Source organism: Lolium perenne, chromosome 2 (genome assembly GCF_019359855.2).
Source record: "Lolium perenne isolate Kyuss_39 chromosome 2, Kyuss_2.0, whole genome shotgun sequence".
Lineage (NCBI taxonomy): Eukaryota > Viridiplantae > Streptophyta > Magnoliopsida > Poales > Poaceae > Lolium > Lolium perenne.
In genome coordinates, this window is record NC_067245.2 from 220,794,922 (window position 1) to 220,866,298 (window position 71,377).

Sequence of the window (71,377 nt, forward strand, 5' to 3'; positions counted from 1 at the left end):
TGGATGGAGGAAGTGGCTTGAACTTATTGTTTGCCAGCACCATGAGAGCAATGGGTTTAACAGTCGATATGTTAAGAGAATCTGATACAGGATTTCACGGCATTATACCGACTCGACCCGCTTACTCTCTTGTAAAAACGTCATTGGATGTGGTCTTCGGCACACCTAGAAATTTCAGGAAAGAGAAGATCGAGTTCGAAGTAGTCGACTGGGAGTCTCAGTATCACGCCATCCTCGGCAGGCCCGCGTTTGCCAAATTTATGGCCGTACCCCACTATGCTTACTTGAAGCTGAAGATGCCAGGTAACAACAGGACCCAAATTACTATCCATGGAAGCTTTGCTCGATCGGACAACTGCGACCGGGAGTTCCAGAAGATAGCCTCGAAGTTCGGAGTCAAGGAAGAGCTCAACGCAATTGACACCGTTACAGATCACACGCAACCACCAGCCGACAATCGAAACGAGAGATCCGATGAGTTTGACGCTGCAAAGGAAACCAAGAAGCTACAGGTGCATCCTACAGACCCGAAGAAAATGGTCAACACGTCGGCTGATCTTACTGGCGCATAGGAAGGCGCGCTCATCGAGTTCCTCCATGAGCGCTGGGAGATATTTGCATGGGAACCATCCGACATGCTAGGTATCCCCAGGGAACTCGCTGAGCACGCCCTTAATGTTGACCCGACAGTCAAACCGGTGCAGCAGTCAATGCGCCAGTTTTCCGAACCAAAGAGAAGAGAAATTGGCGAGGAAATCAGTCGACTCCGTAAAGCAGGATTCATTCAGGAGCTCAAGGACGCCAAGTGGGTGGCTAACCCCGTCGTGGTACATAAGAAGGACACCACCGCTCTACGCATGTGCATCGACTACACCAGCCTTAATAAGCACTGCCCAAAAGACCACTTCCCGCTGCCTCGCATTGATCAGATAGTCGACTCTACACCTGGATGCGATCGTCTCTCCTTCCTTGATGCATACTCCAGGTATAATCAGATCAAGCTGAAGAAAGAAGACCAGGAGCTAACCGCGTTCATCACCCCACACGGCGTTTTCTGTTACAACGTCATGACTTTCGGGTTGAAAAATGCGGGAGCAACGTATCAACGTTGCATGCAGGCTTGCCTTGGAGAGCAGATTGGGAGAAACATCGAGGTTTACATCGACGACATTGTGGTGAAGACGAAGCACGTCGCCACTCTCATCGATGATTTACGGGAAACCTTCGACAACTTGGACAAGTATAAAATTAAGCTGAATCCCAAAAAATGTTTCTTCGGAGTGCCAGGGGGGCAAGTACTCGGGTACTTCATTTCGGCCAGGGGGATTGAAGCTAACCCTTTGAAGATCAAAGCTATTCCGCCAAAGAACCTGCACCAAGTGCAGCAGTTGGCAGGACGACTGGCGGCGCTTAGCAGATTCATCGCCAAGCTGGGAGAAAAAGCTTTGCCTTTCTATAACCTGATGAAAAAGTCAGAAAAGTTCGAGTGGACCAAAGAAGCGTAAGAGTCTTTCGACAACCTGAAGAAAATCCTGTTGACGTCCCCAGTCCTTGTCACTTCGCGCGAAAAGGAAAAGCTGCTTATGTACATAGCCGCAACAGCACAAGTCTTTAGCAGCGTCCTAGTTGTCGAGCGGGAAGAGGCAGGACATGTCCACGGTGTTCAAAGGCCCGTCTACTACCTCAGTGAAGTACTCACGCCCGCAAAGCAGAGATATCCTCATCATCAGAAGCTGGCGTATGCAGTTTGGAAGTCGGCTCGTAAGCTGCGTCATTATTTCACGGAGCACCCGATCGTGGTCGTAAGTGAAGCGCCGTTGAAGAACATAATGACTAACCCAGAAGCCATAGGTCGGGTGTCCCAATGGGCCATCGAGATAGCGCCACACGACATAACTTACGTTAACAGAACGGCGATAAAATCCCAAGTCCTCCCAGATTTTGCGGCAGATTGGATCCATTCGCAGACACCAGCAACACCCGACACGTCGGGATCATGGACAATGTACTTCGACGGGTCGAAACGGAGTACAGGCGCAGGAGCAGGGGTGATATTGATATCACCGCAGGGAGATAAGATGAAATACATACTACGTATGAACTTCCCTCTGCCGACGAACAATGAAGCAGAATATGAAGCGTTGCTGCATGGAATGAGGATGGCGAAAGCATGCGGGGCAACTCGCCTAGAAATCTACAGAGATTCAAACTTAGTGGTGCAGCAGTCGATGAACTTATGCGACGCGGTCAGCGGCAACATGATCGCTTATCGACAGTTGTACCAAAATATGGAAGACAAGTTTGAGGGATGCGAGCTCAAACATATCGGCAGAGCCAGCAATGAAGAAGCCGATACTCTGGCAAATATAGGGTCTACGTGATCCCTCATTCCAGACGGAGTGTTTTACGAAGTCATTGCCCAGCGATCGATAAAGGAGAAAACTTCAGCATCTTCAAAACCATCGACTGATGAATCAGCGGCGGACCAGCAGCAAACTGCCGAAGAACCGTCACCAGAATCATCAGCGGAGCAAGTCCTCCTCCTTGGGCCGCTATGGACCAAACCTTTACTAGCGTACCTAACGAAGCAAGAGTTGCCAGAAGATTCTGTGGAGGCAAGGCGGATCGTCAGGCGGTCAAAGGCCTTCACCGTGATCAATGGTGAGCTTTACAAGCGCAGCATCTCGGGTATCCTCCAAAGGTGTATCGCCATTGACGATGGAAAAGCACTACTGCGCGAGATACATGAAGGAACCTACGGACACCACGCAGGAAGCAGGGCCCTCGTAGCAAAAGCCTTCAGGGCAGGATTTTACTGGCCAACAGCAGCATCGGATGCTCGAGACCTAGTCATGAAATGTGACCCCTGCCAGCGCTTCTCCCCAAAACCGCACGCCCCCGCAACAGATCTAATGACAATACCTCTAGCCTGGCCCTTTGCTCAGTGGGGACTTGACCAAGTCGGACCACTGCCGAGGTCGTCGCCTGGGGGGCACACGTATTTACTGGTCGCAGTCGACAAGTTCACCAAGTGGATCGAGGCAGTGCCCATTCGAAACCAAAAGGCCGAAACAGCTGTTCAGTTTTTCAGAGGAATAACTTGTCGGTTCAGTATGCCCCACAGTATCGTCACAGACAACGGATCTAACTTGGACTCCAAAGAGTTTCGGAAGTTCTGCGACGACGGAGGAATCAAACTGAAGTTTGCATCAGTTAGCCACCCACAGACCAGTGGGCAGGTAGAAAGGATCAATGGTCTAATAGGGGATGGCCTCAAGAAACGCATTACAGGTGCGGCTGGAGCCTGGGAAGAGGAGCTACCATCTGTGCTATGGAGCTTGCGCACTACGCCTAACAGGTCAACTCAGTACACCCCGTTCTTCTTGGTGCATGGAGCCGAAGCAGTCCTACCAGCCGACGTTCGGTTCGAAGCTCCTCGGGTGAAAGCATACACAGAATCTTCTTCCAACATCGCGCTGCAGGACGCTGTGGACCTTCTCGACGAAGCACGAGACATTGCCTTGGCAAGAACGACGGTGTACCAACAGGCGTTGAGGAACTATCACAGCCTACGAATACGCAGCCGAAGCTTCAATGTTGGGGATATGGTGCTTCGGCTGAAGCAAGAAAGACCCCTGAAACTTGAATCCCCGTGGGAAGGACCATACATCGTCACTGAAGTGATACCAGGAGGAGCATATCGGCTCAAAAATCCAGCTTCAGGAAAAGACGTTGGGAATCCATGGAACATCGCACAGTTGCGACGGTTCTACACCTAGGATACAATTGTTTTTACTTACTCGACAGCCTTTAAGGTTACTTTTGCATTATGAATAAAGTTCTAATCAGGTTTTTTACCTTTTTTCTTAATTCAGGCCCTATCACCCGACCATATCGTTTGGGGCCCTAAGCAACCGGCTCTTACTCCCATCGGGAGCGTTGGCCTGAAGAATACGCTTACATAGCGTCATTGATTAAATACTCTCAACGAGAGCTAAGATTGATGACGCACCAAAACAACCAATCCAGGCCTCAAAAAAGCTTTGAGTGCTGCAGTCGATGGTTACATTATCCCAAAATAAGGCTCAAACCGGTGCACCGCGTGACGAAGCCAAGCGTCTGATTCCCTCGACTAAGTCGATGGGTCTCACTCTTACAGAAACTTACATATCAGCTTCGCAATAACATTGCAAAATTCAACGAAGTCATCGAGAGAGCAGGTTGAACTGATCACTCAGCCGCCCTCGACAATAAATTATCAATCAAACTAGTATAGCGTGTAGCGCACGCAGTAAACTTGTACAAAACAATCTTATGCAGATACAAGGGCTACGTTCATGGCTAGGCTCCCTGGCTCCCTTGATCCCTCGTTTCCTTCTCAAGACAAGACTCCATCCGAGAGACAATGGTATATGCGGGGCCTCTAACAATGTCATAATATTGCTCTAAACTCCTATCAGTGTTTGCTACGGCCCTTTAATCTAAGGATGGATGACACGCCAATACCGAAGCAAAGGAAAGTTCAGCACCGGCTAGAAGCTCTTTCCGCACCAACTGCCGAATCCTTTTTGGCGACTTGAATCATGTGAACAGGGCAGATAAGGTTTCGGGAGCTTGCTCCAGAGGAAACAGAGTATTCCAGACCATCGTAAGATGGGCATGGAATTTATCGAAGTAGTAATGTGCCTTCTCCACCCGATGCTCAAACTTCGCCATAATAATGGCCTTCGGACGATGCAGCCACAGATCGTGCTTTGGATGAGCAGTATCAGTCATCGCCTCGACCTTCTCATGGATCTTCCTATCTTCCTCGGATTTATCTGAAGATACAACTGGAAAGGAACGAATATCAGTTAAAAAGAACATCCGAGCTACGTCACGAGTTAGAAGATGGGGAAAACACTCACAGCCCAAACTTTCAGTGGCAACATGAAGACCATCGAGAGCATATTGCTCGACAACGGTTGCTATTTCCCCTTTTTTCTTCACCAACGCCGCCATGGCCCGAAGAGAAGCAATGTCTTTGTTTAAACGAGACACTTGGTCACGTAAGCGGCGAACAAGGGCAGAATTGTCATCAGTTGAAGGGTTCAAGAAAAGCTCGGCACGGGAAGAAGATGAAGGAATCTGCAGGTCAATCTTCGATTCAGAAAGACATTAATATAAAACTCCCATCGGGAGGTGCTGGCATATATATTACATCCAAAAGATTGTTCAAACTGGCAATAGAGCCGAAGTAAATGGGACTAAGTCAAGTTATGACTGGTCTTATTTACAAATTAATGAAGAAACAAGTTTAAGGAGGCACTGATGATGCGCCAGGGGCAGCTTCAGGAGTAGGCTTGGCTTGTGCTTCGTCTACCAACTTCAGCAGTTGATTGGCACAAGTTACTGCCGACCTTTTGAAGGGTTCAAGGTCGACTAAGTGGTTGTCATCATCCACAGGCAGTGCCTTAGATAACTTTTCCAAGTCGGGCCCCAGCCCATGACCCATTAGCAGCTGGAAAGTAAGAACCGCCCCAAACAATCGAGAGCGGCGTTTCAATACCTCCACAGGCTCAGAAGAGTCGACAAGAAAAGCATCCGCCATCTCGCCAAGGGTCTTGTCCTGCTTCGCCTTCGGGAAGATCATCGAGTACAACCTCGACAGTGCTCCTTTGGTCTTTTGAAGAAGGCCAAGGACTTGGACATTTGACTCAGCGGCAAGCGACAAGGCATCGGATGTGGAGTCCTCCCGGAGCTGATCGCATCGAGTAACGGTTATATTGGCGGCCTCTGAAAGAAAGACAGGTCAGCAGCCAGTAAAGAAATACCAAAAAAGAAATTATGTGTCGAGAATTTTACCCAATAAGTCTTTGATGGACTCACGGAGGACGCCTTCCTTCTTATCAACTGCAATCGCTGTTGCACGCCTGGCCTCCTGTTCATCCTTCAACTGCTGCTTCAGCTTCGACAACTCCCCCTTTAGCGAGACGTTTTCCTTCTTGGCATCGGTGGCAAGCCTGTTGGCCTCCAGCACCTGATCAGCCGAAGACTTGACGGTCTTCCGAAGCTGGGCGTTTTCAGCCTCCAGTCGGGTAAACTGCTCGGCGAAATCTACCACAGCATCGACTGTGGCATAAATCGGCTGCAGCAAGGAAGTCGGGGAGACTCAGTCGATAAGAAGAAAATTCAGCAAAACAAGGCAAAATAAATACTTACGTGATCACGAGAAGCCGACGAAGTAGGAGCATCGCCAGGAGGAATAACCTTCGACACTGGAATCTTCTCCACGGCCGTCCTTGTAGGAGGTGTCGACTTGGCAGAAGAAGGGTTTGGCTCTTCAGCCGATGATGCTCTCTCGGCAGTTAACTTAGCCCTCTTTGCGAGAGGGACGAGGTCATCGTCAGAGCTACTTCAGAAAATAAAATGATTAGCATACAAGATAACAAAGGTCAAATTATAAAGGAGTGAAGATGCTCACAGTTCCAAGTTATCCTCAGCAGCGAAAAAGCCTGATGGCCCCTTGTCGACAGGAGAAGGCGGAGGAGTTCCAACGGCATCATTATCTTGGTCACTGGGACTAGATTCAGCCGTCGTGATGAAATCCTCGTCTATCTGCAAGCGGCGCTTGCTCCTGGTGAAAGCGACCTCCTCGACAGTGTCGCCCTCTTGGACATCGCTGTCCTCGAAGATCTGATGGGCGTCTTCAGTCCCTTCGGAATCGTCGTCATCATCCTCTGGCTCCACGCCGCTTTCCGGTGTAGGAGGATAGCATCGAACGACGGAGGGGGCCTATCAAGAAGAGTAAAGAAGTTTGTAAAACGCAACAAAGCAAAAAAGAAGTGAAAGCAAACAAGGAGTAGCAAAAATTACCTCAGACGGGAGGTGGTCAAAATCAAAAGGAGGACGAGCCGATGTCAAGACGATGTTGTCCTTCATACTGAGGCATGTTAGGCGACGAACCTCGTCCCGAAGCTCATCAGCCGACAGGTCGGCAGAATTGATCCTTGACTTGTCGCCTTTGCCAGTATAAAGCCATAACTGGTGGGGTCGAGACATTAGCGGCTGCACTCGACGTTGCAGGAACACTGAAACTACTTCAGTGCCGCACATCGTCAAGCCTCCCGTATTCTTCAAAACGATAATCTGCTCAAACAGTTTGTCGGCTGTCGCCCTCTCTTCGGGAGAAAGGGCGTTTCACCAAGACTTTTACTTGTGAGCCACCAAGACGTCATCAAAGGAAGGGAGGTTCGAACGCCGCCTAGGAACGACGGGATCTCGCAGGAAGAACCACTTGTTGCGCCAACCCTGGACGGATTCCTTCATTGGGTAGTCGAAGTAGTCGACCTCCTTCCTGATGACGAAGACAACGCCACCGACGATGGGGGGGGGGGCATTGTTGTCGTTGTGACGCTTCACGTAGAAGATCTTCCTCCAAAGACCCCAGTGGGGTTCAATGCCAAGGAAGGCCTCGCAAACGGTAATGAAGATGGAGAGATGGAGAATAGAGTTTGGGGTCAGCTGCCAGAATTAAGATGAACAAGCAATCAACAATTTAATCACATAATATAAGAAACTTAGGTAACATAACCACATGTTACATAATTCATTATTTTCGTAATATCTAGATCTCATAGAGATACCCTTAAGTATTTATTTTTGGTTGCGGGATTTTCAAATTGCAGAAAATTTACTATTCAAATATTGCTAGGACAATACAAAGCCAATTCGCCACGTGTTTCCACACCGAGGTTGCCGAGGTCAATAGTTGCATTGTTTGGAAAAATAATATCATGCTAAACTTATGCGCATCTTCAGGGAAGAGTAATTTGTTATTCGATATTATGCTACAAAATCATCCACAAGAAGCAGTTACTATGTCCGTTAATTCCATTAAGAGTGATAGCATCCTAAAATATAGAAATATATTTTATATGCATCTCTTTGATGCGGATGTCGGGGTAATTCCCCATTTTTAAAAATAAAAAATATTATCTTCTATTGGGTTTGTCCTAAAATATGTAGCACTTGATGGATTATTCGCATTCTTATCTTTTTCTATGCCTGGAATTATATATGTCATTTCCTTCTTGATCTAAATTTTATTGGAAAACCATGATAAAAAAAACGGCTCACTTGATCTGAAAGCAACGTAGAAGCTCCTTCAATGATACAGTCGAACACTGTAGGGTTTTGTTGTCTTGTTCGTCTTCTTCCGTAACAGCAATGGAAGAAAATTAATGCACTCGCGCACACGCGCACACACTTAGCTTGAGCACTTGCATGCATTGGCAAAACAGAACCGGGAAAAAAACAAGAGAAAAAGGTACCAGAGCTGCGCCAGCTACATGAAAGTAATGGCTCAAGACAAACTAGGACGTGATCCTTTCCGCCCTGAGACGCAGGAGACTTTCATACCTCGGCATGACAATTTGGATTCCGGGAACTGGTGGCTTCACTGTTGAGGGCTTTCAGAACCCACCCTCATCTTTTCTCTCAAGCAAGCAACGAACAACCAGTTGGTGAGGTGACATGTTGCCATGTTGGTAGTGTCGAGGGAATCCGACGTTTGACAAGTGAACAGCGAGTAGACTCGCGATTGATTTGATGCCTGCCGAGTGGGGCGCAGGCATTGGTTAATCCATTGACAAGCTTCAAATATTTTCCATTGGCTGCTTGGTATCTGAACATTTCATTTCAAGCTGCAGAGAAAGCAGGGGCGAGAATCAGGGCGATCGATCTAGCTGGTCATCGAGTGTTAATTCTTGCTACCTTCTTACCTCACTCCAGTCCAAAATCCAGTCTCTTTTAGCAGCAAACGTATGCTGATTTTCTTTTGAGAAATTATCGCTGCGAATTCATTAAACAGCAAACAGGTCCAAGTCTAGACGTGATACAAATACAATTGTAACCGGTGGATCACCCAACCAGCACCTAGAAACCTTATTATCGCAGCTATCTTTTGCTAGCAAATGAGCAGCTTCATTGGCAGTACGCCGCACCATACGAACTTCGAAACCGTCAAAACTCCTGAGAATAGATCTGACCTCCTTCACGAGATGTATGTCCCTGCACCGAGCGATCCACATCATTCCCCAGCAGCTTTAACCCAGCACCATAGTTATCCGTCTCCAGCACCAACCCATGATTCATATACTGCGATTTTCATTATTCAGTACTAATGGAAACTGGCATCTTGTGTCACACCGGCTACCTGCTGGTTTAGTCTGCACCACACGGGATGGAACAAATCCACCAGCCTCTTTTAGCCGCAAATTTATGCTGATTTTACGTTTCATGGGTTACAGGGAACATATCGATCGACCATTCGACCCTTACGGCGTTGCGCCTTGACATTCCTTGGCAAGTGGGACGCAAAACCAACATGACATTGCGTGGCCAAAAACGAAATACGAAGGTTGATTTAGCTCCTCTCAAACGGAGAACCTCCCGTTGAGGAAGTATTAATGTGCCGACAAAGCATCTACAGAAATCGCATGCGAAGGCCGGAGAAAACGACCTCTGATTCTGAAACGAGCGGATTAACCTGGCTCATATGTGTACCCATGCATTGCAAATCGGCAGGAGCACCTGAACAGTCTTGGGCCTCTTGGCCACTTGTTCAATTGGATAATTCGACCGCCACTAGCGCCAAATCCCTGTACAAATATTACATACGTGTCTTCCTTTCGATGGATCCGCCGACGTACGGCTTGTGATTGTGAGAGTAGCATGATGTCTCATGTACTCGTGTGGTCGTTGTCAGTACATGCATCCTGCGTGCCCATTGTGGCATTCTGCTGCCACGGAGTGTCATTTGTTAGCATAGTGTAAGCTGAATTTGACACTACAGACATGAATGTGGCCTGCCCAATTTTGACCATGTACGTGTATATGTGCATCATGTGCAGAGACCATCGAGGATCTTATTGTCTAAGACAACTAATGGCAACTCCATATTACTTAGAAAGAAAATAATACAAAAATTGTTCCAACCGGCAAACATCCGACTCACATGTCATATCATACGAAACCGATTCATAGTAAGCAGAATGATTACGAAATTAAGCTTTAGTGGTGACAGCATTAGCTTGCCGCTTGGGTTTGACAGGCAGCCGGTCTCCCACTTAGGCATGCTCACAGGCCATGGATGCACGCAATAAGGTATCTCTCCCTAACGACCAAAACCTCAGATGCATGCATTGTACAATGCACACAGCCGGCGGGCCGGTCTGCCGACGGCGAGCCGGACGGTGCATTGTGTGCCGCGCCGCATCGGCTTGTCCACGAACGGAGCAGCAGCGCGGCATGGGCGCCAACAACATCCGTCGATCGATCGGAACGGAGCAGCAGCGCGGCATGTGCCCGATTCTTGTGGCCTTCTTTATGTCCTAATCCTAGTGCAGAAAATCATGCTCGCTTTGAAAACATGCAGCACGAGAGATGTGTGGTGCAGCTAGCCCAAGTACTAGAAGGGCTGATCGTGTCTTGTACTATTGTCGACCTTGCATTATTGGTTACTTCTTCGGAGGAACCGTCTCTTGTGTAGCTAGTGGTGACTAATAATAGTGGAGTAATAACTACATAAAAATGTTACAGACAAACGAACCCTTGTCTTAGGAACCTCCTTCAACTTGCCTACTGGAGGCGCACCCAGAAAATTCAGATAAGCTGAAGCAAAATCTTGGCTGTGAATCGCCGGCCGTCGGTCCCTACTATAGCCTGCGGGCATGCCAAATTGCTTACGCACGATCGCCTTCTCCTCTGTTGGAGATCTGTACTTAAAAATCACATTGTCATCGGCCTTATTGGTCGCACCGGCGATGTCTGGGTGCCAACCCACTACGGAGCTAGCGTTTGTGACTCCAATTGTAACCGTGGAGTTGCTGCTTTACGCCATTCAGGTCAATGGCACCAAGGCGAGAGATCTACAAAGGGCGCGGGCACGACGAGGGGGTCGGCCACCCTTCCTACACGGAGGCGACCTCCGCCGCGCACTGCGGCACCTTGCCTCATCCATGCCACTCTATCTACCATCGGTCAATCCACACCACCAGCGGCACGGGGTGGTGCTCGGGTGCGGTCATTCTAAGGTAGTGTCACTTGTCACTAGTCACACACCATGCAAGAAACCACACCGCACGTATAGGAACATCCTGTCCTGGAGAAGATGTAATCGGATCAGATCGGATTGAATTGGATTTTGTCGTTACCGTATCAGGTGCATTTTTTTAAAAAAAATGAAGCGAATTTCGATTGCAGGTTCAAATAAATATATACAAGATAGCAGATTCGAAACGAAAATAGAGCGGACTCGGAGCGAAAACAAAACTAATTGGATATGTATAAGCACAAGTTAGGCCGGCAAGCCATACAATCAAAAATAATTGACAGAACTAGTTTAACAAAACTCTCATAAAATTAATAATCTAACGCGATAGAAATATAACCTAACAACATGAACAAAGTAGGTTCACATGGATGCAATAGAGTAAACATAAAGGCTAGGATAACACCGAGGCAGTCTTCTATAGCCTAGTATCTTAATAAGTTTGGACTTTATATTTTGCATAGTGACTATGTAAGTGAGCTACTGTTTTGACCTAGGAACCCACGACTCCCTAACTAGCAAATAGGCTCTATTGGTTTAGACGTTTCGGATGAAAATTAGATTTCTCTTATAATAATCATCAAATAATCCTGAATACTCCCTCCGTCCCAGTTCATAGGGTTTGCGCGTCTCCCTAGGTCATAAATTTGACAATAAAAAAAATATTACAAAATATATATCATTAGAAAGCTCACGTGTTCTACTTTCTAATGATATAATTTTTATGTTGTACAATTAATATTATGTTGGTAAAATTGAGAACTAGGGATACACTTAAGCCCTATGAACTGGGAGTAATTCTCTAATGTAGTAATTCTCTAATGCAGATATTCGGTGCTATTTATTCCATATCCGGTGAAAAGTTCTGAATCAGATATCCTTATTACTCGTTGAATTTCTTCAGATCAGATATGGTTTTGTAAAACAAGAAATTACCCTATATGTTAAAACCCCTAGTCATGTGGGCTATGGACCATGTTGGTGCACTCAAGACACTTTCAGCCAAGATTTGTGCCACCAAATTACAACCACATGTCATGTCAAATCAATATTTGAACAAGGCATCATGAAAAATAGTTAGTTTCAAAATCATTTTTAAAAATCGGAAACTCCATAGTCTGCCCGAGCTTGCCTGCTCCTGATAAATGTGTGGTGCACGTTCATCGCTTCAGACGCTCAGCTGGTATAGCTATGTGTATTGTCAAATCTGTAATCCTAGGGAAGAATACACAACGGGACCCATGCAACTACCATGCCGTACGATCTTTGGGAGGTGCAGCCCAGGTAGGAGTAGGACCATATGGTTCAGGCCCGGAACCGTGACAACTGCTAACCACCAGCCAATTTGTTTGTTAAATCCCTCAGAATTCACTCAAACAAGGGGGAAGGAATTCAAATTTTGAAACACTTGGATGCAATTTTTTGCTACGCCCTCTGCTCTCGATTCGAAACAGCTTTCGACCCGTTATATTAATATAGCAACTACATGATATAAAAACGAGACAATTGTTACAATAAGGGTATCTCCAACGGACTGACGCAAACGGACGCGAAGCGACCATTTTGGACCGCGTGGTCGAAATATGCTTCTGCACCGAGGCCCAAACGTGGCCAAAATATTTTGCATTTGCGCGGACGCTGTGCGTCACGCTACACGTCCGCATTGGCAGTGACATAGATAAGAAAAAAATTCCCATTACTTTTGATTGGCCAAAAAGACCATCTTTACAAAGATAGTTAGTCGAGTTAACCAAAAACTACGACGGTTGTACCTACTTGCCGTTGCGCGGCTTACTATGGCCGGGGTTACTCGCAGTCGCGCCTCCTCCACCGCCGCCACATCCGCCTCGAGCTGGTCGGTCTGGCAGCGTACGCGGCAGTTCGCGAGCCGATGCAAACGAAAGCGTGGGTCACTTTTGGCGTCTGTTTTGCGTCAGCCCGTTGGAGATGGCCTAACAATACAATCAAGCAAAAGAGAAAAATAGAGAAAGAAAGATAAAATAATACCAACAACGCCAGATCGACAATGGGATGTCCTTCGGCATCGCGCACGACATCACCTCCTCCTGTGGCTTCAAGAGGGGACTCACATTCAAATCTACATGCATGATGTTCTTGAGAATTTTGTTGATACTATGTTTTTCGAAAAAAATAGTTTTGTGCTGTAGAGTTTCTTGAGAATTCTTTGTGATTTAGACTCTAGTATTTGCATTTGATGTAATTTGAATCGATTTTTTCGTTGTGGCATTTGAATTTGATGAAACGACAACCATGTTATCTAGAATTTAAGCCCTAAATCTGCAAGAAAAAACATTCGGAAATACATTATTAGTAATCCAGAGTTAGTCACACTCACAACCCCTAATGAACCCGGAACATGATGTGCCATGGACGGGATTCTAAGTGCTCGGTACAGGACACCAGCTAGACGGGCAATCAAGTGTCGCTCCAGCAGCCAACCAGATCCATTTAATCCTGTACGAATAGACCCGCAAATATACACCAGTTTTACGAATTCGAGGCAACGTATCATAGTAAAAAAATTGCTAGTGGGTTAACCTCCTCCACTCGTTTATCCGGAGCAACCAAGCCCGGGCACTTTTTTAAAATAGCCTTGTTTAGTCACCCATCATGCTAGGAACCACGCCGCATGTCCACGGATATTCCATCGTCTCCTTCCCGCAACTTTATGCACGGTGGAATGTGGTGGTGCACCGAAGACACTCAGTCATTCGGCATGAATTGGGCAGGCACATTACAGCGATAATAAGCATGGAACGACAAAATTCAACTAGTTCACTGGTGTTATAGGATTTTTCCAGCCAGGCAAAACTTATACATGAACATGTCTAAACAAGCATCCTGAAGATCCATCTAGAAACTGCTGTTGTTAAGCATAAAAAACAAACTCAAAAAAATAAATAATAATGGCACAAAGACTACGTGTGTGTTTGCGTAGATGCGCCCACTCTAAACCTGTTACATCTTTTTCTTATGGTCAGCAACGCGTGAAGCCAGTCCGAATTGGCAGACCGAAAACTTGTGCCCGGTGTCAGAAATGGCTAGTGCTGCCAAGATGTGTCTGTGTCGAGCGGAGCCGACATATGCTCACTTCGTCTTCTTGTCCTCTGTGCTGGTTTCAGCCTCGCCCTCGATCTGCTGGGTTGCCCCTGCTGAATCTGTTCCTTCCAAAGTTTGGGGCGCTGCTGGTTCTTCTTCCCCTCCGAAGCCAAACTCGTTGACACGCTTCTTGTCAACTGGGTATACCCACCTCTGGTAGAGGTATATCAAGAAGATAATATCTGCATAGCAAGCAGAAATTGTCAATTAACGGCCTATGGTTGCAACCACATGAATTATCTGTCAAAAGACTAGATTGCTGGCATGTACAACCATTGTTACCAGCAATGATAGTTCATCTTACCATCTCTGAAAACTGAGAGACGATGCAACAATGGCATCTTAATAACAAATGCGAAAAGATCGTCGATTATAGTGTTGAGAAACTTGTAGGTCATCTGTCTCCATGGCATATGAGCGACAGACTGTAGCTTGTAGTTGATGAATAATTGTGGGCACATCATGATAAAACCTGAGAAATTTAGAGGCGCATATGTAAGTTCCGTTGCTAATTAGCCTAGTGAATTTGTGCGTAGAACTAGTGGAATGCTGAAATAATTGCTTACCAAACATGTAAACACAACTTGTGAGGGAAGAGAGTATCCATGAGTACCAGCTCTTGTGTTTGTCATACTTCAGTGAATACAGAGCGAAGCCAACCATAAGGAAGAGAAGTACATAGGTAAGGTACTTCATTGCAATCGCATCATACTCCTTTGTCTTATTCTGTGCGTATGACTCACGGTCCCGGAACCTCAGCATGGGAAACTTTCCACTTCTGTCGATCTGGACTCAAACAAAGAAATATTTTCACAAATCAACCCAAGAAAAGAAAAAATCATCAGAAATGTAACAGATTTCTATATCAATGAGCTCATAAGAAATGTAAATTGCATATCTATATCAGGAAAGAGTAGCTTGTCACAAACTGTATCTCATAGCAGAGAATACACTGGTTTTATGATATCTGTTTGCCATCAAAAGTCAAGGATCAATGCTGGCACTAATCCTGAGTTAGCTGAAACATGATTCTGGATCACCAAGACAAGGGTTTTTTAATAAATGCACATTGGCAAATGCTCAAACAACACTAATCCCATATTAATAATTTTGTCGAATGAGGAGAAAGAAACTCGCAGTGAATTAATGCTACATAATTTGCTTCTTAACACATTTATTCATGAGTTTGAAATTTCAATTAATGTTCAGCGCTTAGTTCACTGTTTAAAGTACTTGCTTTTCAGGTGAAGACAACTAGGATCAGATAGGTTCCGTTTCATGCATAATATTACATGTTAAGCAGACTGCATCTGTTTGTACACTAGTAAGATACTGACAGAACCAAATAATAGAATGGCCATAACAGGATAGTGGATAGATGACAATATCATAAATGTCTACCTCGACATGCATCGCTTTCCCGATCTTCCAAAATTCAATGCACACACCCACTCCAGAGCTAGCAAGGATCATCCATGAAGTATCATTGTCAAGCAGGTACAAGAAAATAATCAGCTGACAAATGAAGTTCAGAACAACAGATTTTGCCGATAGACCTTCCATGGACTTGTTCTTATTCCAAAACTGGATATCTGATCAATGTCAAACATCATCAATACATGTGGAGTCAGGGTTGGATTAAACGATATTTACGATATAAAAGAAAAACATGCAATGCACTTACCATTCTTGAAAGCCAGGAAATCAAACAGAGAGTGGAACAGAGATACAATCATGGTCAATCCAAGGAGATATGGATTTCCTTCAAGGAAAACCCTCTGCAGTTTATGAAGAAGTCCAAGGTCAGTAAAAATATGTAACCAGGAGACTGGCTAGCAGAGTAGGTTTATGACAGAAGCAACTGTTTCCAAGGTACTAAAAGTACATATACTGATGGCATCTCACGAAGAATAAAGGCAGTGAGGGTCTTCACTTCCAGAACAAACTAGGGCACAACATATCTAAAAAAGCCAGAATCTGAATGGGTAAATTTTAGAATATCAATATTGTACCTTGAGTTCATCAGCCTCGCCTTCAAGCATACTTCCATAGCTACGATGAACTTGGAAAGACTGCTCAATCTGTAGAAATAATTGCCACTTGGTCATGCTAATAGGACTAACTTCAAGGTTTAAGGCCAGTTCCTTCACAGTCTCATTGAGTGCTGTCAATTTGTCTCTCAGCAGCCAAAATTCATTGAAGAATACAGTGGGATAGTAGCTGCTTGTAGTTGGATCCACATTCAAATCTGTACCTCTATTGTCAAGGAATACCAATCCTACCTCAATACAAGCAGCTGTTAATCATTTAAAGTATACTGAACAACGATTTAGCTCCATCTGAAGTTGGATACTTGCAATTGGTCTTCATGTGTACAAAATTGTTTAAATACTACCTCCGTTCCAAAATATATGCCTTTTTAGAAAGCTAAACTGGCTTATACTCCCTCCGTTCTTTTTTAATTGACTTGGATTTAGTACAACTTTGTACCAAATTTGAGTCAATTAAAAAGGAACGGAGGGAGTATTTCGGAACAAAGGTAATACATGCTAATGACAACAAAGTAGCATAAAACATGTGCCTTCAATATAAAGCTGTAGCAAAACATATATAACACATACTATAACTGTTACAGTTGAAGGATACATGGAGCAACATTTGGAGGAATATTGTTCTGGGGATACCTGTAAAATGTAAAGGGCAAATATAATTTAAAAATCGTAAGAAGGATGAACAACAATAAAAACTCAAACCATGACATTAGGAACAAAAAGTTTCGCAAGAGTTTCTTTATTTTAAGAAAAAAAGATATACCAAAAGAATGGCTGTGGTGCAAAATAAGAAGCTGGGATGAGGATACACGCACATAAATTAATTAAGCAAAGATCTAAAACACAGCCAACGCATAATTTAGTAGCGCCAGTTTCAGCAGAATTTAAAAATATATCTGACCACATAGCTTAGCCGTGCTTGTTTGTGATTCACATCAACTGTATCAGCATGCATATTGCATTTTGAATTTTTGATATATGCCGAACCGCATGCCCTTACTTCAAAAAACATGCGGACGCACTGAAAGTTTCTCCTAGTTTGATCAAATATATGGTTCTTTCAAATGCACCAACTAATCAACTATATTGCATTCCCCTTCTCCCTCTTCTTATAGGAGACACTCAAAATGGATCAGATTCTCTTGACTCTAAACTGAGGCATGTCATCTAATTATACCAGTGTTGAAAGAATGCACACTAATGAAGCAATGCAATTCCTTATACAAGAAGTTAATAATTAATACACATTTTTTGACGAGGAGGTATAGGTAATCATGCCAATGGGAATTAACTTTTGAAACAAACATGGTTCTCAATATAGTACACTTGGAACTGATAAGTATATATGATCTTGTGCATACCGTGTGAAGTCATCGACAAGATTTATTGTCACATTTGGTTTCCAGTAAGAAATATATTCGACTGGGCCCTCCTCTTTGTCTTCGGATTCTATGTTCTCCTGCAAAAATCAGATGTTGTATTCTGTTATTGCTGGACTAGAATCTTTAGTTCATAGCGTCTTAATAACAAAGGATGGGGTCGAAGACCTTCGACTGTGGTATTTCCTCGGACTCATTAGAATCTCCAAGCAAGCTCTTCTTATTACCAGTTTTTGATTTCCGCAAGTATGCCACAATAGCTAAACATGAATAATGTAGTGAGCAATTTCACACAAACATGCAATTGTTAAAAAGCACAGTTGAGATGAAAAATAAGCTTACGATGTGTCCTTCCAAATGCAGATTTTTGCTCATATTCAGGATCGGTAGGGTCCACAGGGTAACCCGAACGTGCAAAGTAAACATGAGCATACAGAGATCCATTGTGCTTGAGAGCCTATGGAAGTAATATACACCGAGACAAAATTAGGCAAGGGAACAACATATAACTATAACATAATTTGTAAATTACAACAAGTAATATCCTACCTCTGATGGATAGTATGTCAGTGAGTGTGTTCTGGTACTGGTAGGACTCCAGACTGCATATGGTATGTTTGTTTCATGCCAGACGAGTGCTTCTTCATTGCTGAAGTCGTTGAATTTATCGTTCTCAGATAAATACATCCACATATCCTGCAGCAACATAACCACCATTCAATTTGTGTTTAGGATAACACAAATAGCTAAGACTACTGTTTGATTCCAACCGCTTCCATAGTGTAAAAAAAGATTGGGTGGCACTACCAAGGAATGTAACTTAATCCAGTAATTTCCGTTAGTTTGGTTTAATTAACTGGGTGACACCACATTTAAATCATTATAACTTAATTACTCCCTCCGTTCCATAATTCTTGTCGCAGATTTGGATGTATCTTGACACATTCAATGTGTGTAGATACATCCAAATCTGTGACACGAATTATGGAATGGAGGGAGTATATTAGTACTTGCATAAAACATTACCACAAGCCACTGACTCATCAATCTGACCAATAAAGGGTTTCGACCAACTTCATCAAATATTTGAAATAATAAGACACGCCAAGTTATAAGATCAGTGTGCACGCTAAAAACCAGAAAATCACTTCCCTACCAAATAAATAACCTGGCAATTACTGTACAAGTTATATACAGTTGCTTTGATTCGAAACACCTAGTCCAGACAATATTCACCCACCAAACTCCACACTACAGACCCAAAAGAGATATTGTCCAAGGATGGCTGTGACGTTTTCAACTCCCTTACAGAGATACAGTTACTTTCCATACCATCTAAGCATACTGTGACATCCTCAACTCCATCGTGGACAAAAGCTTCAAAAACAAGTCCCTATCATAGACAGCAACACAATTCAAACACCAAACGTCTTCACATCAGCTAAATTTTGAAGCACACCCTACACGGCTACACCACATTGTCTAAATTGTCAGACACTTCATATACCTTTCCTTTTTTATCCTTTGCATACTCTATACTAGTTCTGAAAAAGTTTAGACTCCCATGGCTTCGTGAGATGAGATCCACACAATTAGAACACCAAACTAACATACCGAAACACATGACCTTATATTGAGAGCAAATCAAATCGCACTGCTGTGGAGCACCACTGTGCTACGTGATCTGCTTGTTTTTAGAACAAACTTGAGATACTACTTGTTGGACAGCCACCAACACAGAGAGACAAACAACAGTGTCTGCGCACAGTCCTGACAAAATCAGCTCCTCGCAAGTATACTAAACAGCCCAAACACGCTCTCATGTGCTGAAGTATCCGTGAGCTATGAACAAAAAAGGAAAGTTCCAGATCGCGGTAAAAAGTACTGATAAAACCCTACAAAATTTTAGCATCTGAGCAAACAGAACCCAATTTGTCCTGATTGCATAAGCGCGAAGCCACCATCCGCTTACTGGAACACTACAATAAACCGCTCTAAAACCGCCAGAGAAACCTAACACGCCTCCTCTAGCCACAATCGATGTTTCTGGGGGGTGGGGGGTCGTTCTCACCATGGGCTCTCCCTTCTGGAAGAGGTTGGACATGACCATCCCGGGGTCCGTGGGGGCGCGCTTGGGCCCGAAGAACTTGGAGGCGAAGTACCAGAAGACGGCCATCCGCACGATGCCGGCGAGGCTCTGCCCTATGCCGCCTCCCTGCCGCCCGGCCGGGGCCTGCCCCTGCGGCTGCGCCGCGACGGCGGCGGCAGCCGGCTGCGACATGGCCGCCGGCGAGTTGGATCGGGGTGAGGGGAGCCGCCGCCGAGATGCGAAGGGAAGAAAGTTTTCTGGGGAGGAGTTCTGTGTGATTGATGCTCTGGGGTGGTTTTACGAAGGATTTTATAGGTTTCTTTTGCCGATAGGGACGTGGGTTGTTGAGAAATTGCGTTTCGAGTCCCGGATCGACAGATCGTGCAGACGCCGGACTGTTCTGGCTTCGTGATCTGGATAGAGACGTAATTATTGGAGACTTTGGGGGGTGCAGGCGGTGATGTAGGAGTATAATAATAATAAGGTGAATGATGCTGGCATTTGCCCAACGAGGCGAGTTGCCGTCTTTAGAGAAAACAAACTGTTAGATGCACCCGGGATCGGCTAAAGGATGCGTTCACGCGCCACACTACTGACTTTTTTTTTTGACTAGTAAGTAGCCCGTGCTTTGCACGTTGAGACATATATATACTTCCATAATTTATGTATTTAGTATGCATATGTTGATAATATTTTTCGTTGAAATTAGTCACAAAGACCAAAGTTTGGTTTTTATAGAAAACTAATACACCATACAAGAAGGAATGAAGGAGCAATATGTGAGATTGCTGAAATTATTATTTTAGTAAGTACGAAATAGCAATATATCCTAATATGAAATGACACTTCTTCGTGGACACCTCATTGGGAGTATGTATATTTTTTGGGATTAGATGTTATATTAAGGTCCATCTTACCTTGTGTGGCCTACACATTTCGCGGCGAGCGTATGTTATATTTTGCTGCCATAATTTTTAAATTTCAAAATACATTATCCATTATCTTTATATAAATTTATTACCTCAATATTTGATATGTAGGTATGGTTAATTTTTCCAATCTCATTCCATACATCTTACTCGTAATTTATCCAACCATTTTTCTCACTTATTTGTCCAGTTCATGCTCCTGGTTCACACGGTAAAATACCATTGTCAATGGTCGGTCCATCTATGAGTAAATCACGCACAGAGAAAAATTAAGAGTAAATCATGGGGACCAGCCACACTGATCTCTATCTTGTGAAAAGGAAGCACGGTAAGTTAAGAAAAATCTCCTTTTCTATTGTCTAGCTGTGACTGTGGGCTGACGCTACCCAAATCCCCTAATCCATTGGCTCTTCCGTGCATCTCCAAAGCTTGCCGGGCCATGCTCTAGGAGGCAAACCTTGACCAAGGCCGAGCGCGCGCACAGGAGCAGCACATATGGCGTTGCCCATCAGCGAGGCCGCTAGTCACCGTCGCTGACTTGGAGTGGTAGGAGAGGGCCTCGCAGTTGTGGCCGCCGCTGCGGAGGCGCACGGTGGCCCGCAGCTCGGCCAGCGATGCCGGGAACGTCCGCGTTGCCGGCAGGTTGACCGCGGAGGGCGCAGCTGCGCCAACCCCACTGTAACAGGAGCCGAGTGGAGCGCTACCGCGTCCGCCCCCGACGATTCGGTCTGAAGACCGCAACGCGGCGCGCGGCGCCACCGGCTGTTCCCGCTGCGGCAATCGGGGCTGGGCTCGCCGTTCGCGTCGCCCTTGTTCCGTGGCGACAGCTACAGCCCGCAGTCGGCGCGCAAGGCGGCACATGCCTCGTTGCTCCAGCCTCTAGTCTCACCCTGCACGGTTGCTTCCACTTTCCATTTGTAAGTTTTTTCCCCCAATTTCGATTACAGAATGACCCAAAACTTAGTCATTGATTGTACCATCTGATCTAATTTTAGCAGTAACGGGGTTACCTTCTTTGATCATGGGTACTTGCTATCTAAAATTATTTCATGTGCCCCACACGTATGGTTTTGTGCATATAAACCAACATCGTAGATTGAAGATTATAGCAATCTCATAGAGATCGGACATACTGTACTAATCCGAGTTCACACAACAAGATAAAAAAAATACTTTAAGAGTAAATAGAGTATATAGAAATTACGACAGAACATTATCTAGGGTATTGCTTTCTGATCTGATTAAACTATGCTTTCTTCTGCAAAAGGGATTTCCCTAGACAACTATCCTCTCCCATTCATTAGTGACATGGCCTGCCATCTCATTTTATATTGCAATTGTAGAGATAATTAACTCTCAACATCTCTCCGGCATAGGCATCATCAGCTCTAGGTACATACCTGCAGAATGGTATAGCACCTAGGTCACTATTTGTACTTATGATAATTGTAAACACAGTATCAAATAAAAAATGCAATATTAGAAATAGCAATGACCAATATACCTGTACATGTATGTGAATTACATCAAAACATCCTTGTAGACAATATTTTTGGTGCTTTTGCCAGACCGATCAACCTCCTTGTTTGGTTTTGCAAGTATTCTTGTTGTTTGTCTTGATGTCCCTCGCGACAAAGCAACATAGAGTTGACCATGAGAGAACACTGGCTCTGGAAGGTAGATGCCAACATTTGGAATAGTTTGTCCCTGAGCTCTGTTAATTGTCATGGCAAAGCTAAGACGAATTGGAAATTGCTTTCTCTTGAACTTGAAGGGGAGCACGTCATCTTCCGAAGGATACAAAGGAATTCGTGGAAGGAATACCCTTTTTCCAATATGTTGGCCGCCAATGATTTCTGCATCAATAGCATTTTCTTGAAATGCTCTAATGATAAGGCGTGTTCCATTGCACAGTCCGTTAAACGGATCTAGATTCCGAAGTAAAATGACAGGACAATTAATCTTCAGTCTAAGAACATGTGGAGGAAGACCATTGGGTGTGAGTGAGTTTAGAAACTCAGGTGGATAGTAATTATGTGGATCATCAACTGCTGAATCAAAACTATAGTAGATCTTTTCTTCCCCGGGAAACTGGTCAATGAGCATTGCATTTAGTTCATCGACATATTCATTCTTAGTGGAGAGAATGGCACGACTACTAATATAAGACGGTGATACTCCATTCTGGCCAAGTGAAGGGAATATATCATTTATTAACTTACTAACTGAGTTTTTTGAATCTGTGTAAGCGACCACTATTTCTTCAGGTAGGCGCACATAGTCTTGGCCAATTGATGCTTCTGTACCATCACCAATTCTTAACAGAAAATCTGAGAACCATGGATCAAATCGTGCTCTCATATTACGCCATAGCTTTATTTGTTTTATATCATTCCAGAGATGCGATCTCTTCAGTGTAGCGTCTGTTACTTGCGCCCTTGTGCCTCGCCTCACCACTGGAAGAACTTGTCTGAAATCTCCTCCCAATACTATCACTTTTCCTCCAAAAGGAGACCCAACACCAGTAATATCTTGCAAGGATTTGTCAAGTGCCTCCACAGCCTGACGTTTTGTCATGGCAACTTCGTCCCAAATGATTAAAGATGCTCTGCGAAGCAGTTCCGCAGTCCCACTCTGTTTACTGAAGCTGCACATACTGTCATCGTGAATATTTATTGGTATCTTAAATCTGGAATGTGCAGTCCTACCACCGGGCAATATAGATGCAGCAATTCCAGATGTTGCAGTTGCAATTGCTATTAGTCCCATGGACCGCACTTTCGCGAGTAAAGCCTTATACAGATGCGTCTTTCCTGTACCTCCTGGACCATCAATAAAAAAAACCTTACTCTTTCTCTTCAGAACATGATTCATTATCTCATCAAAGGCAATTTTTTGCTCACAATTTAATGTTGCATAGAGGTCCAGGTGCTCTTGATCAGCATGAATAGACAACTCTTCAGTTACTTCTCTACAAACTGAGCTAGCCAAACCAGTGTCATCTGTCATTTTCGGAAGATCAAAGCAGTTGATATCCTTACCCATTGAATATAGCAGGGCACTAATATCTCTAAGTACCATCTGCTCAAGACATTCTTTATTATTTACACTCTCCTGCCGAAAATCATCAGCCATGGCCTCAAAATGTTCCTCCCATAGTTCACGAACACTTGTTACCTCACAGAATACCAATATTGTTGCAAAAAGCCTTCTAAGTGCAGAAGGCATTTCGAATGTCGCAGCCTCGCTCAGACAATCAGAAACACTACGATCAGCCTCAATCAGACCCCAACTCTTAGTACCATTTTCTCTGTTTGCAGTGACAAGTCTCCCTACTTGTTTTCTCTGTTTGCGAGGTCTCCAACTCTTAGTACCATTTTCCCATACAAAATATTCTGGAAATTCCTTGTATAAGAAATTCCTGGCATAACTATCAATAGAATTCATTCTAAAATATTCAGTAAGCATTGTTCTCGAAGCCAATCCATTGCTGACCACATACTCCAAATTTTCAGAATCTTTATAGCACACGTGGTGCATATTTGGCAAATGGACTTGTAACTGTATAACTGATGGACACATCTCACTAAGATTGAAAGAATAAATCCTCCATATTGCCTCTGGAGGTGATATAAACCTTGCATCTCTGTACTCACGAATCTCATTAACAACTGCACCATCTCCCATGGCCTCGATCACAAAGGAGGCACGATCATGACCTTTGTAGATGTACTTGAATAAATATTTCACCGCCTTGATGCTAGAGCAAACTTCAATGTTGATATGGCAATTGTATCGCATAAGTAGATAGGGATTGTAAGGCACAACCCATCTATTGTCCAGAACTGCACCCCTAATGCATACTCGATGGCCGTCATTCCTGCGCCTATAGATTGGATAAGAGTCCTCTCCTTGCAGTGTAGTCTCTGCGAACTGCCGAGGATAATGATACCTACAACTTCCATTTTCCATACAAGGATTATTTATGTTGAGAACTCCACACGGGCCATGCATCATGTGCTTAATAACTAAAGCATGCAACATAGGATATTTATCATTATCAGGAATTTCAGCCGATATTATCTCATCATATTGGTCTGGGTTAGTTATCTTGTAATTTGACTTTAGAATTATCAAGAAATGGGCATGTGGTAGACCTCTCTTCTGAAACTCAATTACATGCACATGTGCAGCAACTTCACCAAAGAATTTCTTCTTGAACAGAAGAGCTTTTAAATCCTCTAATTTTGCCTTGAAGACTCGGGCTACCAAGTCAGGACGGTCTTGTGGTGATTGGCCTGGTGCGAGTTCCCTAGTTATCTCCTCCCAGTGTGGGTTGCAAGTCATTGTAAGGAATATGTCTGGCTTTCCAAACCGTTGCACCAAAGCCATTGCATCCAGATATCTGCGACGCATATCTCTTGGTCCTCCAATAAATGATGGAGGGAGCACAATGCGCTTACCAGTCATACATGCTCGTGTTTCACCAGCAACAATGCTATCTACCAATCCTTGATATAAATCTGCTCTTATGAGAATCTGAGTGGATGGTCGTAACAAGAATGCTAACCTTATTGATTCAATCTTAATATACATATCAACTATATATTGTTGAGTCAACCGGCCTCCAAACAGTAGGATGTTAAATTCCCCGGGTCTAATTTGCAGCTTAAAGCAATAATATTCTCGCGGTGAGACACAAGAACCGGACCTATGTTCCTGCATTCCTACATATTATTCCAAAATAACATATGGTTAGTAAGATATTCTAAAGTTGAAACATAGAGCAGTTAACCAATTATCGTATGATAATGAACTTGCCTTCTTCGTCAAAAGCATTTAACTGATTGTCTATAGATGTCCTTGCACGCCAACTCACTCTAGGCAGGTTGAAGTTCCATCCGACCTCTCCATTTGGGAAAAGAAGTGGATATGATAGCGGATCATAACACCCGTGGTATGCTTTTATATATTGTGGACGGTCTGATATACCATAAACCATTATACTCCTGTCAAAATGGCCTCGAGGGTCACTTCCCTCAACCCAAATTGCTGCCACCTGTGATGCTGTTGGAGCATTATATACTCTTTGGTCCAAAGCAATATTTGTGTTGAGCTCAATCCTATACTCACGAAGGTTTGGAATAGAACCAAGACTTCTAAAGATCTGGACATAAGGATTAGATGAAAGTATATCTACCAACTTTCTGATGAGACCTTTATTAAGGTTAGGTGAATGACGAAATCTCTGTTGTAGATCAGCATCAGTGTCATAAAAGTATAGTTGTAGATGCTTGGGACCATCATCTCTGGGCACTAATTGGTCGATTGGGTGATAAATCTGACCCTGTGCGCGGAATGTATAAACTCCAGATCTATTATTGCAGAATCGTTGATCCAAGACAACACCAAGAGAGGTAAAAGAGAAGTGAGAATTGAAGTAACGTATGTTATCCCGGAAGTACTTTGCATCTGGATCTTGGCTCGTGTACAATCGACGTAATTCATCGGGAACTGATGGAGTTACTATTTTAACTTTTCCACCCATGCAACAAAACGTTGGTCTCTCATAGTGGAACCTTTTTGCATTGCAATGTTTACAGTTAGGTACTTGATCTAGAAAATGGCAATTGGTGGGTAAATTTTGATATATACGATCATATGGATCCATCCGTAGGCAACTCGGGACAATTTTCCTTTCTAGATATGATTGGAGTTCAAAACCTGCATTGTTTATTTGAAAAATATAAGAAAAACAGTTTATATTTAGAAGTGTTATTGTAGACTTAAGTTTAGTAAATACCTACCTTGTCCGCTAGGCATATAACTTTCATCATCATGGTCGTCATATTCAAGCCCCTCCCTAGTGTCCCCAATATTATCTGTTGATTTTGAGTCATAAAAATCAGATAACATAATATTTTATTTTTGAGCATACTAAGTAAAATCAGAACAAGGTGGTACTGAAATTACCTCGAATGGTGACAGGAAAAGAATCACTTGGCATGTAGATAAGATCTTCATGTGAAGGGCTGGTATGATCTTGTAGTTTCACAAGAGTATGTCTAGTTGTTTGTTCATTACTAACAACTACTCCATCAGATGTATGTTGTGCACCTCTGGAAGTTGCTCCTTGCGACTTTCTTCTTCTCTTGTACTCACGGCTTGTTTGTAAGTATGCCTCTCCTTGTTCAGATGTCATCAGGGAACAGCAGCTAGTGGTGCATCGGAGCTTACATCCACCATGGCCACTATTTCTGTTGCATATTCGTGCATCCGCTGCAGCTTGATTCTCTGAAGAAATAGAAGACACATATACTCCAGATGGACTGATCTTCACTCGAGTACCATTATTTGGACGGCACATGTTTGGCTGAAGAAGGGTGCGTTGCTCAGATGCCGACACATCAAACCTACCAACTGCGGTCACTGTTTATCATATGGCAAAGACAAAGTTAGACCATAATATCAGTAAATATGAAATATTAGTACTAAATTAGTATACTTTCATCAACCTCGTTTCCTTTTTGCCGAGCACTTTGGTTGATGGACCAATGAACTGTGTATCTTAGAGCTTGAAGATGGTTCCTGTAACGAAGTGACTGCTATTTCTTTTCCTGGCACACAATTATATATCAATATCATCACATAATTATGTACAACGAAGATGATATTTTTAGTAGCGCATGGCACCTTCTGTCATTGTAGAAGATTCATTTGGCAAGTGGATATTGCCATTGGCACTCGTACTGGTATCCTCTGTTATGGACCGTGCATTGTTATTGCCACTGCTTGCACTGTCACCTCGCTTCATTCGTTTGTACTCCCGATTCCTCTGCAAATAAATTTCTCTCTGATGTGGTGTCATCTTCATGTACCTAGCTCGGTCACGGCAACGTTTGCGTTGAGAAGGATCCATTGGTACTGCACCACTTAGCTGAACCAAATGGTGATTATTTCGCTCTGCAATGTCAACACTTAAGACACACAAGAAAAAAAAGGAATCGCGTTAATTGCTTGTGCATTTTCCTGCTGATGAAAACCAAAAAAAAAACCATGGAAATTAAAAAGTAGCTGCACCCGGTTGTCATTTCAAACCATCTGTAACTGAAACTGGACTGGACAAATGGACAAACACCTTGTGTGCAAAAAGTAACAGATACTCCTACATCACAGAGGTTAACCAACTGATTCTTCTGTCAGTGGTAACAAGAAGCATGACATGTGCAGTTAAATGAGCTGTACAAACCCATAGCCATCACTTAAAAAGCAAAGATAAGTAGCGACTCACATGTGGTTTCCTCCTACGGGTTGGCCTTCCACACGAAGAACGTGTCTTGTACAGGGCAGGCTTGTCTACGTACAGATTGTATACTTACGTATACGACGGCGCTGCTGGAGCCTGGAGATCCCGAAGAGGTGCCAATCCGGATGTATTATGCTACAGATAGGAGTAACGGCTGACACTTCAGCTCAACCAAGCCTAGCAAGATCGTTGAAGATGCAAGGAACGGTGTAAGGGAGACGAAAATAGAATTGTAGTGAGTATGAGATAAGAATGGCGAGACGCAACTGATGGGATTGCAACTGATGAATGGAGCAGATGGTGTGCACTGAGCGGGATGAAAGGCAAAAACGCGGGCCGCGGGCAACATGTTCTATTTTGCAAATAAAAAAATCAGAAGCGCATGGGCTGTGGAGCTGTCGGAAAGGGTCCAGAAGCTACCAAAAGCTGTGCGCGGGAAGAGTGAGCGGGAAGGGAGTAGAGCGAATCCAGCTGTTTATAACCATTCGATGGGGCGAAATCAACGGTGAAAAACGAATCTGCAGTTCCTAGCACGAGTCTGGAGTGAGAATCCAATTCAAATTTTAAAACTGGTGCATTATAGTAGTTTTTTTTGAAAACAGCTATATATCATATGTGAATATGATGTATCTGATGATATTGCTTTTGTATTTTGCATGTTAATAACTTTTTGCAAAAACTAGATCAAACTTTACATTTTTTATTTTTTAAAAATAATATAAATCTTATTCATGGAAATGGAGGTAATACTTGCAGTGGCCAATGGGGAGCTGAGATAGACCAAAGATGAGGCCAAAACGACATTTTCTTTGAACAACAGGTTTCTCCAGTGATATTATTCACAGACACCACCATATAACCAAGTGCATACGTAAACAAACCAAAAAGGAAAGAGTCTACTTATCTCAACTGTTACAAGAACAAAACAAACTTTCATCATCAATGATATCAGAGATACACCGCTTCAGAGAACTTCATTTCCAACTACTACACATCTTGAAGATCATACCTCTCCTTGGTCTGTTTGCCTCCGGGAGGAGGACCGGGTGGATCTGTCGTTGCCTATTCGACGGTACCTCGGAGGAGGGATCCTCACGAGGGGGAGAAGAAGTAGGGGCCATAGGGCGGAGTGCACACGGGACGGTGGTACGTGATTTACCCAGCTTCGGAACACCTGCACGATGGCAAGGCCTACTGCTGCTTGTCTGGAATTATCTGGGCGCTTTCGCGTTATTACAATGAGTTGTGGTTGTGCCTCTAGGGCTCCCGAGATCCGGCTTATAAAGGCGCACGGATCTAGGGTTTACATGGAGAGTCCTAGCCGGAATACAAGTCGCCTAACTACGGTACAATATCTTGCCGTGTACGTCAAGGATCCGCCTTCCTCTAAGAACGTACTGGATCCGGATACTTCATGGGCCTTCACGGATTCGGCCTCCTCCGTAGGTCGGTTGGGATCCGGCTTCCTGTCCCTGGACTGGACTTCATCCTCCAGGATCTACAGCAACTGGGCCGTCCGATGGGCCACATGCCACATCACCGTCTGTGGACCAGCCGGGTGATGACCCACAAGTATAGGGGGTGTATCGTAGTATTTTCGATAAGTAAGAATGTCGATCCCAACGAGGAGCAGAAGGTGTTGACAAGCAGTTTCGATGAAGGATTCACTGTAAATGCTCACAGACAAGTATTCAGGGGGTTTTGATATAACAAGCGAATAAAGTACGAGTAAGTAAATTGCGAGAGTAACAATTGCAGCGAGTGGCCCAATCATTTTTAGCACAAAGGACAAGCCGGGTTGTTTACTTGTAATGACCAAATGTTCTCGAGGACACACGGGATTTTAGTCTAGTGCTTTCGCTACATATGGCTAATTAATCTTCATTGTTATGATAAGTGTTGTGTGGGTGAACCTATGCTAATGTACCGCCCTTCCTAGGACTAATACATACTTGTGATTATACCCCTTGCAAGCATCCGCAACTACAAGAAAGTAATTAAGAATAAATCTAACCACAGCCTTAAACTCTGAGATCCTGCTATCCCTCCTGCATCGATATACCAACGGGGGTTTAGGTTTCTGTCACTCCTAAGAACCCCGCAATTAGCAAACGAATACAAGATGCATTCCCCTAGGCCCATAAAGGTGAAGTGTCATGTAGTCGACGTTCACATGACACCACTAGAAGAATAACACCACAACTTAAATATCATAGCATTGAATATTATTCAACCATAGTTCACTACTAGCATTTAGACTTCACCCATGTCCTCAAGAACTAAACGAACTACTCACGAGACATCATATGGAACATGATGACCCACAAGTATAGGGGGTATATCGTAGTATTTTCGATAAGTAAGAATGTCGATCCCAACAAGGAGCAGAAGGTGTTGACAAGCAGTTTCGATGAAGGATTCACTGTAAATGCTCACAGACAAGTATTCAGGGGGTTTTGATATAACAAGCGAATAAAGTACGAGTAAGTAAATTGCGAGAGTAACAATTGCAGCGAGTGGCCCAATCCTTTTTAGCACAAAGGACAAGCCGGGTTGTTTACTTATAATGACCAAACGTTCTCGAGGACACACGGGATTTTAGTCTAGTGCTTTCGCTACATATGGCTAATTAATCTTCATTGTTATGATAAGTGTTGTGTGGGTGAACCTATGCTAATGTACCGCCCTTCCTAGGACTAATACATACTTGTGATTATACCCCTTGCAAGCATCCGCAACTACAAGAAAGTAATTAAGAATAAATCTAACCACAGCCTTAAACTCTGAGATCCTGCTATCCCTCCTGCATCGATATACCAACGGGGGTTTAGGTTTCTGTCACTCCGGCAACCCCGCAATTAGCAAACGAATACAAGATGCATTCCCCTAGGCCCATAAAGGTGAAGTGTCATGTAGTCGACGTTCACATGACACCACTAGAAGAATAACACCACAACTTAAATATCATAGCATTGAATATTATTCAACCATAGTTCACTACTAGCATTTAGACTTCACCCATGTCCTCAAGAACTAAACGAACTACTCACGAGACATCATATGGAACATGATCAGAGGTGATATGATGATGAATAACAATCTGAACACAAACCTTGGTTCAACGGTTTCACTCAATAGCATCAATAACAAGTAGAAATCAATACCGGGAGAGTTTCCCCTATCAAACAATCAAGATCAAACCCAAATTGCTACGGCGGTGACGATGTCCAGCGGTGGAGACGGCGGTGATGATGGTGGAGATGATGGTGATGGCGATGGAGATGATGTCCAGCTCGATGACGGTGACGATGGCATCGATTTCCCCCTCCGAGGAGGAATTTCCCAGCGGATTTCAGCCGCCGGAGAGCTCTTTTCTCTCTGGTGTTCTCCGCCCCGCAGAGGCGGCTGTAACTCTTCGTGAGGAACCCTCTGTGGCTTAGGTCTTCGGGACGAAGGGTTTCGCGAAGAAAAGGAGGTGAAAGGGGCTGTGGGGCCCCCACACCACCAGGTGGCGCGACCAGGCCATGGGCCGCGCCGGCCTGTGGTCTGGCCCCACCTTGGGCCTTCTCAGCTCCCCCTTCTGGCTTCCTTCATCGTCTGGAAAAATAGGATTTTTGGTATAATTTCCTTCCACAGTTGATCTTCCGAAATATTGCGTTCTGACGGTGCTTTTTCCAGCAGAATCCTGGCTCCGGTGCTCGATCCTCCAATAATGATGAAACATGCAAAATAGATGAAATAACATAAGTATTGTGTCCAAATATGAAATATATCAATGAATAGCAGCAAATTATGATACAAAATAGTGATGCAAATTGGACGTATCAACTCCCCCCAAGCTTAGACTTCGCTTGTCCCCAAGCGAAACTGAACTCGGTAAACAGGACCACATGTTTATGGAGTGAAGAGTCGATAAATAAAATACGGACAAGAAGTATCATATTCATTCACACAAGACATTATAGTAAACAACTTCCCCATATAACTCAACTTGAAACAAGTATAAAGTAATCACAAATAAAGGTGCATAAGAAATCGTAATTGGTGATGGCAAACTTCATTCTTGGTCAGAGAACAATTAACAGGTTATACTTATCTATCGAGCAATGCTCTCATGTTAAAGTTTATATTGCACAACTTACATACCCAATCATAATAGTCTCCTCATAATCATTGATAACTTGCAAAGCTATATTCATTCAGATAAAACTTGTACTAAACAAGGAAAAGTAAAAACATGATGAAGTAAATCACAATATAATGGTTTGATCACAACTACTCAAATGCTTGCTCAAGATGGAGGGAAATAGGTTTACTGACTCAACATAAAGTAAAAGACAGGCCCTTCGCAGAGGGAAGCAGGGATTAAATCATGTGCTAGAGCTTTTTCAGTTTTGAAATCATATAGAGAGAATAAAAGTAATATTTTGAGAGGTGTTTGTTGTTGTCAACGACTGGTAGCGGGTACTCTAACCCCCTTGCCAGACAAATCTTCAAAGAGCGGCTCCCATTTTATTTTCATTTTGTGCGGCACTCCTTCCAACCTTTCTTTCACAAACCATGGCTAACCGAATCCTCGGGTGCCTGCCAACAATCTCATACCATGAAGGAGTGCCTTTTTATTTTAGTTTTATTATGATGATGACACTCCCCCCAACCTTTGCTTACACAAGCCATGGCTAACCGAATCCTTCGGGTGCCATCCATCAATCACATACCATGGAGGAGTGTCTAATTAGGTTAATTAGTTTGGGACTGGGAATCCCATTGCCAACTCTTTTTGCAAAATTATTGGATAAGCGGATGAAGCCACTAGTCCATTGGTGAAAGTTGCCCAACAAGATTGAAAGATAAAACACCACATACTTCCTCATGAGCTATAAAACATTGACACAAATAAGAGATACTAAGTTTTGAATTGTTTAAAGGTAGCACATGAAGTATTTACTTGGAATGGCAGAAAATACCATGTAGTAGGTAGGTATGGTGGACACAAATGACATAGGTTTGGGCTAAGGTTTGGACGCACGAGAAGTATTCCCTCTCAGTACAAGTCTTTGGCTAGCAAGGCTAATTAGCAAGCATAAGAGTTGAAGGAAACAAACAAATATACATGTGATAGAAACAATCATGCATCTTCCTTGTAAGCACAAACAATTTTAACTTCAGAATAATAAGCTATGAGCTAACAAGAAAGAAAGACAATGAAACAACTACATGTATTTCTCTTTTCTACTTAAACCTCAAAGTGTTGTTGCTATTGACCAATGCTAAGTTTGCCAAAACCAAATAGATTTATTCAATGCTCCCAAAGTGATACCAATACTAACAACAAGGTAAATCATATAATAGAGATTGCAAACTAAAATAAGATGTGCAATATGTAAATGATAAGACTTCTCATTAATATTCCATAACGATAACTCACACCAAGGGATACATAGATAACCAACTAAAGGAGAGATACTTCCAAACTGCAACCCATCTTATATGATAACTTCCCTACTCATGATATGACACTACTTGACAATAAAAAGTAAAAGGTAGTGATGATGTGATACCGCGGCACTCCCCCAAGCTTGGAACAAACCAAGGGGATGCCAATACCGATGATGAATTACTCCTTCGGCGATGGTGGTGATGAATTCCTGACAAGCTTCTCAACAAGCTCCTGAAGCTCATCAATCTTGTATGTGAGGTTGCGAATCATCTCCGAATTGTGCTCGACGCGGTTAAGAAGTCTGTCCGACGGCGAGTCCCAACTCCTGGAGTTACTTCCCCACTCTTCACCCTCAGGCTTCCTCCTTCCTGCAGTGTTAGAGCGATCTATATCCCAATTGCTAGGCAATGCTGCCCTGGGAGTCCCTTCAATTTGATTATTGAAAATTAGATTGTGGAAGGGATGGTGAGTGCCTGATAAAGATGTCTTCGGAGCTAGGTAATGACGTGGAACCCTTCCTTCGGTGCGAATTCTTGCACTCTTGTTTGCACTAAGAGGGTTATCCACCACATTGATGCTTGCGACGGTGGCACGCGGGTGTGCGCGCAAGTCTTCCTCCACCTCTTCTTCATCCTCTTCCTTGACGTTCTTGTCCTCCTCTTTCCACTCAAGCTCTTGATTATCTTCATCCGGAAGCTCCTTGCCCTTGTTCTTGGAGACCATGGTGCTTCTAAACTGAAAATAGATCCTGGCAGAAACAGCTCGAAACAAAACACGTCGAGAAAACGATATACGGACCTCCAGGCGTCCGGGGGATTATATAGCAAAAATTTTCTCGACAAAAGGAAAGTACCAGATCGAACCAGAGTCGGAAAGGGGCGACGAGGCGGCCAGACCATAGGGCGGCGCGGGCCCAGGCCAGGCCGCGCCGGCCTATGGTGGCACGCCCTCGTGCGTCCTTTCCACTCCGTTTCGAACTCGTAATTTTTCCTATTTTCCAACAACAGCACAAATAGTGTTCGGAAAGGAAATTGCGAACGTTTCATTACCAAGATCAAGTACCTCTTCAAAGTCGAGTTCTGGCGGACTGTCAATTTGTCCTTTAATGAAAGCTTCCGGTGTTTCCACTCGAATAATATCAACATCAACATTATAGGAATCACCTGAGATATAATGCTTGAGTCTTTGTCCATTCACCACTTGTGTGGCATTGCCTTGGAGAGAGCTAATTTTGATTGCTCCTGAACGATACACCTCCTCAACAACATATGGTCCTTCCCACTTCGAGAGTAATTTCCCCGCAAAGAATCTGAGACGAGACCGATACAATAGGACTTTATCCCCAATATTAAATTCTCTTTTGATGATCCTTCTATCATGCCATTTTTTAACTTTCTCTTTAAAGAGTTTAGCATTTTCATAAGCTTCACTTCTCCATTCATCTAGAGAACTTAATTGCAACAACCTCTTATCACCAAGTAAGTTTAGTATCTTTATTTAATTCTCTAACTGCCCAATAAGCTTTGTGCTCTAGTTCTAAAGGTAAATGACAAGCTTTCCCATAAACCATTTTATAAGGTGACATTCCCATGGGATTTTTATAAGCAGTTCTATAAGCCCATAGTGCATCCTTCAATTTACTAGCCCAATTCTTTCTAGTTTTATTAATGTCTTTTCCAAGATAGATTTAATCTCTCTATTTGATAATTCTACTTGCCCACTAGTTTGAGGATGATAAGCGGAGGCAATTCTATGATTAATACCATATCTAGCAAGAGTTTTTCTAAAACCGCCATGAATAAAATGAGAACCTCCATCAGTAATAATATATCTAGGAACTCCAAATTTAGGAAAAATAATATCTAAAAGCATTCTTAAAGAGGTCTCACCATCAGCACTTTTCGTAGGTATAGCTTCCACCCATTTAGTAACATAATCAACAGCAACATGTATATTACTGTTACCTTCTGAAGTGGGAAATGGTCACATGAAGTCAAATCCCCAACAATCGAACGGTTCAATAACAAGAGTATAATTCATAGGCATTTCATTGCGTCTAGAAATATTACCAACCCTTTGGCATTCATCACATGATAAAATAAACTTTCTTGCATCTTTGAAGAGAGTTGGCCAATAAAAACCTGATTGTAGAACCTTTTGCGCGGTTCTTTCTCCTGCGTGATGTCCTCCATAAGCACTACCATGACATTTACTCAATATCTCTTGTTGTTCATATTCGGGAACACATCTTCGCAGAATACCATCCACTCCTTCTTTATATAAGTGTGGGTCATCCCAGAAATAATGCCTCAAATCATAAAAGAATTTCCTCCTTTGCCGAAAGCTGAAAAGGTTGGAGGCAAGTACTTGGAAACAATAAAGTTAGCATAATCAAGATACCAAGGACTGCCTCACGAACTCACCTTTATTGCAGCCAATTGTTCATTTGGAAAACTATCATTAACAGAACAGGATCATAAGCAATATTTTCCAATCTAGACAAATTATCAAAGAACAGGATTATCAAGACCTTTCCTATCTACAATATGTAAATCAAATTCTTGCAACAGAAGTACCCATCTAATAAGCGCCTTGGCTTAGCATCTTTCTTTTGCATAAGGTATCTAATTGCAGCATGATCAGTATGTATTGTAACTTTTGAATCAACAATATAAGATCTAAATTTATCACAAGCAAAGACTACAGCTAACAATTCTTTTTCAGTAGTAGCATAATTTCTTTGAGCAGCATCAAGAGTTTTACTAGCATAATGAATAACATTCAATTTTTTATCTACTCATTGTCCAAGAACAATAGCCTACAAAGAAAATCACTAGCATCACACATAATTTCAAATGGTAAGTTCCAATCAGGAGGTTCAACTATAGGAGCAGTTGTTAAGGCTTTCTTTAGAGTTTCAAAAGCTTCCTTACAATCATCATCAAAAACAAATGGTACATCTTTTTGAAGAAGATTAGTAAGAGGCTTTGAAATCTTGGAGAAATCTTTAATAAACCTCCTATAAAACCCAAAGATGACCAAGAACACTACGAATACCTTTAACATCCCTAGGATAGGGCATCTTCTCAATTGCTTCAACTTTAGCTCTATCAACTTCAATACCTCTCTCGGAAATTTTATGTCCCAATACAATTCCTTCATTAACCATAAAGTGGCATTTCTCCCAATTAAGAACAAGGTTAGTTTCCTCACATCTCTGCAAAACTTTATCAAGGTTCCGCAAGCAATTATCGAAAGAATTACCATAGACAGAAAAATCATCCATAAATACCTCTACAATACTCTCGCAAAAACCATGAAAAATAGCAGACATGCATCTTTGAAAAGTAGCAGGAGCATTACATAAACCAAAAGGCATACGTCTATAAGCATAAGTTCCATAGGGACAAGTGAAAGTGGTTTTCTCTTGATCTTTAGCTTTAACAGCAATTTGTGAAAACCCAGAATAACCATCAAGAAAACAAAAATGAGTATTTTTAGATAACCTCTCTAACATTTGATCAATAAAAGGCAAAGGGTAATGATCTTTCTTAGTAACTTTATTAACTTTTCGATAATCAATGCACATTCTATAACCTACAACTACTCTTTGAGGTATGAGCTCATCATTATCATTAGGCACAACAGTCATTCCTCCTTTCTTAGGAACACAATGAACAGGACTAACCCATCTACTATCAGCAATAGGATATATAATACCAGCTTCAAGAAGTCGTAATACCTCATTTCTTACCACATCCTTCATCTTAGGAATTAGACGACGCTGGGGTTCAACAACAGGCTTCGCATCATCTTCCATATTAATGGCGTGTTGGCAAATAGAGGGAGAAATTCCCTTCAAATCTGGTGTTCTCCGCCCCGCAGAGGCGGCTGTAACTCTTCGTGAGGAACCCTCTGTGGCTTAGGTCTTCGGGACGAAGGGTTTCGCGAAAAAAAGGAGGCGAAAGGGGCTGTGGGGCCCCCACACCACCAGGTGGCGCGGCCAGGCCATGGGCCGCGCCGGCCTGTGGTCTGGCCCCACCTTGGGCCTTCTCAGCTCCCCCTTCTGGCTTCCTTCGTCGTCTGGAAAAATAGGATTTTTGGTATAATTTCCTTCCACAATTGATCTTCCGAAATATTGCGTTCTGACGGTGCTTTTTCCAGCAGAATCCTGGCTCCGGTGCTCGATCCTCCAATAATGATGAAACATGCAAAATAAATGAAATAACATAAGTATTGTGTCCAAATATGAAATATATCAATGAATAGCAGCAAATTATGATACAAAATAGTGATGCAAATTGGACGTATCACCGGGCTTGCCGGATCTAGGCCATGCCGTTGATATACCCATAAAGTATACCCTCAACAGGATCATTTGCTAATGCAGTGCCTCTACGCTCATGAGGTGTGGTTCAGGTGTATTCATGATCTACATCTGCATATCCATGAACCTCTGCATATCCATGAACCACACCAAGAGTCACGGCTTGAATCATGGTGGGAGTCTTCGAGAGCTCACTTCCACGGCAGAGATAAGGAAAAGTTCGACTCCTTCACCATCCTTAGATGTTGGAAGTTGTGGAAACACATGAATGCTTGGGTTTTTAACAATGTGAGGCCGTAATGCATGGCAGAGCGGTTAGCTAGTTAGATCTTCAAGAATTTTCTATTTGGCTAAGTGTGAGTGTAGGAGGGAGACCACATGATGTAAGAGAGTAGCCATAGTGTGCAGAGTGAGTGGAGTTCTTCAAGCTCTATTCGCAGGGTTTTGAAGTTTCTTGTAAAAAAATTGTTGCCTTCTATAAAATTAAAATTAAGATACGCTTTCGCGTACTCTCAATTAAAATATCATAGGATCCTTCGTGACGCCTTTGTGCGCACCTTGTTGATCACCTTCTTGAGTAGCAATGCTCCCAGCTCAAACTTTCTTTGTTATTTGCTTGTCTAGAAAATTGTCAGCAATTAACTGCGACTACAAAAATTAAAGATTACAATAGAAATGATTATTAGGGAACCTTTGCTTGAACCACACAACATTGTGCATCTTCCAAATATCCACCTTGTGCCTATATACATTGACAACACGTCAAATTACGTATCAAATACTACTTAACCTTTATTTTTAAAAAACTTTCTAAGCACCTGTTGATACTTCTTTGACTAAGAAAAATGCAAGCTCTTAGACAAATACTGACACGTGTAAATAATTTAATAAACATGTCGATGTGATTTTTGGTACAAAATTATAAATAAATACAATGGTGCAAATTCACAAGATAAGTTGACATATAATGAGTTATGTAACTTGTGATGTATTGTATGTATTTTTTTTCAGTGTATGTATTCGCAAGTAACTCATTTCATGATGTCTTTCCATCTTGCAAAGGGCCATGTATTTTATCCATATATAGACGAGAAAGTTTAAATATTTAGAATGTTTACATGTATGGCTAGAAATTATTACTCTGGTCCAAAATATAAACCAAGGTACTACCAACTTAGGACTTCTATTCTAGAGCTAATGGCACTCATTCCCTTTGTAATTGCTATTTAGCTCGTGTTGGGCCGAAACTCGAGTAAAGCTAAATTATAGTGTCATCCTTGTTCAAGCCACCAAAAAAACATGTAGCCGGTAGCCCCCTTCGTGCGTGGGGTGCTCCTACCAGATTTCTCTTGTTTAGCAGGACCACATTAAAAGGTGAATCTTTTTTTTTATTCGTTTGAGTTGCTCATCAAACGTATCGCTCGATACATTAAAAGGCGAATCTGGTGCTGGGCAGAGAGATATTTTTCGAGCCTCTCAGCCGATGGGACCCCCGACCTACTCTATGACGTGGAGCTCTCAAAAGAAAAAGAAAAAACTCTATGACGTGGAGAATGAAAGGGACCCATGGATTTGTGTTCGCCCGAACAACACCAGGAGAACCTGATAAGATGGGCTCGAAACATCTCTGCCACTATTTTAGGCCCTTTTATCCAAAAACGCTTGAGCTGGACTAGGCCCAAGGGGACTTGACGCTTTGACCTAGATTCCGACCCATGACCCGTGAGAATTCCAGAACTCTTCTCCGCAGAAACGCAACTACGCAAATCTGTATCATGGACGCCGGCTACGCCGCCGCTAGGCCCTGCCGGATGGCCTACTCCATCCCATCCCCTTCTTCCTCACGAGGCTGCACCTTCGCCGCGTGTCCCTGGACCTACACGGCCGTTTACCAGAGCAAGCTCCGTTCCGTGTGGCCCCTTGCTGCAAGGCCTACAGCTCCGGCTCCGAGGATGTAGGATGTAGGATTCCTGCCGAACCGAACGCACAAGAAACTGGCGGTTCTGCAATGCGCCAACAGCTCCCGAGCCGATGGCTATCGCCGCGCATCTTCTTGCTTAATCTCCTTCGTGCTGAGATTTCAATGACCACATCGTTTGCTTCTCAGTGTGAAAAACTTGGAGCAGATTGGTTTACACGCAACGGTACGCCCTCCTTTTTTTACCTACCATGCATTTAACCTCTGTTTATCTGAAGATTCTCGTATCAAAATAGGGAATATTGTACTAGCTGCTCATAGTTCAGGGGAAGTGGAACATCTACTGTCTGTGTCTTCAGGTGAACATCTATATGAAAAAAACATGAGCAGTCGGTGTTAAACTATGGATCAGCTAGGCTAGATGTAATCGGTAGAACTATATGTTTATATAGTTTAACTTGGCATATGCGATAGAAAACGGAGAGATGGGAGAGGGGAATGTGTACCTTCTCCCTATGAGGAGGATCCTGCAGACGTTGACATGCTGATGACGACTGTGGCGTGGGTGAGGTAGTGGCGGCGATGATGGAGCTTCCCGTCGGCACGCTGATACGTCTCCGACGTATCGATAATTTCTTATGTTCCATACCACATTATTGATGTTATCTACATGTTTTATGCACACTTTATGTCATATTCGTGCATTTTCTGGAACTAACCTATTAACAAGATGCCGAAGTGCCGCTCTGTTTTCTGTTTTTGGTTTCGTAAATCCTAGTAACGAAATATTCTCGGAATCGGACGAAATCAACGCCCAAGTTCCTATTTTCACCGGAAGCATCCGTAACACCCGGAAGGACCAGAGGGGGCACTGGGCCCCCAGATGATAGGGTGGCGCGGCCCACCCCCCCGGCCGCGCCGCCCTATGGTTTCGTCGCCCCTTCGACCCTCCCGCGCCGCCTCTTCGCCTATATAAAGCCCCGGATCGAAAACCCGATACGTTGGACGAAAACCACAGAACCTTCCGGAGCCGCCGCCATCGCGAGGCCAAGATCCGGGGACAGAGTCTCTGTTCCCACGCACGCTGCCGGAGCGGGGAAGTGCCCCCGGAAGGCTTCTCCATCGACACCGCTGCCATCTCCACCGCCATCTTCATCACCGCTGCTGCTCCCATGAGGAGGGAGTAGTTCTCCATCGAGGCTCGGGGCTGTACCGGTAGCTATGTGGTTCATCTCTCTCCCATGTACCTCAATACAATAATCTCATGAGCTGCTTTACATGATTGAGATTCATATGAGTTTGTATCACAATTTATCTATGTGCTACTCTAGCAAAGTTATTAAAGTAGTTCTATTCCTCCTGCACGTGTGTAAAGGTGACAGTGTGTGCACCGTGTTAGTACTTGGTTTATGCTATGATCATGATCTCCTGTAGATTATGAAGTTAACTATTGCTATGATAATATTGATGTGATCTATTCCTCCTACATATGCATGAAGGTGACAGTGTGCATGCTATGTTAGTACTTGGTTTAGTTGTATTGATCTATCTTACACTAAGGTTACTTAAATATGAACAAATTGTGGAGCTTGTTAACTCCGGCATTGAGGGTTCGTGTAATCCTACGCAATGCGTTCATCATCCAACAAGAGTGTAGAGTATGCATTTATCTATTCTGTTATGTGATCAATGTTGAGAGTGTCCACTAGTGAAAGTCTGATCCCTAGGCCTTGTTCCTAAATACTGCTGCGTTACTACTGCTTGTTTACTGTTTCACTGTGTTACTACTGCTGCAATACTACCACCATCAACTACACGCCAGCAAGCTATTTTCTGGCACCGTTGCTACTGCTCATATATATTCATACCACCTGTATTTCACTATCTCTTCGCCGAACTAGTGCACCTATTAGGTGTGTTGGGGACACAAGAGACTTCTTGCTTTGTGGTTGCAGGGTTGCATGAGAGGGATATCTTTGACCTCTTCCTCCCTGAGTTCGATAAACCTTGGGTATCCACTTAAGGGAAAACTTGCTGCTGTTCTACAAACCTCTGCTCTTGGAGGCCCAACACTGTCTACAGGAAAAGGAGGGGGAAGTAGACATCACACGCGCTTAACCCTAGATCGGTAGGGATTTTGTCGGTGGGGTGTTGGCACGCACGATCAACCTCATACCATGTGCTTCCGGCCCCCACTTCCATTTATAGTGCGGCGATAGGGGCCCACCAACCAAGGATAAGGTTGGGCGCCCCCCGATCAGGGCGCAGACAAGGTCAAGGGATCGTGTTAGAGCCGTTGGGCTCGGACGCGAGGAGATCATCCTAACATTCTCCCCCTTGATCTTAACTTTTCTTTTAACTTTATACTTATACTTTATTTGTTTTATTTTGGATCAGAACATAAGACATGTTTTATCGTCGCATCTCTATTGTCGATAGAATCAGACAACCACAATACAATTCTCTGTTGTGAAACAAATTATTTTACTTTTGGGTCTCTTATGATCCAAGATATGTAAGACTTTTCCTTAAACCTATGCCGGCTACGTGTTCCTTGAACACGCTGGGTGGTAAGCCTTTCGTTAGCGGATCCGCAAGCATATCTTTTGTCCTTATATGCTCGAGACTTGTAGTTTGATCATGGACTTTGTGTTTCACAACATAATACTTTACCTCGGTCGGTTTCGTAGCAGTACTTGACTTGTTGTTGTGAGCATAAAATACTGTGGGTTGATTGTCGCAGTACAATTTTAGCGGTTTGTCAATACAATCTACCACTTTCAAGTCGGGTATAAATTTGTTTAACCATAATACCTGCCCCGTGGCTTCATAACATGCTATAAATTATGCATACATCGTGGATGATGCAACTATTGTCTGTTTGGAGCTTCTCCATGAAATAGCTCCCCTGCGAGAGTGAATACATATCCAGATATGGATTTTCTATCATCTTTGTCTCCCGCAAAATCTGCATCTGAATACCCTCTTACCTCCGGGGAATCAGATCGTCTGTATGTTAGCATGTAGTTCTTTGTGCATTTCACATAACGTGATGCTTTCTTTATCATTTTTCAGTGTTCTATACCTGGATTTTCTTGATATCTACCGAGTGCCCCGGTGATAAAAGCTAAGTCAGGGCGAGTGCACACTTGTGCATACTGTAGACTTTCAATGGCCGAAGCATATGGAACCGCTTTCGCTTGATCGAGCTCGTATTGATTCTGGGGACATTGAAATCTCCCAAAACTCTCGCCCTTGACTATAGGAGCAGGTGTGGCAGTGCTCTTATGCATATTATAGTTAGTTAGAATCTTTTCTAAATAGTCCTAGTACTCCATTTTTTTCTATCTCAATGAATTTCTATGCCCAAAACATATGATGCTTCACCAAGATCTTTCATATTAAAATTTGAGGATAAGAAATTTGTCTCTTGCAGTAGACTAACATCACTGCTGACAAGCAGAATATCATGCACATACAAGATTAGGAAAATATATTTTCCACTTTTAAACTTTGCATAAACGCAGTTGTCCTCAATATTTTCTTTAAATCCAAATCTCTTAATTGTCTCATTAAACTTTAGATATCACTATCCGGAGGCTTGCTTTAATCCATAAATGGATTTCTTTAGTCGGCATCCCATTTCTTCCTTCCTTTCATGATAAAACCCTTGGGTTGTTTCATGTAGACATTTTCTTCTAAATCCCCGTTTAGAAATGTTATCGTTACATCCATTTGATGCAACTCTAAATCAAAATGTGCAACTAGTCCATGATTCTGAAGGAATCCTTACATGAGATTGGAGAAAATGTCTCATTGTAATCTCTCTTTGTGTAAATCTTTTTGCCACAAGTCATGCTTTGTACTTTTCTACATTCCCGTTGGAGTCATATTTTATTTCGTAGACCCACTTGCATCCCACTGTTTTGGCTCCTTTAGGAATATATTTTCTAAGACCCAAACATTATTAGCACTCATCGATCTCATTTCGTTTTTCATGGTCTCCACCCACTTTGATGAATCTGGGCTTCTCATGGCTTCTTCATATGAAGTGGGATCACCTTCCATATGAACTGTTTTGTGTTGTAAACTTTGTAATCAGTCGAAATGACTGATTTTCTAGCTCTTGTAGACCTTCTAAGGGTCTTATTCTCTTGAGCATTCTATTCTTCAACTTGTGGCTCAGCTTCTGGAGGTGGCTGTTGTTGCTCTCTTTCATGCATAATAAATGGTTCATTCGGCTCTTGATGGACATGCTCCAAATTTTCACTCATCGTTGTCATGGGTGGAGTCACAACAGACGCGTGCACCACAACCGCATGGATTATCGGTTTTGGTGCACATGGTAGCGCAAAAAATGGCTCCTGAGTCATCGGATTATGTGCATGCACCCTCTTCTCCTCAAGATCAATTTTCCAAGCTACCATGCTCCCCCTCATCATTTCGTCCTCTAAGAACACAACATGTATCGTTTCCACAAACTTTGTGTATTTATTGGACAGTAGAAACAATAACCTTTTGACTTTCCAGGATGGCCAATAAAATGGCAGCTGACTGTTTTGGTATGTAACTTTGAGAAATTTGGATTAAATACTTTGGCCTCAGCAGGGGTCCCCCACACTTTCAGGTGGTTTAGAGAAGGCACTCTCCCTGTTCATAGCTCATACGGTGTTTTGGGCACTGATTTGCTTGGTACTCTGTTTAGAATGTGAATAGCGGTTTTTAACGTCTCAATCCACAATCCCAATGGTAGGGTGGAATATCTCATCATACTGTGCACCATATCCACAAGGATACGGTTACGCCTTTCAGTTGCCCCATTCTGCTGAGTTTCGCCCAGCATAGAATACTAGGCAACTATTCCAGTCTCCTGTAAGAACCTTGCAAAAGGTCCAGGGACTTGGCCATATAGAATATGTCGACCGTAGTACTCCCCTCCACGATCAGATCTCACTATCTTTATTCTTTTATCATGCTGATTTTCAACTTTAGCTTTGAACATTTTAAATTTATCCAACGCTTCTGTTCTTTCTTTGATTGGATAAATATAACCATATCGGGAGTAATCATCCGTGAATTTTATGAACGAATCATACCCATCCACACTTTCCATAGGAAATGGTCCACGTATATTAGTGTGAATTATTTCTAGTGTTGCGGTGCTTCGAGTTGCACCCTTTTTAATTTGTTTTACAAATTTTTCTTTAATGCAATCTATGCATTGTTCTATGTCTGAGAATTGTAATGGAGGAAGAATATCATTTTTAACAAGTCTTTCTATTCCCCCATCGAAATATGGCCTAAGCAAGAATGCCATAATTTCGATGATTCATCAGTTCGTTTTCTTTTCTTTTGTTCTTTTTACGATGCGGATACTTGCTCATTCACTTTACACACATATAATAGTTTTTCACGCAAAGATAATAAATAAAGCTCATCGTGGAGTAAAGTGACCTCAACATAAGTATTATTACACCATATGGCACACTTGCCATGTCCAAAATAACACTGAGATACACTAATCAAATTTATGTGTAAAGATGGAACAAATAAAACATCTTTTAGCAGAATGGTTAAGCCATCAGCTAACTCCAAAAGGATGTCGCCAACAGCTTCAACTTCTGCTTGAATTCCATTCGCGACTTCAATGGAACTTTCGCTTCTTTTCGTAGTTCACGTCGAATGGAATCCCTGTAAATAATTTTCAACATGAACAGTTGCATCTGAGTCAATCCACCAAGTAGATTTCGAAAACTGTGTATACAGAGATTCATTTATAAAGGAAACTAAATTGTTACCTCTCTTTGACATTAATTCTTTTAGCTAATTAGGACAATCTTTTTTGTAGTGTCCTGTCGGTACTGATGATGATGCTACACTTGGCCTTTTGCATATGGCTTGGAAGGAGAGCAATTGTTGCTTTGTGTGAAGTTCCTTTTCTTGTTGTCCTTCACATAATTTAGAGAACCTCCATTCTGTGCTTTGAGTTTATCCTCCTCTTGCACACACATGGTTATAGTCTTTTCTATGTCCCACTTTTCAGGGTTCATGTTGTAATTGACAACAAAATTGTCAAACTGTTGAGGCCATGAATCCATGACCAAATTAACAAGATGTGCAGGCTTTAGCTCTAGGTCATCATCCATGGGCTTCAGCTTTGCAGCCAGATTGCTCATCTTGAGGATGTGCTCCCTGATGCCATGTGCACCTCCAATGTACTTCTGTGTTACCAACTGCTTAAACAATTTGGTTGCATATGTCTTTGAAGAACCAGTGAACTGGCTCTTTATCTTTTCCAACAGTACTCCCTAGCGGAAGCACACTCTGCAATTGAGCCCACGATGGCGTTCTCAATTGTGTTCTTTATAAATGCCATGCATTTTTTTATTGGCTATCAGCCACTTTTGGTTCTCTAAAGTGTAGGACATCTCCACAGGAGCATGATCTCTTTTCTTTTTCTGCCATGCATCATCATCCTTGTCATCTTTGACAGGGTCAGCAGGCTTTGTGGGCTGCGATGTTTCAAGCACCTAGTCCATCTCAGCACATACGAAGGCGAAATCCACCTTCTTCCTCCACTCAGTGTAGTTACCCCCTCTTAGGATGGGAACATCCTTGATGCAACTCATCAAGTAGTACCCTCCTGAAAACCACAGATACGTGAGAGCAGTACAATTGCATATTATAATCTAACGTTGGTCTAAATTAAGACATGCATCTGTTAGTGCAAATAAAACTATGCCACCGTTGGGCAGAAAATAGAGAAATTATCATTGCAACAAAACTTGATCATGTCATTAATAACCGTTTGTCCAAAAATAACAGAACCATAATTTGTCACAATAATTACTTTAATCATCTCTTTAAAATTTTAATTATCACTTTTGCATTTTCAAAATTTAAAATTTAAAATGCATCTTTAACTATTTGCAGCAGAAACTCAGAGGCATGAACTTTCACTTTTTTTTCTGAACAAATATTTCGTTTGTCCTATTTATTCAGAAAAAACTAGACAAAAATTGGCCAAAAACCATCCCAAAAAATGCCTTAGAAACAAACTGTGCAGGCTAGGCGCACAGCAATATAGCCCATGGCCCATGGGCTTTTTTCCTGTTAATTATTTCCAAAGGCTTTTTAGGAAGTTTTGGGCAGTTTTTTGGCCAAATTTTGTCTAGTATTTTTCTGAATAAATAGGACCAACGTAATATTTGCTTGAGAAATTAAAAGTGAGAGTTATGCCTCTGAAAAGTTCAAAGTTAATAGTTTAAATTCAAAGTTTCCACTGCAAATAGTTATAAAGTGCATTTTAAATTTGAAAAATGCGAAAGTGTTCATTAATATTTTAAAGCGATTATTAAAGCAATTATTGTGACAATTATGGTTCAGTTATTTTTGGACCAACGTTACTAATGACATGATCATGTTTTGTTGCAATGATATGTGCACTTATCTCTATTTTCTGCCCAATGGCGATATAGTTTTATTTACACTAACAGTTGCATGTCTTAATTTGGACCAACGCTCGATTGTAATATGCAATTGTACTGTTCTCAGTTATCTATGGTTTTAAAGAGGGTAGTACTTGATGAGCTGCATAAGGACGTTCCCACCCTAAGAGGGGACAACTACACTGAGTGCAGGAAGAAGGTGGATTTCGACTTCGTATGTGCTGAGGTGGGCTGGGTGATTGAAACACCGCAACCCACAAAGCCTGCTGATCCTATCAGAGATGACAAGGATGATGATGATGCATGGCAGAAAAAGAAAAGGGATCATGCTCCAGTGGAGATGAGATACACCCAGAGAACTAAAAGTGGCAGACAACCAATAAGAAATGCATGGCATTATAAAGAACACAATTGAGAACGCCATCGTGGGCTCTATTGCAAAGTGTGCTTCCATTGGGGAGTACTTGGAAAAGATAAATAGACAGTTCACTGGTTCTTCAAAGACATATGCAACCCAGTTGCTGAAGCAGCTGGTAATAGAGAAGTACACTAGTGTGAGCACATCCTTAGGATGAGCAACATGGCTGCAAAGCTAAAGCCCATGGATGATGACCTGGAGCTAAATCCTGCACTTGTTGTTCATTTGGTCATGGCTTCATTGCCAGGAAAGTTTGACAATTTCGTTGTCAATTACAACATGAATCCTAAAAAGTGGGACATAGAAAAGACTATAGTCATGTGTGTGCAAGAGGAGGATATGCTCAAAGCATAGAATGGAGGTTCTCTAAATTATGTGACAATGGCTCTCCTTCTAAGCCATATGCAAAAGGGAAATGCAGCTGTACAAGCTAATGCTAGTGAACAAAGATCAGTGTGTTCACTTCAAGAAGACTAGACATTGCAAGAAAGATTGTCCCGATTGGCTAAAGGAACTAATGGCAAAGAGAGGTAACAATGTAGTTTCCTTTGTAAATGAATCCCTGTATACACAGTTTTCGAAATCTACTTGGTGCATTGACTCAGGTGCAACTATTCATGTTGCAAATTCTTTACAGGGATTCCATTCGACGCGGACTACGCAAAGAAGCGAAAGATGCATTGAAGTCGCGAATGGAGTTCAAGCAAAAGTTGAAGCTGTTAGCGACGTCCTTTTGGAGTTAGTTGATGGCTTAACCATTCAGCTTAAAGATGTTTTATTTGTTCCTTCTTTACACAGAAATTTGATTAGTGTTTCACGTTTGGATAAAGACAGTTATCAGTGTTATTTTGGACATGGCAAGTGTGCCATATGGTGTAATAATACTTATGTGGGGGTTGCTTTACTCCACGATGAACTTTATTTATTATCCCTGCGTGAAAAGTATTGTCTGTATGTAAAATGAATGAGCAAGTATCCGCGTCAGAAAAAGAACAAAAGAAAAGAAAAAGAACTGATGAATCATCAAAATTATGTCATTGTCGATTAGGCCATATTTCGAAGGGGAGGATAGAGTTGCATCAAAGGGATGTAAAGATGGCATTTCTAAACGGGAATTTAGAAGAAAAATGTCTACATGAAACAACCCAAGGGTTTAATTATCGAAGGCAAGGAAGAAATGGGATGCCGCTTAAAGAAATCCATTTATGAATTAAAGCAAGCCTCTAGAAAGTGGTATCTAAAGTTTAATGAGACAATTAAGAGATTTGGATTTAATGAAAATATTGAGGACAATTGCGTTTATGCAAAGTTTAAAAGTGGGAAATATATTTTCCTAATCCTGTATGTGGATGATATTCTGCTTGCCAGCAGTTATGTTAGTCTAGTGCAAGAGACAAAGAAGTTCTTGTCCTCAAATTTTGATATGAAAGATCTTGGTGAAGCATCATATGTTTTGGGCATAGAAATTCATCGAGATAGGAAAAATAGAGTACTAGATTATCGCAAAAGGCTTATTTAGAAAAGATTCTAACTAAGTATAATATGCATAAGAGCAATACCACACCTGTCCCTATAGTCAAGGGCGACAGTTTTAGGAGACTTCAATGTCCCCAGAATCAATACGAGCTCGATCAAATGAAAGCGGTTCCATATGCTTCGGCCATTGGAAAGTGTGCACTCGCCCTGACTTAGCTTTTATCACCTTGGTTCTCGGTAGATATCAAGAAAATCTAGGTATAGAACACTGGAAAATGGTAAAGAAGGCGTTGCGTTATGTGAAAGGCACAAAGAACTAGATACTAACATACAGAAGATCTGATTCTCTAGAGATAAGAGGGTATTCAGATGCAGATTTTGCGGGAGATAAAGATGATAGAAAATCCACATCTGGATATGTATTCACTCTCGTACAGGGGCGGGCATAAAAAACCGGAACCGAAAACCGAAACCGAAAAAACCGGGACCGAAACCGAACTCACCGAAACCGAATTAACCGAGACTAATCCCGGTTAGTAAATGTGATAAACCGAATTCTAAAATATTAATTCGGTTTTGACCCTGTGTTAACCGAAAGTACCGAAAGAACCGAGATATGTGTTCAGTACCGTGTGATGTACGTACAGACTGCCAATATATGGGCCAAAATGTATACAAAAGCCCATCAGGCCAGATCCATGCACGTATCCTAGCAGCCCCATGCACGTACACATCCATCAACAATCGATCCTTCATCAGTTCATCGTATGTAATCACGGCAGGCGCGATTAGGGGCACCATTCCCTATTCGTCATTCCCATCTGCATCTGCATCCGCCCGTAACGTAACGTGAGAAGTGAGAACCCTAGCCAGCTGACGTGCACCGTCGCGTGGATCGACTCCGGCCGGCGAGGCGGACGCGGCAAGCCCACTACAGCAACGCTGGTAAGGTAATTTTCTCGTGCGCCTGTATAGTCTCCGTTGCTGGCTTGCCGCATCCTCGCTGGCCGACGCCCGACAGCCTTTCCGATGCAGATCGTTCTTTGGTCGTTCCTTGTTTTTGTGCAACACGGCTACATGAATTTGTCCGAGCGCCGCCGCCGTGGTGGCCACCAGCGCCGGCAATCTAGTGTTTACGTAGATGATTATTAAGAGTTGACATTTTCTGAATGCCTATTTGTTTAGATGTCGAGTGAAGACATTGAGATGGGCACGGAAAGTGAGTCGTCCGACCTTGATGTCCAGAACCAGGGGAATGATGTTCCGCAGGTAGATCTTATAAACTAAGTTCTGTGCGCACCACATATTACAATTAGTCTAACAAGTGAGCATATTTTTTCTACTATGTAGGATGGCGACGGCCATGGTAAGGAGATTGTGCAGGTGGATGACGAACCTATGGATGGGTTAGAGAGAAAGAAGGAAGAGGGGCCAACTGCTGCTAACAAGGACAAGGAGAGTGGTGATGCTAAGACACAAAGAAAAGAGATGGCACCTAGATCTGATATGTGGAATCACTTCAACAAAGTCTTTGTGGAAGGTGTCTTGATGAAGGGCAAGTGTAAGTATTGCAAGCGTGAGATCAAAGCACATTCAGTTTTCAATGGTACCACTGCCCTCAATAAGCATTTTAAAGTTTGCAAAAGAAATCCTCACGTACATCTTAAAGATCAAAAGCAAGGTGTTTTGCAAGTAACAGATTTTATAGGGTGTTGGAAATTTGATCCCGATAAACTTAGGGCTGCATTCGCTCAAATGGTCATAGAAGATGAGCTCCCATTTGCTTTTGGAGAAAAATCAGGCTTTAGAAAATTTATGGCTATAGCTTGCCCACGGTTCAAACCGCCATCTAGAAGGACCTGTACTAGGGATGCGGTAGGGACTTATTATGAGGAGAAAGCCAAGGTGAAATTATTTTTCCAAGAGCAATGTGAACGTGTTTGCATCACAACTGATTGCTGGACTTCACAACAACAAGATAGTTACATGACTGTCACTGCCCATTTTATTGATAAGGATTGGAAACTGCATAAGAAGATCATTGGTTTTTTCAAGATAAAGGGTCATAGAGGAGAGGACATTGGAAAACACTTAGTTACATGTTTGATGGAGTGGGGATTAGATAAAGTAATGACAATAACAGTTGACAATGCTAGTTCAAACGACGGAGGTATTGGTTATGTAAGGAAGCACATGAAAACTTTAATAGCAGGAGGCAAATATCTTCACATGAGGTGTGCAGCCCACATTGTTAATTTAATTGTTAGTGATGGTCTGAAAGAGGTTGACCTTTCTGTACAGCGTGTACGTGCTGCTGTGAGATACGTCAAGAATGGTATAACAAGGTGAGTTTATTTTTTAATTCTTACATTCTAAATTGTTTTTTCATTGCTGGGAGTAAATACTTTACTGATTGGCTATTTGCATTTTGTGTATTAGGTTGGATAAATTTAAGGAATGTGCTGATTTAGAGAAAGTGGACAGCAAGGCATTTTTAAACCTTGATGTTTGCACTAGGTGGAACTCGACACACGATATGTTAAAGGCTGCAATCATCTATGAAAAAGTGTTTGCAAGGTATGCAGACGAAGATCCATGCTTCACCATTGATCTAAACAGGGAGAAAAATGGTAAGGTTCAAGGGCCAGGGGTTCCCGAGGAGCAAGATTGGGATAATGCTAAGAAGATGGATGAATTCCTTGGATATTTTGCCCATATAACTGTCCGTGTTTCAGCATCACTTAATGTGACGGCTAACACCTTCTTTCACGAGATTGGAGAAGTCAACCTTTTGGTGCGCAACTGGCTTGAGAGTGAGGACCCTCTCCAAAAAGAAATGGGGAAGAGAATGAAGGATAAATATGACAAGTATTGGGGGAAGTGGCATGAGAAGGACTTGGAGAAGGACACAGAGAAGGAGAAAGGGAAGGGGAAAGAAAAGGAGAAAGGAAAGGGAAAAGAGAAGGAAAACATCAACATGATGATCTTTATGGCTGTTGTTATTGATCCAAGGTACAAGCTTTCTGAGTACACGGAGATAGCTATTGGGGAAATGTATGGTGATGGAAATGGCCAGAAAGTTTGGTCTGCAATTAACAAGTGTCTATATGAGTTGTTTGAGGAATACAGGGTTATGTATGCTCCTGTAGCGACTGATTCAGCTCCTCAATCAACTGATGCTCCACGTACAGAAGGTGGAAAAGGAGGTGCTGCAAGTCTGATGAAGGAACTAATTGGCAAGAGGATGAGGCTGAATACTGGTGCAAGCAACAGTAGCAAATCTGAACTAGAGAAATACTTAGCTGAAGATTGTGAAGATATTGAGAGCACAAATTTTGATATCCTAGCTTGGTGGAAGACAAACTCTTCAAGATTTCCGGTATTGGCATGGTTGGCTCGTGATATCCTTGCTATTCCAATTTCAACGGTAGCATCTGAGAGTGCCTTTAGCACGGGCGGACGTGTCCTAGATGACTTCAGGACATCACTTACGCCTTTCATGGTCGAAGGTATTATCTGTACACAAGATTGGCTTCGAAGGTCCACTCCCATCAATATTCAAGAGAACACGGAAGAATTAGCCAAACTCGAGGAAGGTGAGTCTATAAAGCATATAATTATTTACTCCTATTTAATTACACACATACGAATAATCTGCAATAATGAATTGCTTCCCTTGTTTGTTTATTTCAGAGCTGATCCAAGAATTCAAAAATAAAGCAACGATCCCTAGCAAAAGCAAAAGTACTGAACCTTCCCAGCCAGGAACAAGCAAGTCAGGACCAAACAAGTCAGGACCAAAGTCTGGCACACGCAAGTCTACAGCCAATCGCAAGAAAAAATAGAAGTTCTTGAGCTGCTTCTGTTTGCAGTTTCATTTTATCAGTTTTACCTTTTTCGTTCGTATGAACTGTCAAGTGTGTTTTTGATTTTTGCTACAAGACTTTCAGTCGTGTTACTGTTTGGAACATAATCATGCATTTTAGCAGAACTTTGAACATCATGAGTTGACGGGTTTTTCCTGTGTGGAGCTAAGGTAGAGATGTAAATTGTTTGTCTGGTGTTGTCATTTTGTGTGGTTCGGTTAAAAACCGAACACCGAACCGAATTGCCGATTAACCGAACTGCCATTTAATTAAAAAACCGAGATAATTTCGGTGCCCATCTCCTATAAACCGAAATACACAAAAACCGAAAGAACCGAACCGAATTTTCCAAAAAAACCGAACGCCCAGCCCTCGTAGGGGGAGCTATTTCATGGAGAAGCTCCAAACAGACAATAGTTGCATCATTCACGATGTATGCAGAATTTATAGCATGTTATGAAGCCACGGGGCATGCATTATGGTTAAAGAAATTTATACCCGACTTGAAAGTGGTAGGTAGAATTGACAAACCACTAAAGATGTACGGCGACAATCAGCTTTGCTACGAAACTGATTGAGGTAAAGTATTATGTTGTGAAACACAAGGTCCGGGATCAAACTATAAGTCTCAAGCATATAAGGACAAAAGATATGCTTGCGGATCCACTAATGAAAGGCTTACCACCCAGTGTGTTCAAGGAACAAGTAGCTGGCATGGGTTTAAGGGAAAGTCTTACCTATCCTGGATCATAAGAGGCCCAAAAGTAAAAGAATTTGTTTCAAAACAGAGAAGTGTATTGTGGCTGTCTGATTCTATCGGGAATAGAGTTGTGACGATGAAACATTCCCTATGTACAGATCCAAAATGGAACGAATAAAGTGAAAGTATAAAGTAAAGTTGAGATCAAGGGGGAGACTGTTAGAGTGATCTCTTCCCGAGTGGGCCTAACCACCGAGCCCCTTTTGACATGCGCCCTGATCAGGGGCGCCCAACCACATCTGGTTGGTGGGCCCTTGTCGCCTGCGCTATATAGAGTGTTGGGGGCCGGTGGCACTCGGTACGAGGTTGCCTGAGCTGCCACACGCCCCACCGACATACCCACCGATTAGGGTTTCACGCAGTGCCGACGGGAAGCTCCACTGTCGCCACTGCCTCGACCTCACGCCGTCACCGTCACCACCATGACGACCGCGGCTCCTCCTCACAGGGAGAAGGTACTTCTTCCCTCTCATCTCTCTCTCTCTCTCTCTCTCTCTCTCTCTCTCTCTCTCTCTCTCTCTCTCTCTCTCTCTCAGTTTCCACGGACATATGCAAGTAGATTTATGATATAGTTGATACTACCGAATTAAGTCTAGCCTAGTCGATCCAGGGGATATAACACCGGCAGCCCAAGATAATTCTCACTCAATGTGAGGTGATATTGAGAGCTCTCAGCACCCGCCCCTACTAGTCCTTGGGGTATTATGATTGAACATCAGTGCATATTTTTCAAGGTTTATTGTTTGTTCTAAGCAATTCTCATAGAAGTTAAGGATCCCTTGCAGATGTTTTGCACACTGTTCACTAGCTTTCAGTAGCACTATCGAATCATATGTAAAATATTAAATGATTAAAACTCGGGGCATTTTGCCACACTTTTATTCCTTCAAATCTGGCATCCTCCTCGGCTTTATTGAGAAACGCCGAGAAAGCTTCAGCGCATAGGAGTAAGAGATATAGTGAGAGAGGATCACCTTGCCAAAGTCTTCTCTCCGGTAGAAGGACATATGTGAGTGTTTGGTTCACCTTTGCTCTTTAGTGGACGGTGCTCACACGCCTCATGATCAGTTCAATCCATCTATCATGGAAACCCAGCCTCCTTGTCATCACTTCCAAGAAATTTCATTCATCCATGTCATATGTTTTGCTCATATCGTGTTTTACTAGTGCAAAACCATTGCTTCCCTTTTTCCTAGTTGCATATAATGGGTATGGTACACTCATAGGCTAGCAGAATGTTGTCCTTTATTATCCTCCTCGGCAGAAACGTGGATTGATTTGGGAAAATCAGCTGTTGCACATGCTGATTGGCCTATGGACCTTCATCTTGTTCGGCTCTTTCACTTTCTGAGTCAGAATCACATAAGTGCATCTTTTCTCTTTTCACTTCTTTTCTTATTTTTTTGGGTCTCCCTCCCCATACGTCGCTGAAGGCCTGAAGCCCAGCAACAGAGTAGACTGCAGGCCAAATACCAGTTTTTCCAGCACACTAGTTAAGACCAAAAAACTAGGGCAGGCCACTGTTATTAATTAATGTGTAATAATGCAAGCCTATAGGGAATTATACTGCTTAAAAAATCTATAGGGAATTATCAACACCCTTTCCCTACCTAATTAATACATCTTGTCAGCCATTGGTATGCTTCAGGTTTTGTTGAAAGAAATCTTCCGGACAGCACCGAAGAGCATTTCTCTGATTTAAGTAAATGGCCGATGCCATTATGGCGCTGGTGAAGCATAGCATCTTATCCTGCACAGTTGTTTAAAGGCGTGAGTGGCCATGCCAGTTGGTTTTCTTGTCGATGCTTAGAAACTACATTGACTATGATATCAGCGCTAGCACTGACAGTTCATGCAGAGTGCACTACACGCACACTAACACAATATAAGACACCCTTGAGTTCTTTACCTTTCCCTTTCTTGATTTGCATAGATATCAACGAGCATCCATCTAGTTATTCAATCCCTCAATTTCAACAACTTTGGACCCGGGGAATAATAGGAAGACAATGAAGAAGAAGATATGATGCGCTTCTCGATCTCCTTGGTATGCTCCACAGGTAGGGGGAGGGAGAAAACAATGAACTCCAGTGCCTAACTACAATACAGATGCACTACATCTAGCTAGTATAGAATTGTTCAAACGTGTATTAGCTCTGGTGTATTTCTGAACAAATTATGCTCAGTATATAGAATTGTTCAGACGAGTATATAGAAAGCTTGTTTTTCTTCGAATGAGACCTTATATCAAATGCAAGGTTGCGGTTTACAGCCTGGAATTCTCAGTTGGGGATATCGGGATATATCTTGCAGTAAGTTGACAAGAGAAATACACTTACTATTTTCCTTGCAAGGGTGTACTAGCTTCAGCGTAACTTCTGAGAATCTCCTAGAACAAGTCTGGGTCTAATATATCAAAGTCCGAAACCCGTTACCGCTAATATGCAAGTTGGGATTAAACTAACCCGCAAGCTTTGATTACATTACAAAGACAGAATCAAGGAGGAATAAACTGGAATCTTGGCCCTTGGCCATTGCCAGGAAACAGCCGGCATGCATTAGCATAGTTTATGTTCTTGGTATGGATTAAGTAAACATTGTTTGATTAGTGGAGCATAGTATTGGTACGACGCTTGCGGCACAATCTGCCAATCGTCGAGCCGGCAGGGGTTGCTTGCTTGGTCTGGCTGCAATATAATTTCGGTCTGTTGTTTCCTGCCCCCTTTTCCTGTGCCTTGTTTCCCTAGCTTCCCCACCAGCAACCACGCACAGATAGGAGAGAGTCCACCACCGGATTAGATTAGTTAGTGCAATAATGCAGCATGAATGAAAGTAATCCTTGACGCTGCCTTTGGTTATACTAATACACATAGTCGTGAGAAGGCGGGATTAGAAAACTTGCTGGTCCTTGGTAATTGGCCTGGTTTAGTTTAGCTTTCGCCTAACTTGACTTGTGACCAGGATTCACGTTCTTCGACTGAAACTTCGATGTAAAGCGTGATAACACACGGCCTAGTCCTCCTTTACAGCTTGCCTAATCGTTCTATCACTGTTAGCCAAGAAATATAGTATATAATCGCTTGATTAGCTATGTTTGGTATGTGACCGTTTTGTTTGTGCTTCACACCAGACGTATTTATCATTTAATACAACTTCAAGACCTCGAAGAAAAAAAAAGAAAATTTCATGTACAAGCTAGTAAGAAATAAAGTAGCATCCTCTCTCACAGAATCTAAAATACAAATTGAACACACGAGTCGGAGAAATAGGGGAGACTTCCACGTGAATAGGAGCGAAAGCTCCGTTTGCATACTTCTTACTGTTTTGCTAATGCTCAGTCTGTGGTTGTTGTACTGCGAACTATGTCAAAAAAAAAAAAAAAATTACTGTTAAGAGATAGCAATGAAAGTAGGTAAAAGGAGGGGTCAAATTAGGACGAAAATCCGTTAGAAGTCGTTTGGAAGCCAGGCTTTCATTTCGTTTGTAGCATTTTAAAATGAATACATGTATTCATTTTATTTACATTGTAATTTCATAAATGAACACTTGTTTGGTTGCCACAGGAATTGCAAATGACAGCAGAATTCAATATTGAATTTGTAAATGGCTTCTATAGAGAAACGCAAATGACAGGTTTCAGCATGGAATTGTGTTTACCCATGGCATCATTTTGCTGGAATTCCTAAATGAAATGACGGCCCAATTCTGTAGCAACCAAACAGCCCACCTATGGAATTCCAAAATGAATTCCAGGATTCCAGGCCCAAATGATGGATACCAAACGACCTCTTACAGAAAAGAGTAGCACGAAAATAGGCAAAGAGGGAGTGGGGCGGAAATGACGAGGATAATCCAACGTAATGCCAATGGCAACCTAAGCCTCACTAGGCCGAGGTTGTCTTAAATACTAGAAGGATACCCCGCGCCTTGCAGCAGGAATTTCTCCGATAACTCTATTTTATAAAAAAAAAGTATAAGTTGATTGGAATAGGATATTATTTGTAGGAATATGCAGGATGCGTAAATATTCAAGAGGCTAACTTAAAAAAAACTGACTTGAAATGGTTATGTAGTTGGTGGCTAAAAGTTGATGATGTGGATAATTGGATGACTTAAAAAATAGATGATGTGACTTGTATGTAGAGTATTAATGAATGTTAGTGGGAGATGACATGGAAAATTGGATGGCTAATAGAATGGATGATGTGGATAACTTGCATGTTGAGATAGACAACTTAAATGACCTTCTAGTGAGGTTTTGCTTTATAAGAGATATAGATTTATTGACTTCAAAAATGCAATTTCAGTTTAGTTAAATTGTACTTTCGGTTTCATAGTTGTCGCCGATTTGAATGTATATAGAGAATTTTGCATATAGATATATTCGAATCTGCAATAACCAATATGAAATGGACAGTGACATGTGTTTTTTTTCTCACTAAGACTACTCATAGTAGCTAGTAACATCACACAAACCAAGACATTTGGTGATATGACATGACAATGAATGAAGAAAGAGAGTGAAGTGATAACTAGCTACTTTCAAGACAAGATGAGTGTATAACATGATAAATGACACAATGCATAACACCACGTATAAGTTACTTAATAACTTAGACTAGTAACATATGCTATGTTACTACTCTAAGTTACTCCGCACTATTACTAGCCTAAGCTCGTATTGCACAGACAAGGTAGTCACTAGTCAGACTACACATGATGACATGAAGGCAGGAGCTACTCTTTTTTGAAACGGGCAAAAAAGCTTTTGCCTTATATTGATATAGGAGAAGCAAACAGGTACATGGCAAGGGCCACAAAAGAACAAATCAGCTAACCAGATCTGCCAGGCTCTTGGCTCCTGCAAGGATCCAATATTTTCCTTCTTCCCGGATCTTGTGCATGATTACCGATGGCGGCGAGGACTTGTTGTTGAAGACGCGTTCGTTCTTCTCCTTCCATATCTCCCAAGTGATGAGAATGACCGCAGTCCGCAGATCTTTGGAAGAAGAGGGAGTGGTCGACGTGATGACCTGCCAGTAATCAAGGCAGGAGCTACTCACTACATCCGCTCCTGAGCTAGCAAAAGAGATAGATTAAGAAGTGGATATTTATCGTAAACTCAGCAAATACCACTTTTAATAAAAGAGTGGACATCCAGATTTTTCAAGATAGATTAAGGATTCTGCATTAGGAGTGTGAGATAGCTGACTAAAAGGAGCTTGACTGCAGAGAGACGGTATGGTGAGCACTTGGTTGCGGTCAAGCAAAGACTGAACCATAAACCAGCTATTGTTCAGAACTGCATTATCGGTGCTCTTCCGAAGGCAATATCGGTGGCTGTCCATTCATGTCCGTGCACGGGGTCACGCCATGAGCGTGCCCGGTTGGTTGGGTTGTACCGCACGTCACATCAGGTTCACAAAAATGGCGAAACGAACGGTCAAACGAACCCACGTCGAGAGCTTCTCTAGAAGAGAAGAAGGCATTCGGCGTGCGGTTGGTCCGGCCGGCAGGGAGACAGCTACCAAACCGGACGTCGCTCTCGCTTTCAAAATCTCGGATCAATGAGAATCGACGGGACGAGGAACGCAAGAACACGGGGAAACATACAGACAGATAGACAGGCCGTGGGATTCCGACGGACAACGACGTGGACACTACCCCTGGCACCATCGTCCCAGCTCCATTTGCTAGTACAGTGCGTAGCTCTTTTCTTCTTTTTTCTTCCCTTTGTCATTCGTTTTTCCACACGTATCTCGTCGAATTTACTGTTGGAGAGCACCACGCATGGCAAGATTAGCGATGTCCACACAACGCCGATTTGCCCGTGATTGTTCCATTTGTCTGCGAGCAGTTTTCTTTTTACATTTTCAGCGCCTCGATGCAAATGAATCAAACTTTCGGTCCACATGGATAGAATGACACAAAAATCCTAATTTAGCGGCCAGGGATGCAAACTGACATACGTGCGAACCGACCTATTCTAGGATCAAATTTGGGCTTGGACCGACCTATTCTAGGATCAAATTTGGGCTTGGAATATGTCTGACGGATAAGGCACGGACCGCGCGTGTCGTTCTGCGTTCGCCGGTCCCACCTGACAGTGTCTCCATATCCGCTTTGTCTTTTGGATGCTCGCTTCATCTATTGTACGCGCACCAGTACTTGCGGACGATGCTGGCATTCTGCGCCACCGTCAATGAGAGCTTGGCCTTCTTCGAGGTCAGCAATGCGACACATGTTTGTAGTCCAACGCCGATATTAACTATAGCCGCGTCCTGGACCTTTTTAAGGCAACAAGCCATGCTCACGAGTAAACACTGCGCCTGTCGTTGCCGTTCCCAACCAAACATGCCCTCCAGTACACCGACAAGTCCCCGCAACGAGGCCATGGGGAAGGCATGGCCATGGAAGAAGACGAAGAACGACCACGAGGTCAGGTCCTTGCTAACCAAGCATGAGGGAAACCACCAATACGTTGTCGTGGACATGGTGTGTTGGCACTACCGAAAGAGGACGCCGACGGGGTGGGATGACGTCCATCTCCCCACAGCTGGCACTAAATGATCGTCGGGTGCCTCTGTCGCCGGTGCCAAGAGAAGGGCACGACACAATGAGGTCAAGCGTTGTCGAGAGCTCCTGCAGCCGGATCTGCTGGCACACCCCGCCTACGCCCTCAACTCCATGGCACGGCACACGTTTTGGCCCCGGGAGTGGTACCCGCGCCGACTTCCACTACGATGACGAGTGCGACTACGGCGAGGCCCCGGTCGTGAAGGTGGAGGAGGAGGAGCCGATCGTGGGCGGCGACGACATCCCTGGCGAGGAGCCACGGGACAACACCGCAGACTACCTCAGCCTCCTCGCGTGGTTGCCCAAGCAGCTAGCGGTCGTGAATAAGGAGGGCGAACTCCCCCCTCCAGCCACCCGAGCCTGATGATGATGAGGTTCCCGGACAAGTTCGTGGAGTTTCTCGCTGGCTACCGTGAACCTGCGGGAAGGTAGCTGTAGCCAGTGTCGGTGGGTCGTCGAGGTCATGTTCGATGTACCTTGACGCTAGCTTTGAGAAGTTTGCCCGCGCCCATAGCCTGGAGGTTAGATGTCTGCTGCTATACCACTACGAAGGTGATGACGACATGCACGTAAGTGTGTTCGACGACTCGTCTTACCGCATGCACTACCATAGCAACGACTTCGGCGAAGACAACGACGACTCCAACGATGACAACCACGGTCAGCTGTAGGTTTTAGGGTGTTCTTTCTTTGCAGATGCACATGAAACCACTAGTGTATGTTGTTTTTTCCATCGTAGCGAAGGTGTGGATGCCCAGAACTCTAGTTTAAGTGATTGTGTGTTCTTTCTTCACACGAAAGGGACGAGGGCCATCGTGACGAACTCTCGCGATCACTTTGTCATCTGTTTTGCGTCGGGTCGCCTAATATTACCAAGTCAACACAGCACATCGTGTCCGTGCTGCATATCCGTCGGACATCACTTTCTCAAAATAGGTTGCACCAGTCCACGGACTACACACCACCAAGTTGGTACTGTGCTGCACCAAATTTGGCCGCACACCAGAGTACGACCAATCGTGGGACTAAGGGTGTGTTTGGTTTAAGCCAAGACTAGCCCAACCAAAATTTTGGCATGACCAAAGCAAGGGCACGACCAAAATTTTGGTACACTATTGTTGTTTGGATTATAGCCATTGTACGTTGCCAATTTTTTGGCAATATCTTGGGCCTCCATTTGGTTTGTAGCCAAATTGATACATCTAACAACTTGGACTGGCTTTTCCAATGGACGTTAATTGGATTTCTAGCTTGTTAAAACAAAGGATTTCTAGCAAACTGAAAACCATAGATAGTAGAGAAGGGTCCGGAGGAAATATGTATATTACAGAATATAAGGGCATCCCGTTCATGCCTGCGTGGGAGCCAGAGAGGAGCGCCGAGATCTGGCGCAGGCGGCGGTACCTACCGCCGGACCTCCACGTCGATCTCACCTAGCCATCGACTACGACAGGCGCTCGAGGACTCAGCCCCGCAACCGGTGCAACCGCCGCCTCCACCTCCGCCGTACAACCTGCGGCTCCACCTCCACCACCGGCGTGGGCTGCTCAATCTCCACCACCGGTGTGGGCTGCTTCACCTTCACCACCGCTGGCGGCACCGGCGTATGTTCCGCCGGTTGCCAACTGGTCGTTCCAGATACCGGAGCTCATTGTGATCGATGACGAGTAGGCGCATGCGTTCTTATGTTTTATATTTTATTTTTCTTTCTATTACTATGTAAATTATATTTTTATGTTAAAAAATGCAAAATCGAAAAAAATGGTTGTGCCGCTGGAGCCACCCGACGCAAACGGACGCGCGATCAATTTTAACCATTTGAACCGACGCAAACGAATGCGTGCGGATATTTTGGATGCCCGAAATACGTTGTCCCGTTGAAGATGCCTTAAGCTGCAAGAGATCTGAACGGCCCAGCCTTTGTTTTTGAGCGGAACCTGATCTGCCCAGCAAGCAACTCGTTCACAAAGAAGAAGTAGAGTAGCTGGACTGGGACCTACCTTAAAGAATCGCGGGCGTGGGCGTTGCCAATTTGTTGGCGCAGGTTTTCGTCGCCCTCAAGTTGCCAACGATTTGGCAAGAATAGCAAAGGCGCGGGCGCGGCAGACCAGGCACGCCAAATATTTGGTGTCCATCCAAACCACAGCCAATTCTTGTTGGCTCGCCAATTTTTTGGTATGGTAGCCATTGGTTGTAAACCAAACGTACCCTAAAATCGCATAAAACCAACTACTCCAGCTCTCATCTGAACTCACGCTCAACTTTAGCTACTCGGGTGGAGCCGGAGCAGCAAGCACCGGTCCAGCCGCGTTGCTGGACTTTGCATTGCATTGCAGTTGCAGCCGCTCGTCTCGATCACATGGCTGGTTGGCCGTATCGATCGAGATGCAGCTTGGGGCTCCGTATATAGGTAGAGAAAAGAAAGGAAGCGTACGTACGGCAAGGTGCGTACTCTTCTTTCGTCGCCGCGACATGCCTGGCTTTGTGTTGTGGTGGGTGCGGTTGCATGCCGGGTCGGTGAGGGACATGCTAATGGGGCTAGGCTAGGCGGCTACCACGGCGCCTGTCAGCAGCACCCACATATTCGGATCCGATCAGTAACTTCGAGTAGCAGTTGATGCAAGGATTTGAGGAATAATTTGGACACATATGAGCAGCAGGAAAGGGAGAGAGAGAAGGAGCTGCCGATGATTTCCCCGTCCGGATGTGATGTTTCGATCATAGGTGCACGTGAACATATTATATAAGAGGCATAAAATTTAAATTTAAAAATGACATAAAAGTTTGGAAAAAATACCGCGTGTATATCTAGACATTTTATGTTAAAACACAAGACACAAGACCGAAAATGTTCCTTTTTCCGAAAAATTATGTGCCAACATAGAATGTCTAGATGTATGCGAGGAATTTTATTTCTGGACTTTTTAACATTTTGAAATGTGTTTCCATAAACTGGGTTCATACGCACGTGTGAGCAAAAATGGATTTCCCCCGCCGGTGCCGTTTCGCAAAATCCAACTTGGACCCCATTCCTCGTCGTCTCTTGCTAGATATTTGAAGTGTAGATCTTAAGCCTTCTACGAACTTGGACGACCCCATGACACAACCATATGAGATGTGTGTACAGTGAGAGGGTCCTAAAAATGTCTCGGTGCCCAGTGATAACCCCCAAGTGTAGGGAATCACCGAATAGAATTCGATAAGTATTTCAGTGTCCAACCCACGAGGAGATGAAGGTAACCTATCTATTCTCTAAAGCCCTATAACCCACTTATATGATCTTCTATGGAAAGCTAGGAAATACGGTATGTGTGTGAAGTGATTTTTGCTATAAACTATATAAGTGCTACAAATAAAATGCAAGAAGTAAAACTAATGCAAGATAAATAAAGTGACATGAAGTGGAGTAAGATGAAGTAATTTAAGGGAGTAATTGTTCAGACAAATTGCTATTTCACTTATGCGGTTGTCACAATTAGCGAAACTTAGTATAGTCTTTTTAGTGTTTCTTCTAGAGAGGAGCCATAGATTGGTGCAGCCATAAACATGAGCAAATACGCCACTAGTGAATGATCGAAGGACTCTTGGACACCTCTAGAACCTTCCTAGCACTCCCCCATGTCCTTTATGAGTCCATAAAGTCGTGGCTTGGCCAAATCCATCAAGAATGGCAAGAGTTTGTGCCAATCGCGTCACCAATTTTCGGGTTCCCATAACTGTCTCACTACCCTTCAGTAAAATGGGCGCCGATTTTTCATACGAACTCCGTTTGAGATGTTCTTTATGTCAAACGAAAACTCTGAAAATTATCCACACCTTCTAAATCTAGAACTTTTTTTTTGTTTGAGGCCATCTTCGAGTATTTTTGGGGGCGATCTTTATAAAATATGTTATATGGATAGATTTCAGGAAACTCTAGATTTCACCATAATGACCGGTTTCATCACTGATTCGTGGACTGAAGTTGTCAGACCTACGTTAGATTTTGCTTCTGATCTGCTTAATGTGAGTCTTGAAGCTTTGTACTGTACAACCTATTACTTACTCTACATGGATAGTTGATGATATGTGAAAAGAAGAAAAAAAAATGTAAACTGAATAGTTTGCTTACCGAATGAAATCGATGGTTGGTGGTTTGCGCAATTTCTCACTGGCAAAACAAGCACCCCGTGTCGTAAGGAAGATGTTGTTGGTGCCGTGCCGCCATCACAGCTTACCAGAATTCAAACATCAGGTTTAATATTTTTGTGTCTCATAAAGACGGAATATTTAGTATCACCATTTTTTTAACCATTTTTGAAGGTACTCAAGGGTTAAGGATATACCCGTGTGCGTTGATATGGTGTGTGTATACGTGTTGTATTTGTGAGAGAGTGTGTGTTTCGCAGAAAAAAACAACAACAGTGCCAGTGATCCATCCCCATCACCGAGAAACACGGGCGAAACAAGGAAAACTCGGGTGAAACTAAGCAAGCAAGCGCCGCACGAGGCAGGCAGCAAGTCCTATCCACCCACACCCAGTGCACGAATCCACCCGTGATCCGCCTGTCTCCTCCCCCACCACCCGCCTGCCTCCTCCGCCCCGTGCAGCTCCCTTCCACCGCCACCGCCGCTCGCTGTCAAAACCAAACCAAACCAAGCACACCACTCCACCCGCCCGACACCACCCAAATACTCCTCCTACCAAGCTAACGCACCTCACAACCTCCTCCTCCTCCCCCTCACCACACACGCTACACGCCACCTCCTCGCCGGCTCCCCCGCCCCGCCCCGCTCCCCTTCCACCGGAGCGGCCTCCCTCCTGCCCCCAACCCGGCCACGCAGCCCCCGCCGCACCAACCGAGGTTCCCGTCCACGGGCGCCCGAATTCCACGCGAATTCCGTCGCCGCGCCGCCGTACGGCCTCTGACCGTCGGAGGCAGATCCATGGAGGAGCTGACCCGGCCGCGGCGTCAGAACTAGCACGTCCCCACGACCTCCTGCTTCCCTCGTCCGCACCGGTACCGAACCCCCTTCTCCGCCCCGTTTCGGTCCCCGGACCATGGCTGCGGCGATGGATACCGGGACTCCCCCCGCGGCTGCTGCTGCCGGCACAGGTTCGATCTCGTCTCGCGCCCCCATCCCTCTGCTGTTAGTCGCGATTTCCGTCCACGCGGTTTTTGCCGTTTGGGGAGGAACTGGTTTGGTCAGAAACTGAGGAAGTAGTTGGTCTGCCTTCGCGTGGTAGTAAGTTTTACGCTTCGGCGACAAACTGTGTCGGTAGTTGGTTGATGAAGTGGACTCACCTGGTTGACTCGCCCTTCGTGTACAAAAAGTAGCCGAGTTCTTCTGCGAATTTGAGCCGATGCGCATAAGCACAATACTAGTATTAGGCTTCTGTTCGAGTATTTGGGCTGCACTCGCTCTTGTCGACCCGATCCGTATGTGCTGCCGTCTGCTGAGAGTATCCTGTATCCACGATGCTTGCGCAGTTCTCTCTGTTTGGTGCCACATCTGATGGGTTGCTCCCATGCCGACGGTTGCTCAATTCTCTCTGTTTGGTGCCACATCTGATGGCTTGCTCACATACCGATGCTTGTGCAATTCTCTCTGTATAGCGCCACATCTGATGGGCTACTCCCATAACGACGCTTCTGCAGTTCTTCTACTTCGAGTCGATCTGCTCCACTTGTTTTTTTCTTTCATTTTCCCTCAAAAGCGTGATCCACTCAATTGGAAATAAAGTTATGTACCCAATTGGAATATATTCTTGTAGCCAGTCTTCAGTCTTCTATATATGTTTGATTTCTATTTATGGTGCCAAGCCAATTGCTAATCTTAGCACCTACTACTGTTGTGCTCTTCGTAAATCCAACTGTCGGACACTTGAGCTGGGTAGAATTTTGTGCGCCATGTTTGTCCGAGCGGCCTAATTCTGATACAGAGAACAACCAGCGTTTTACTACCATGTATCCTTTGTCTCCGCTCTACCCAACTTCTGATGAACTGATATTGTAAATCGATTGCTGAAATGTAGGAACCTGTAGCGATGCACTATTCCGGGAGCTGTGGCATGCGTGTGCCGGGCCGCTGATCACGGTGCCTAGACAAGGCGAACGAGTCTATTACCTTCCACAGGGCCATATGGAGCAGGTACTTGCTGGTCTATGACTCTTCTCTGCATATTTCTTCACTTGATTAATTCTTTTTTTGTCGATATATATTTTCTCCTCAATCTGACCACGATTCGCCCTATAGCTTGAGGCATCTACGAGCCAGCAGCTTGACCAGTACCTGCCGATGTTCAATCTCCCATCCAAAATCCTATGCCGCGTGGTCAACGTAGAACTCCGGGTCAGTATTTCTATATCTTTCTGCTGGAACCTTCTTCCATCCTAGTGTCCAGGAACTACTTAATCTACACACTGAGCTAGAAATGCTTATACCTACCTAACCGGCTGAACTCTGTATTGCAGACAGAAGCTGATTCAGATGAAGTTTACGCTCAAATCATGCTGCAACCAGAAGCTGACGTGAGTATTCCTGTTTTAACCATTGCTAACATTCAAATCGTTCATATTATTGTGCAATCTACAATCTTATGGCATATTCTCTTTTTGTGATGCAGTTTACTTTGTCAGCTGTGTTTCATGTTTTTTCTTTACATTTACATTCATTAATTTTCTCCATTGATTTCTCTTGATCAGCAAAGTGAGCTCACAAGCTCAGGTCCTGAGCCACAAGAACTTGAGAAAGGCACAATACATTCCTTTTGCAAGACATTAACAGCTTCAGATACGAGTACCCATGGTGGGTTTTCTGTTCTTAGGAGACATGCTGAAGAGTGTCTTCCTCCGCTGGTTAGCATCGAAAGCATGTTTTTACTCCAGTTGATGTCTACACGATTTCTGGCTTATTGGATGGTTTGTTTCTTTGCAGGACATGTCTCAGAATCCCCCATGTCAAGAACTAGTTGCCAAAGATCTCCATGGAACTGAGTGGCATTTTCGTCACATATTTCGCGGTGAGTTTACAATTTTAGCATTCAGCACGAAGCCCCTATAACTTCCTGACGCTATTCTCCTATTGTTTTGGTGTTGTAGCAATTAATGTCAATATTGAATGCTGAAGTGTTACCACTGTAGAAACATGCAACGTTTGCTAATTCATTAGTTAATGCCTATTTGTGTGATCTCTCTCTTTGGTTCTATCTCATGTCTCCTTGTGTTTTATTTTCAGGACAACCTAGACGGCACCTACTTACAACTGGCTGGAGTGTCTTTGTTAGCTCAAAGAGATTGGTTGCTGGTGATGCATTTATTTTTCTGAGGTAGGGAGTACATGATACTGTAATCTTGTCACTTGGTGGCATATTTCTGATGCATTTGCACCTCTCTCCTGGTTCAGTTCTCATGAATAGTACTAAGTAGTATTGGTATAATTTGCAGAGGTGAAAATGGTGAGTTACGGGTTGGAGTAAGGAGGCATATGAGACAAGTAAATAACATGCCGTCATCTGTCATATCAAGCCACAGCATGCATCTCGGAGTTCTTGCAACAGCCTCCCATGCTATCTCCACTGGGACCCTCTTTTCTGTTTTCTACAAACCCAGGTAAGATTCAACCAATTTTCCTTTTAGTTGTGCCCTTTTTGCATAGTGATGTTTATTTGCGGCAACCAACCAGTAATGCAAGATAACTAAAGCATCACCTCTTCACCAGTAATGCAAGCTAATAAAGAGTTACCAGATGCATGATAAATAAAGAAGATTATTGTGCCTATTTTATTCATTTCAAATAGCAATTCCCTGTGTATTGTACATTCCACTTAGGTGCGAGAGATAATTATTGCTCATTAAGGCCCTTAAGGTTAATTCTTATACCTTGTTGTGCATTTACATCTGAGAATTTACCCCTTTCAACCATCCTTTATTATTGCTGAAGCGAGATAGCATTAACGTGTATGAAAATTGGCGAATTTTATATTCTCCATACTATCTATTCTAAAACACCTAATGGGTGTCTCTGATTCTCTTCCCCCAGAACAAGTCGATCTGAATTTGTAGTGAGTGTTAACAAGTACCTTGAAGCGAAGAAGCAGAATATTTCTGTTGGAATGAGATTTAAGATGAAATTTGAAGGCGATGAAGCTCTTGAAAGAAGGTAATATGAGACCGCTTTAGACATGATGTTGGCTTTACTACAACCATCTAGGTGAATTTGACAAGCTTTTCTGTGATTACAGGTTCAGTGGAACAATTACTGGTATTGGGAGCACAGCGACAATGCCAACATCTGCATGGGCAGATTCTGATTGGAAATCTCTGAAGGTATGAAGATACTGACTTTTATGGTTTCAACTAGAAATGGGTGTTCTTTGGCGTGCTTGTAGTGGTTCATTGTGATGTTTCCATGTTTGCTTTTCAGATCTGATTCTTTCCTGTAATTACTGCTAGGTACAATGGGACGAACCTTCATCCATTCTTCGTCCAGATAGAGTTTCACCATGGGAATTGGAACCACTGGATGCAGCTAATCCACAACCCCCACAACTTCCATTAAGGAATAAGCGCGCACGACCTCCAGCTTCACCTGCCGTGGTTCCAGAACTTCCTCCAAAATTTGGTAAGATATATGAACTCCTTAGCATCTGTTAAGTTACAAGTAGTGATCTGGTTTACGGGTACAATGCTCAGCTCATAGTCATGAATATTGTATTTTGATATTACTTAGTGCCTCCCCCAGTATCCTTTTGCTTTACATATCTAAGCTGGTGCTATTATATCAGGACTATGGAAGTCCCCAACTGAACCAAGCCAAACCCTCTCATTTTCGGAACCACAATGCGAGTTATTTCCTACTTCAATCTTCTCATCCTCATCAAATGTTGCATTCAATCAGTTCTACTGGCCAGCAAGAGAATCAAGAGAAGACTCTTATGCTGGAAGCACTAACAAAGTCACAGCTGAAAGAAAGCTTGAACCAACTACTGGTGGTTGCAGATTATTTGGAATTGAGATAAGATCTGCTGTGGAAGAAAAACAGCCTGTGGTTACTTTTTCTGGTGATGATTATAACCAAATGGCTGCATCTGTAGACGTTGACTCTGCTGAGCTCTCGCAGCCATCCAATGTCAACAACTCCAATGCCCAAGCAGCAAGCAGTGAACGTGCTCTTCTCGAGACCCAAAGTCGCCAAGTTAGAAGCTGTACAAAGGTGATAGATCATCACATTTTAAAGATGCCCGACTTTGAAATCTTGTAACTTGCAGAGTTATTAATTACTGTTCCTCTAGTTTTTTGCTTACAACATTTTTTGTTCCTATAGGTAATTATGAAAGGAATGGCTGTTGGAAGAGCAGTGGACTTAACAAAGCTAGATGGGTATGGCAATCTTCACCGCAAGTTGGAGGAGATGTTTGATATACAGGGGGAGCTATGTTTCACACTCAAGAAATGGCAGGTTGTTTATGCCGATGAAGAGGATGATATGATGCTTGTTGGGGACGATCCTTGGGAGTAAGAACCCTTATGTCACTGTTGCTGAATGGATGCAAATTTCTTATATCCAAGTCCTAATCCCTCTGTAATTCATGTTATTGCAGCGAGTTTTGCAGCATGGTGAAAAGAATTTATATTTATTCGTACGAGGAGGCGAAACAGTTGGCACCTAAGGCTAAGTCATCAGTTATCGCTGACACCATGAAGCTCAGTGGCGTTAGTTCATCTCATGAATCAGTTACTCCACGGAGCGGCTTAGACTACCGGGCCTCATTTACCAACACAGACTGCTGAATGCTAACTTTGCTCTAATTCTGTTCGTTCTTCCACTGGATCATTCGGGAAAATGTCCATGATCCTTCACTCTGGTGGGAAGAGCTACTCATAATTGGTTCACAGACTAAAGGGTGTCGACTGCCTTTTTCTTGAACTGTAGTGGCCTTTGGTCGTGTGTCAACAAGGAATGCGGAGAAGAGGTATTCTGTCATTTCATGCCGTTTTGCTGCCAGTTGCTTGGTTTTAGGAGATAACTGGTGAACAGCCCCCGCCTTCACTGCTTGCTACTAGTAAATAGGCGTATGTATGTATATTGATGTTCGAGTATCTGTATGAATTGATGCAATTTAGGTAGTGGTGGTGGTGGTATTAGTATGTTTCTTGCAGCATTTACCTTTCTTCCTTGTGGAAGCAATCTGTATATATCTAAGAAACTTGTGCTTTCTGTTCTTTGGTCTTTGTTCCTTCGGTTCCAGAGGTCCAGTGTGATCTGTATATATCTAAGAAACTTTTTTGTGAGAAATTTTCATCATGCCAAGGATGGGAAATCAGGGATGGAGAGGGGCCTATGCTGACAATAGCTAGACCGCCATAACTTGTCTCTACGGCAACTGGAGAGCAAGTGTTTGCGCTCGATGTCTCATATAGTTCTTGATATTGTGTTGGTCTGAATAAAATCTAGAGATTCGACGCAAAGAAACAACAACAGGAGTGACCCACAGTGTCTTGCTATAGGTTGAAGCATTTGAAATATTGGAAAAAAAAAACACCGTACTTGGTGAAACCGACCGAGATAAGCTTATCACGTTTCTTCAAATACATTTATTTTTTCGAATTTACATGGGATTCAACAAATGTATGAGGAACCTTTTAAAACTTGTTTCTAACGGTCTAACTTCTAGGTCCAATAATCCAGTCGCAACTGCACCTTCCAGAAACTGGATGGCATCGTAGTTCCTTTTTTTTTGACAATCAAATCCACATATATTTAAATTGGCTATCTAAAGTGAACAAAAATGAGCAAATTTTTGATGTCTTCAAACTACTACTTCTTCCAAAATACCAAGACTATCTGCATACGTGCAACCATTAAATTAATCAAGCAATATCAGCAGGAGTACCAACTACAATATTCTAGAGAAAATCAACTGAATAGCTTGGTCAACATCGTGTAGAGCTGAGAATACGAATCACCACTGTTGAGGACATAACAACTGAAACAAAATACTAGAAGCACAATACTCCTCGCGACAATGATGAGACAAAGTCCAAAATCGATCAAAGTTCTAAAGAATCATCCTAGAGAAATTTAACCTTCCAACACCACCATTAACACCGGGAAAAAGATCTTCCCGTGAAAGGAGAAGTTGAACATCATTATTGTATACAATGCCATCTTCATTGACGTGAAGGCCAAAAAGAAGTCC

At 43.2% G+C, this 71,377-nt stretch overlaps 5 protein-coding genes and 1 long non-coding RNA gene across 6 annotated transcripts; 2 read left to right on the forward strand and 4 right to left on the reverse strand.

Moving 5' to 3' along the window:
* Positions 1-13,859: 13,859 nt before the first annotated feature.
* LOC127334953 (uncharacterized) lies at positions 13,860-20,015 on the reverse strand. The gene is made up of 12 exons (XM_051361517.2): positions 19,714-20,015; positions 18,192-18,338; positions 17,985-18,099; positions 17,811-17,902; positions 17,625-17,722; positions 16,859-16,896; positions 16,225-16,460; positions 15,897-15,990; positions 15,614-15,804; positions 14,779-14,998; positions 14,517-14,684; positions 13,860-14,394 (listed from the first exon to the last, which is right to left on the reverse strand). Exons 1-12 carry the CDS (start codon positions 19,921-19,923, stop codon positions 14,201-14,203), a joined length of 1,803 nt encoding a protein of 600 aa, XP_051217477.1. The 5' UTR covers positions 19,924-20,015; the 3' UTR covers positions 13,860-14,200.
* A 1,580-nt stretch (positions 20,016-21,595) lies between these two features.
* Positions 21,596-25,425, reverse strand: LOC127334954 (uncharacterized). Its single transcript, XM_051361518.2, has 2 exons — positions 22,165-25,425; positions 21,596-22,060 (listed from the first exon to the last, which is right to left on the reverse strand). Exon 1 carries the CDS (start codon positions 25,383-25,385, stop codon positions 22,182-22,184), a length of 3,204 nt encoding a protein of 1,067 aa, XP_051217478.1. The 5' UTR covers positions 25,386-25,425; the 3' UTR covers positions 21,596-22,060; positions 22,165-22,181.
* A 33-nt stretch (positions 25,426-25,458) lies between these two features.
* On the reverse strand, positions 25,459-27,089 carry LOC127329163 (uncharacterized). The gene is made up of 3 exons (XM_051355699.1): positions 26,634-27,089; positions 26,468-26,542; positions 25,459-26,384 (listed from the first exon to the last, which is right to left on the reverse strand). The coding sequence occupies exons 1-3, from the start codon at positions 27,025-27,027 to the stop codon at positions 25,459-25,461; spliced, it is 1,395 nt and encodes a 464-aa protein (XP_051211659.1). The 5' UTR covers positions 27,028-27,089.
* Positions 27,090-27,175: 86 nt separating this feature from the next.
* Positions 27,176-28,282, reverse strand: LOC127334956 (uncharacterized). Its single transcript, XR_007872545.2, has 3 exons — positions 27,952-28,282; positions 27,354-27,637; positions 27,176-27,277 (listed from the first exon to the last, which is right to left on the reverse strand). It is a non-coding gene; the product is annotated as an uncharacterized lncRNA (long non-coding RNA).
* Positions 28,283-47,485: 19,203 nt separating this feature from the next.
* On the forward strand, positions 47,486-52,838 carry LOC127329164 (zinc finger BED domain-containing protein RICESLEEPER 2-like). Its single transcript, XM_051355700.1, has 5 exons — positions 47,486-47,632; positions 50,179-50,262; positions 50,344-51,338; positions 51,433-52,589; positions 52,687-52,838. The coding sequence occupies exons 1-5, from the start codon at positions 47,486-47,488 to the stop codon at positions 52,836-52,838; spliced, it is 2,535 nt and encodes an 844-aa protein (XP_051211660.1).
* Positions 52,839-64,835: 11,997 nt separating this feature from the next.
* LOC127334957 (auxin response factor 9) lies at positions 64,836-70,400 on the forward strand. The gene is made up of 14 exons (XM_051361519.2): positions 64,836-65,291; positions 66,212-66,327; positions 66,433-66,528; positions 66,651-66,707; positions 66,882-67,034; positions 67,114-67,198; positions 67,414-67,504; positions 67,623-67,787; positions 68,218-68,337; positions 68,420-68,504; positions 68,631-68,799; positions 68,963-69,390; positions 69,502-69,692; positions 69,779-70,400. Exons 1-14 carry the CDS (start codon positions 65,237-65,239, stop codon positions 69,966-69,968), a joined length of 2,001 nt encoding a protein of 666 aa, XP_051217479.1. The 5' UTR covers positions 64,836-65,236; the 3' UTR covers positions 69,969-70,400.
* Positions 70,401-71,377: the final 977 nt, after the last annotated feature.

Bases quoted from the DNA above. Each gene is read 5' to 3' on its own strand.
- LOC127334953 (XM_051361517.2), bottom strand. From the start codon at position 19,923: ATGTCGCAGCCGGCTGCCGCCGCCGTCGCGGCGCAGCCGCAGGGGCAG. The intron at 17,723-17,810 runs GTCTTCGACCCC...TGATTTTTGCAG, and splicing joins AGGAAATACCACAGTCGAAG to GAGAACATAGAATCCGAAGA. The intron at 16,461-16,858 runs GTATCCTTCAAC...ATAGAGGTACAG, and splicing joins TCCTCCAAATGTTGCTCCAT to ATTTGAATGTGGATCCAACT.
- LOC127329164 (XM_051355700.1), top strand. From the start codon at position 47,486: ATGCATGGCATTATAAAGAACACAATTGAGAACGCCATCGTGGGCTCT. The intron at 50,263-50,343 runs GTAGATCTTATA...TCTACTATGTAG, and splicing joins AGGGGAATGATGTTCCGCAG to GATGGCGACGGCCATGGTAA. The intron at 52,590-52,686 runs GTGAGTCTATAA...TGTTTATTTCAG, and splicing joins ATTAGCCAAACTCGAGGAAG to AGCTGATCCAAGAATTCAAA.
- LOC127334954 (XM_051361518.2), bottom strand. From the start codon at position 25,385: ATGCAGGAACATAGGTCCGGTTCTTGTGTCTCACCGCGAGAATATTAT.
- LOC127334957 (XM_051361519.2), top strand. From the start codon at position 65,237: ATGGCTGCGGCGATGGATACCGGGACTCCCCCCGCGGCTGCTGCTGCC. The intron at 68,338-68,419 runs GTAATATGAGAC...CTGTGATTACAG, and splicing joins GATGAAGCTCTTGAAAGAAG to GTTCAGTGGAACAATTACTG. The intron at 68,800-68,962 runs GTAAGATATATG...CTATTATATCAG, and splicing joins AGAACTTCCTCCAAAATTTG to GACTATGGAAGTCCCCAACT.
- LOC127329163 (XM_051355699.1), bottom strand. From the start codon at position 27,027: ATGTGCCGTCCAAATAATGGTACTCGAGTGAAGATCAGTCCATCTGGA. The intron at 26,543-26,633 runs GTAATTTCAGTA...CAAAATCAACAG, and splicing joins TTTTCCTGTCACCATTCGAG to ATAATATTGGGGACACTAGG. The intron at 26,385-26,467 runs GTAGGTATTTAC...TAAACAATGCAG, and splicing joins TTATATGCCTAGCGGACAAG to GTTTTGAACTCCAATCATAT.